At 52.5% G+C, this 69,562-nt stretch overlaps 3 protein-coding genes across 3 annotated transcripts; 1 reads left to right on the forward strand and 2 right to left on the reverse strand.

Moving 5' to 3' along the window:
• Positions 1–825: 825 nt before the first annotated feature.
• Positions 826–14,785, reverse strand: METTL2A (methyltransferase like 2A). Its single transcript, XM_032202954.1, has 9 exons — positions 14,691–14,785; positions 12,346–12,437; positions 8,110–8,471; positions 6,726–6,775; positions 6,182–6,242; positions 4,869–5,008; positions 2,966–3,072; positions 2,685–2,750; positions 826–1,311 (listed from the first exon to the last, which is right to left on the reverse strand). The coding sequence occupies exons 1-9, from the start codon at positions 14,783–14,785 to the stop codon at positions 1,160–1,162; spliced, it is 1,125 nt and encodes a 374-aa protein (XP_032058845.1). The 3' UTR covers positions 826–1,159.
• Positions 14,786–28,789: 14,004 nt separating this feature from the next.
• Positions 28,790–46,425, reverse strand: ITGB3 (integrin subunit beta 3). Its single transcript, XM_032202795.1, has 15 exons — positions 46,368–46,425; positions 42,771–42,856; positions 38,846–39,038; positions 36,727–36,979; positions 36,134–36,296; positions 35,388–35,549; positions 35,146–35,241; positions 34,854–34,943; positions 34,238–34,372; positions 33,399–33,828; positions 31,061–31,283; positions 30,794–30,894; positions 30,550–30,669; positions 29,763–29,929; positions 28,790–29,032 (listed from the first exon to the last, which is right to left on the reverse strand). The coding sequence occupies exons 1-15, from the start codon at positions 46,423–46,425 to the stop codon at positions 28,964–28,966; spliced, it is 2,346 nt and encodes a 781-aa protein (XP_032058686.1). The 3' UTR covers positions 28,790–28,963.
• Positions 46,426–50,235: 3,810 nt separating this feature from the next.
• RPRML (reprimo like) lies at positions 50,236–50,571 on the forward strand. Its single transcript, XM_032202579.1, has one exon. The coding sequence runs from the start codon at positions 50,236–50,238 to the stop codon at positions 50,569–50,571; it is 336 nt and encodes a 111-aa protein (XP_032058470.1).
• The last annotated feature ends 18,991 nt before the right edge of the window (positions 50,572–69,562 follow it).

Below are 69,562 nucleotides of genomic sequence, written 5' to 3' on the forward strand. Positions count from 1 at the left end.
TGTCTGAAATCCTGCAGAAACACGTGAGTTTCTGTGGAAGCCTGATTTGTATTAATCAACCCAGCATTGAAAAGCGTTACCACAAAATTTATTCTAATACCTGTTGTACCACACCCTAAAAATCACAAAAGAAAACAAGTTGAGATAAAAGATGTTAGCTGTCAAAGGTGGGGAAATACTGTCAGAAAGCCACAAGGTTGGCTTCCTCTGAGAAATTAAAGAAAAGTGGGAGACACTCTTCAGATTTCTTATCAAAGACAGGTGTCTTGTCTCCTTTGGTTTAGCACATCACCATCACAGGGCGGCACAGCTTGTCACCTGACTGCAGCCAGCAAGAACAGTTCTGACTGCTCCAGCAGAAAAAGCAGGAAATGGATTCTGCATAAACTCCGGTCCCAGTCTGCTTTTGATTCTCTGCACTCTGGAGGTGCCCTAAAACTGGCATCAGCCCGACATGTTTGAAAGCCTGAACCCTGCCTGATGTGAATTTACAGCACCTGAGCTATAGTGTGCCTGCTCCCTAGACAAACATCCTTGTGGAGAGTAAGGGGCAAGGCAGCATGATCTGCTCTCTCCACAGGTTACCTGCTCACCAGGAGGCATCCATGGGGAAGGTGGCACAGAGAAACTAGAATGCTCTTAGGTCATGACCTTGATGAACGTATTTTATCTTGTGGATTTGCACAAACCTGAATGATTGTAAGAGAGTTGCATGAAATAAGTAGGGCAAAGGATTCATATCAATCCTAGTGACCAGCCATGAAGAAAGGCAGACTTACCGATTCATTTTTTTTTTCCCTAAGACAAGAGTACACAACACAGAGGTAAGGTTGAAGATCTCCTTCTGTTTCATGTAGACATCCAGAGTAAAAGTCAGTTGCTATTCAGCCTGCTCGGCTGCTCTTCGACAGCACGGACATTTCTTATGCTGTTAAAACCATCAGCAAGTTTAAAAATTCACCCCAGTGGCAAGACATTTAAAATACTGCTTGGTCTCCTCCTAGAGCATTTGTCCTTAACAAAATTCACTCGAAGTGATGCTAGGCACTGTAAAAGGCACTGAGGTTCTGTGCATGCCAGCCTCCCTAACACCTCTCACCAGGAGGAGTCTGCACATGGCCATAAAGAAGATTGAATCTAAAAAGCACGCCCTGGTTCCTCACAGCTGAGGGGCAGCAGGCTTCTGGTATTTGCACTGGATCCACACTCGATACATTGTCATTTGCTTCCCACGGTTCACTTGCAGTCGCCGATCAACCAGATTCTGGATTTTCTCCAGCCCAGCTCTTGTGAAGAGATCATCTAATTCATCTGTAAGCAGAGAGAGGGAGATAAGGATGCTACAGCTTTCATTTAACTGATACCTGCTCACGCTGAGGGCTAAGCAGAGTTGAAAGATGGGCCAGAGGAAACTCATGGTCTCTGTCTGGCAGGGAAATGCGAATCAGACTGGACTTAACTGCTGTGGTATGGGGGGATTAAGATCACAGTCTCACCAGTTTCCTTTGAGTTTACTTTCTACCAAGGAAGGAAAGAAGTACTGTGAGGACAATCTGTAGAGTTACAGAGACTCGACAGGGAGAAAACAACTGCAATTCCAGACTTTGTTATCGCCTCCAGTAAACAATTAAGGGAACATCTTCTGGCGAGCAGGGACAGATCCATTCCCTCCCCCTCTCCCTCCCTCCATAGGGATTTCAGAGTCTGCAAGAGTAAAGAACGGGATCAGATGAATCAGGCCTACACTTCCAAAGGGTGGCAATAAGATCTTTGCTGTATAGGCTGGAGGGGAACTGGATTCATTAAGGTTAAGTCTGGAAAAAAAAAATCCGTACAAAACCACACCCAGCTGGGGCCCAATCAAAGCACCAAGAGCCCTCAAGGCTGCAACACTTACTCTGTTAGGTATTCCTGACCAAGCAAATAGTATCACAGTGCCCCAGCACAGTGGCCCTGGGCAAAGCCAGAGTGAGTCCTGCTGAGCAGCAGACAGCTCGTTCAACTGCAGCCTGGGAGCACGTGATTTGTACGGAGTTTCTGTAGGAAAGGGCTAACAGGTCTCAGCTTGTGCTCTTTTATCAGATGCTTGCCATAGTGAAGCGTTTGCCAAACACGCATTAAACATTAATTTTGTTGTGACAAACAAGACTTGTGCAGTAGGGAACGGAATGGTTTGTTGCAGTTGTGCCGCTGCTCTGAAACAGACTCTGCAGATGTGCCCTCAGTGGAAGTGACTGGAGGTGTGACTGGTGATAAGGAGAGAGAAACAAACCCTGCTGAGTACAAAGCAGCAATAAAACCAAGAAGGCTGCCTCAGCTCTGTGCTGAACCACGCTCCTCTTACTCCCTTGTGTCAGTAAAGTTAAGAGAAGATGTTCCAGTTGTGTGCATCTCACTGCATCCTTCTCAGGCAACAAGATTCAAGGAGAGTTCTTGCACTCCCCTTCCTCCCAGTGTAGCAAATACACCAGTTTTAAACTAAAAAGGATCTTGTGCTTAGGAATTCACTGTGCCGCATTCGCATCAGTAAGTGTCAGGCCCAGGTCCCTGTGTGATTGGGAGACACTTAACATTTCACTCTGCTCCAAGAATAAAACAGGTTGGAAAGATCTAGTGACAAAACTTCAGGGCACAAGGACAAAAAGAGGTGAGCAGAGCCAGAGGGCTGTTTTCTAGCCTCCTACCTTGGGTGAAGAAGTAGACTCTGGTGCCATCACCTCTCACATAGAAGTTATCAGACAGACATTGACCTAAGGGCAAGAAGGATTTAAACAGTTACCAGCTATCATTTAAAAATCAACAACTGCCATCCAACTGCATAGAACGACAAGAGGCACTTCTCCTCCCAGCACATGCCGTGCTTGAGAAGAATTAACGAGCTGCCTCCCAAACAGGGCAGACACTACTCCAGAGAAGCATCATCCATTAGCGAGCTGCTAAGGCTCCCCATGGGAAATGGAAATACCTTTCTTAAACCGAAGCTGGGCCAAGTCGTAACGGCCATAATCGCGTAACAAAATCATTCCTCCTGGTTTCAGAAGGCGACTCAGTCTGTTAACGACGCACTGCATCCTGAGGAAAGAACAAAAAAGCTGTACTCAACAGTCTGCAAAATCACGCCCGTTTACTTAGCCTACTTTCACAAAAAGAAGGTATAAAGCTTCACTTCCGTTTCAACTTTGTACAAAAAGCTACCCAAAATTGGTACTTTTCTGAGCTCTCGCAGGCTTAGGTGGGTAGATTTTATTTGGCCACCTTTTTTCTGACGCTCCCCAATTCTGCTTTTTTTCCTACATGGATAACTTAGCCTACCACAGCAGGGGTTAATTGCTCTCTCTTACTAATTACAAAAATATCTGGACTGGTTTCTGTAAAACAAGCAGAAAGTGAACTTGAAGAAAAATGCTGTGAAATAAAACCAAAGGGAATATTAAAGAGAGAACAGGAATACTTAAGTCATTTATTTGCATTTCATAGGTCATAGCACATCATCATGCTAAGCGCAGTACTTTTCTAAACTGTTTTCTGAACCTGCCCCCTCCCTTCTTCCCACCTGCTGAAGAGAAATCCATCTAGTATTGGAGCCTAAAAATACAGCAGCATACCTCCCACAAACTGGTGCTGAGTGCTCAGTGTGGCTGGTGTTCAGAACAGGCAAGCAACCATGACCACAGCAAGACTTCAACCACAGCCATTCAGCACTTCTAAATTACACCTGTCCCATACCAGAATTTGCTAAAACAAAGCACTGGCAAGTTCCACTTCCAGAGGTTTAGCAAAAAGCTGGACCAGTCACAGAACAAAGTTTAATTTTCCTTGATACAAAGGGACCTACTCTGAAGCTTTACACATACCTAGGGAAGCCCTGACACCCAACCACCAAACCATTTTTACAACTTTTACGCTGGCTCTACAAGTTTCATCTCCGTATATTCAAGTGCAGGCTCAGCTCCAGCAGCCTCATCTAAAAGGATTCAAAGCAGTACTTTCCCATTAGTTGTTGCCTATCAGTACCCATCAAACATCTCTTATGTACTCTGCTGCAGATAGATGTTTCATTTAACAAGATTCTCTTCCCTGCTCTTGCAGAGTTCATGCAAATAACAGTTTAGCTATTTAACTGCTAACAGCCTCTCTGCACCATGGTTATAGCACAGGTGGTCAAACCGTATAATGTTTCCCTATTCAACTGTTGGTTAATTAAACTCCATAAAGATATGGACGGCACACAGATCATTTTACTATCTAGCAAGTGCTGAAGCTAAATAATTCATTACGTAGAAAGCTACCAGTCTCCTCCTCAACTTAACGGTCCAGGGAGATCCCATGCAGCAACACTACGGAGTACAGAGAGCTTAGTTACTAGCCAGTCTAATCATTTTCTTTGGCATTTTTGCTACATGTTGCTCTTGGCAACAGGTGACTGCAATAGAAAACTCTTCTTGATACACCCAATATCACTACTTTGTGCAACCAATAGTGGTGCAACTTTCAAAAAATACACCAGGAATGCAGGCTGTTTTGGTCCTAGACTTCAATGTGAAGTCCATAAAACTGGAGAGATGAAGTAGCGAAGTTGCAGAGATGAAGACAAGATACGCTGAGATTACAGAGATACAGGCAGGGAATTTTAAGTCTGTGATATAAGTTATAATGATGTAACTTGAACAGATCAATAAGAAGCCTTATCTAAACTGAATGAAATGGAAGAAGGTATAACAACAGGGCAAGTACTTCCTGCTGGCCAACAGCCAGACTTCAACAATTAAAGTTTTTACTTTCTCTGTACTGTTTTAAAGGTTCCCTAGTAAAGAACTCCAAATCTATGTCCATTTTGTTTGAAACCAGAAGGAATTATTAAAACTTACTTCTCTGGGAGAATTGCTGAGAGGACAAAGATAAGAATGACAACATCAAGACTCTCATCTGGCATTGGGAAAGGACTTTGGTCATTGCACAGATCGTGGACAAACGCAAAGCAGCGAGAAGAATCATATTCTGCATTGTTCTGTATTTAAGGGGAGAGACATTAGAGAATTAGCACACATCAGCAGCCCCTGATCTCTGTATTATCTGGACATGGGAGCACTTCGACTTTCACCTAATGACGTGGTGTGCCCAGAGGCCTGTTTCAGCTTCACTGAACTAAACAGGAGGGGCAGAGTCTTAGGTAGGGTTGATGGGCTCCCTGGTCAGATAGGGAAAAAGAAGTACATGTAGGAGTTTTACAGAGAGCTTTGGACTTGTTACATTTGGGCAATGAGCACTGCCAAAAAATGTAAAACTGGATTGAGGGATAATTGCAATTTTAAGGTTGGACTTCCCACTGATAGTGGAAAGAAGTGAGAAATTCACACTGTTAAGTATGAAATCTTTATGAAAGTGGTGTGTTAGGGCACCTGCATTGCTGAAATCGATATTAATTTCAACTGCAAGCAAGCTACTCTCAATACCCCAACCATCAAACCCAGCTCCCTAAAGTTATGTTCATAAAATCTCATGCAGACTTCCATAAGTTGTTTAATTTTCTAAAGCTGCTGTTATGGATTGCAGTGGCTTCTATAAGCAGTGCTTGTGTCAGCTTAGAGAATGAAATGGCACGCTGGATCTGCTGCTATGCTCCCATTTCACCTCTTAAAGCGTCTGATTATATTTGATACTTCACAGATACCCAGTTCTGTTCTGACCTGAAGTTTGTTAGCAGCATTTATCTTCTGACTGAATCCCAGCTTCTGCTCCACAGACAGCAGTACCCCTCCTCAGCTGTCTGTGCAGAAGCAGTCAGACCACGTTCCCAGAACCGCAGTGACAGTAATGCACACACAAATCAAAACCAACTTCAGCTGCTGTTAAAAAATAGCCTGACTGTTTTCAAGGTTCAGCAGTTACTCAACTAAAAGAGCACTGCACTTGGAAGAGTGCTGCCAACCAAAGGGGAAAGGAAATCTGGCTGGCTTGTCTGCTGCCAATGTGAAGTCCTCAGAACTCCTGCTTCCCTCATTTCTACACTCTTTGATGGCTCATTTTCCTGATTTACCAGTATGAGGGTCAGCATCAGGGCTGGCTAAAACCAGAAAGCTTCCAACACAGCTAGACAGCTGGTGGAAGCTATGATATACTTGGGTTAATGTGCAATTGGCACCTTGTACTTCCTACCTTCATAAGTCACCGTTGAGCTTACCCGGACAAGATCCACAGCCGTTGTAGAAAAATCACAGCAATAAACAAAAAGGCCCGGGTCACTGGAATAAATAAAAGAAACTATCATAATTTATATAAAGGTGCTCCACAGGAATTAACACATTGTCTCAAACAGAGCACAAAACTAGGGGGCAGAAATGCTGGGCTTTAATGTCTCTCTCTCTCATCTGTTGTGCAAAATCGAGTGGACCACTTTGTTCCTTTATGTTCCAGTTACTCTCACATGAAACTGGACTGCTTGCTTTTTCTTCAGGAGAAGGAGAGACACTAAGGTCTGTATGAAAATGCTTGAATGAGTATGAACGAGACACGCAAACACGCATCATGCTTTGTAGGTTGCACTCTAAAGGCAAAGATTTCCAGGCTCAAAATACAATTATTTGAAGACTTGTATGGCAAATCAGTCATTTATATATGGCCTTCCTCTCTGAGACTGTCGAAACTAAAACCACATGCAGCACTTTTCCAATTGTTTTTCAGAGCTGGTTCATCATGCAGGCAAAAACCTACTGAGAACTACTTACTTGTTGGTTTGTAGGATTGGGAAGACCGTATTCCCAGCACCACAGCCAACCTGCACAAACAAAACAGACGTACATAGTGAAAATTGTTTCTTCAGCATGTCCCACACAGCTCGTTTCAAATCATCTCTCTACAGCCATGGAACAAAGAGCAACTCATAAGTAACTCATGAGCACAGCAATGACCATTTGCAAATATCACTGTAAGTTCTGAGTAAGTTCAGCTCTGAGAAACAGGCCTACATATGGGCATTTGTGGGAAACCACTGAGTTAGGCAGTTCTTCCAGAAATCTTACTAACAAGCCATATTGTTACTTCTCTGAAAATTGTTTTTTCTGGAATCCCAAGCATAACAACCAGTATGAGTCACTGGCAAAGGCTGGGGATTAGTTACATTAACTTCCATAGAAATTCAGAGCAATGGAGAAAGAAGTTTGATTTACTATAATTACATCCTGCTGTTTCCGAGTTCCCCTCACTAGATGGCTCTTCCTCAAGTTACAGCTAGGCCTACGATTCTGTCTTGCTGTTCCTGCTACTAGTTCCCATTTGAAGAGAAGCGGACTCTCACAACTGGGCTTAGGGAATTTGTCTCTGTTTAAACAATCAGTAAAACTGAAAGACTGAGCAGAAAATACCACCAAGGGCTCCCAGTGACAGACAGCACCAAGAATACTCAGGTGAGAAAGGAAAGCCACCACGAACCAAGAACGTTAGTCTGAGGAAGTCTCGAGGGTTCAGACTATACACAAATCTAAAGGGCAGCTTATGCTGACTCCCTGGGAGGGCAGAGCTTCCACAGCACATGAGCATTCAACAACAATAGTGATATACTAAACAAACTAGCAGAGCAAAAGGTCATTATGAGCTGTTAGGAGACTAATATTTGTAAGGCCTTCAGGCTTGCCCAAGACAAGCATGATACTCTGTGTTAATCTGAGATTCCCACTGCTATCAGGTGGATTGGGAGGACCCAAACAAACAGGATCTTTACGTTCTTGGTTTCACTGTTTCATTATCCATCTCCCAAGGCAAACAAGGATCAGCACAAAACAGAAAAACCACAAAACACAAAAGATAAGGGAAAGATTTACACAAATAAAACAATCAACTTCTTACACAGAAAGTGACTTAATGGCTTATTTCAACATGAGATAGTTTGTATTTTAAGCATGGAAAACTTCTTATGGTCCATGTGCTCTGCCGATAGACTGTCTGAACCAAAAGAACTCCAAGTTCTAAGCTGCCCCCTTCCTTTTATGCGTTTTACTGACTTCTGTCAATCGTCCCACTCACTTGCTGTTTGCCATGACATGTTTGTACATCCAGTCACTCCAACGTTGATATAAGAGAGTGAAGGGTGATTCTTTGTTCTACAGCCATTACCTCCAATATGCGGTAAGAGGCAGAGGATCCCGGGTAATCTCCGTAGCTTTGGTTCACCTCACCATGCTTCTGCAAAGCCAGCTCCTCCGTGCAGAACGTAGGCGTGCTTTTCATCAAGTTTAACTGATTCTCTGCCCTCGTTTCTAAAGAGCAATGTCCATTTTCACAGCTTCCCAGCCCTTCATTGTTGGATTCTTCTTTGTAAATATGTTCACGCACAGAGTCCTCATTGTGACCTGGGTTCCTGTTTGGTGCCAGCTCAGGAAATTCAGTGAACAGCCAGTGCCTGTCCTTGAAGAAGCCATTTTCATGGATCTTATAAAAGTCATCCCAGTACCTCTTAGCATTCACCTCATATTCCTCTGTAAACACAAACAGAAACATCACCAGCAGTCAAATCAGAAGGTCTCAGTTTAATCAGTTCAGTCAGTTAGGGACTGCTGCAGATATCTTACTCAGTAATCCCTTATTATAAGTAAGGTTATTGATTGAAAATCACCTTGATTTAAGTTGTACCTTCCCACAAGAACACTCAGTCTGCCTCCTTACTGTCACTTTGTTAGGAATATTAAAGGGAAAAGAGATAGAAGAGGAAACTGCCTGTCTCCTGGTAGGATTTAAAGGAAGTTGGCAACAGAAAAGGCCTCTTTGAAGGAGGCTGGAATGAAGAAATCCAGGTTTTACTTCCATCCCTAACGCTAACTTAATCAGTTCACAGAAGCAATTCATTTGGAGCCTCATGACTTTAAGTGTCAAGCACTTAAACTTCTAAGGAATTCTACGACAAGTGCCTGGAGCTGAAGAGCTCTGTCTGACACACCACCCCTTTCTGCAGACTGAGAAACAGCAAAATTAGTCAACTCCACAGGCCTGGCCTAAAGCTCCATTAGCATTTACACAATACTCCAGGATTACAGGGCATCTTGTTTTACACAAACACTCCTGGAGTTCAGTCTTTAGCACTTTGTTTTCCACTGTTCTGTGCAGGTTGGAACATCACAAGCATGAAATTAGAACAAAAGAGAGGAACTGAAAGAAGTGACCACTACAATTGGAGTAATAGCATAGGGCTAAGGTGGATGGACTGAAGTTGGTAAGAATTAACTGCAGCAGCAAGCAATGCTATTTTCACACCAAGTAGATACATTCCAGTAGCAAGATGATTATTACAGACAGCTGGAAGAACTCTTAGGAAGCCATAACCTAATGAAATTAGAGCCATCCATAGAATTATTTCCACAGCTTCACGTATTTCAGATCGGGTACATTTCGAGGAGAGTTATTTTTCCATGGGAAATGAAGAATCCAATTGGTTTCCTGAATTCTCGTCAATGCAGTAAGCTTTCTGTCCTAACAAATAAGTCCTAATTATAACCTTATGCACTTGTAATCAACTAGAGGTATTAACAGCCTTGGCCAGAGACCCCAACTGCATCTCAATAACATGCAACTCCTTTGCCATCTTTGCACGGCAACAAGTTTGTTACTGAATGCAAAAATATCTCCAACCATTAAAGATGACAACTGAATGTGAGAACGGGCGGCCTCTCTACCACATCCACTAAGAGCAGGGTTAAGAGAACAACCAGAATCCCCAATTTTAGGACGCCTGCTTATCTGAACTGCAGTTTATTCACTAGTCTTCTGACAAGCATCAAAATGCTTAGAAGGCATCTGAAGGGAGATACCAAGAAGGAACCAAGACCACCTGGAAACATACATAGCCTCAGCAAAATATAGACAAAAATGGCTTTAATGCAGAATCAGAAGTCAATCACGTATTTGTAGTAGGATCTATCCCTGAAGCACAAGAACTATGTATAAAAGTAACCCCTTTACCTCAATGACAAGCATATTCTCATTGTAAGAAGCCTTGTCCTTAAACACCAAGCTGAAAGAAATTTTAGTCTGATATTAGACTACAGCAGTACGTTTGTGCTGTGATCTCACCAGACCTCAAAGCAAACAGCCAAGACAGTTTGCTACTTGCACAGGAGCCACTCCGTGACTGCTAATGTCAGAGGAACGAGGTATGGATTCTGTCCATGGTGCACTCATTCCTGAGCTGTCACTTCTTCCACGCACTAGTAGGGATACTGGTAGGGCTGCTGGGGCTGGAGTCGCTCTTTCAGCTAACAGAAATACAAAGTCCCGAGTCCTGCTCATCCCTAAAGGTGCCATGGCAGCCTCTGACCATAAGAGGATGTTCCCGTCAGGAGCTGTGGCGATGTTCCAAGCCGGCCATTTTGGATCACCAACATTTTTGCTCTTCCCAAATTATTGTGAAATTCTGTTGGATGCTAATGAACAGCTGCTGCGCTCCAACCCAGATGTGCGGAAGCTTTATTTAGAGTTCATTTTAAAAGCACTAGGATAAAGGGTCGCCAGCAATATAAACACAAGAAGCCAAGGGCCAGCTGATAGAGATCATGCAAGAAACAGGGTTAAAGCAAAAAATGACCATAGTAATGTTTCAGTCTGTCTTCCCACACAACTTCTGTCAGAGAAGTTCTCATAATACTTGCTTTGACATCCTTTTTGTGGTATTAGCTCCTAAGGATATCAGCATGCGAGGCGGATTCCTCCAGAGACCTTCCTGACGAGGACTCCTGACCTTTTTGCTCATCTTTGGTAGGACACACCCGAAGTCAAGCCCCTACTCACCCTATTACATTGCAGAAACGCAAACACAAATAACTGTTCATATAAGGCAAGAAGAAAACCAGCGATCCCCTGAGTCACGTGGGGGCTTTCTCTAAAGAAAACCAAGAAACTTTCAGTTCTTTCTCTGATTCCAGCCAGCAGATGCACCTTCTATATAGCACACAGAACTTCCCTCCTTCTTCAGGATAAATTCTGACAGCCCAAGAAGTCCACAGAATAATACAGCCATAATGACCAATAGCCTGTCTTTGTTCTCCTGCCTGGATGCTTCTGATTCTCAAAATACTGGACCCTTCAGGCACATTTGGCTGGGCTGACTTCCCTATGTTTCAGCCATCCCATTGTCTCCACATGCTTCCTATTGAATAGAAGCCATCAAAATCTGACCGTCCCCCATTGTTCGGTCTGGGAATACATCACGAAGCCCTGACAAACTGCTCTAACAGCAAATTTCTCCACAATTTCAGAGCTGCATATAGGTTCTCAAAGCATGACAGACAGCAACCTTTAATGTTAACCAGATTTTAAAATGAACTCAACACAATGGGTATCACAATAGAAGCTGCTGGATACTTCTGGGAATCCAAGAAATTAGGAGGGTTGCTCTTTGGTTTAATTAAATTTGCTATTGTGAACACAACTGGAAGCTATATGGGAAGTGTCTGAACAGCTCCAGTAGTGCTCAGCGCTGCCTTACAGATGACACATGCAATTTAATTTGAACAAAAGGAGCGGATACATCCTAGAGCTCAGCAGGATATAACAAGATCATCATCAAACGAGTCTCTTATCATACCAAAGAAGAGGAAATCTGAAAGCACCATCACCTGAGGGGCTGGATGGTACCTAAGAGGTGGGAAGATGCAGTGCTAACCAACTCCAGAACAGCTTCAACCGCGCACCTTGACCATAGAGCTCCTTTAGCTCGATTCCTGTTCAGGTAAGTTTTCGTTTTGGATGTATCAATAGCCTTTAAGCCAAGATTGAGGAAATAAATTTGGAAACCCTTTTCTGTCTCTCTGATGATAAACGCTCCCATCAGGATAAAATCATTTTTCCTCACTTCAGATTTAAGCAGGACTGTGCTGCTTGTTAACTCGGCAGGGATGGGTACAGACACTACTTTATTCGAGCCTCTTAAGAGGGAAAAAATAATCTTGCAGCATGCAAGCAAACAGAAATTAGCCATTAGAAGCTAAGTTTTAGAGAGCAAAACACAAATGAGACTGGTGCTGTATGCTGAACGAAGCCTGTTGACAGGAAACACTACCAAACATTTAAATGTACACAACACGAACAAAGAATCTCAAGCCAAGATGACTCCTCCCCACCAAGGTCATTTCTTTTGCCCGGAACGAGCCTAGGCAGAAGGTGGGAAAATCACAGAGAGGTAAATTTAGAGCAGAAAGACTCCTTCCCCGCCATTTTCACTATCACGCACTCGGTAATGTATTTCGAATAATTCAGGAGAGGGGGAAGGGAGGAATACACAAAGATGAACACACAGCTCAGACTGTTCTGCTGCTGCACACACAGTCAAGACTGATGCATTAGAACAACATCTAAAGGTACCTTGTTTATCTTGTGGCAATAGCTGCGAGCTGTTCTCTTGAACTTTACTCCTGGCACTGGCTTCCTGCTCCTCCGACCATTCCACATTGTCCCTGTTGTAAAAATGAAGGTGAGCTACTCAGCGGAGAATTGTGAGGCAGAGACAACGACAAACAGAGAAAGCTCTGAACTGCTCTCCCCGCCACCGGCTGGGGAGCTTTTCCACATCTCCAGTTCCAGCTCAGCAGCACCGTACCAGCTCCCAGCACATAAGGATGGTTCCCAGCTAGAACGAGCCATACCCGGAGCTTTATAAAAGGCACAACTGGAGGGGATCCCAAGAGACACCAAACCTGTCCCCTAATCCTTTCCCCTGTTTGATGGTGAGCCATGCTGAGAGGAATTAAACCCTTGCTATAAAACCACCGGGGCACTCAGCAGGAACAGACCTCCTTGGAGAGGAGCTGCCATTCCCTCACAGTGAAAACAAGTAATTGTTCCTGTACAGGTGACTAAAAGGTTGGCACTCGCATACTTTCACTTGAGCAGGTCGTCACCACAGCCCGTTTGATTTAGCTGTCTCAGAAAATTACGTTTTATTTCTCAAGTTAAAAGAAAGAGGGCAGCTAGGGTTACTTGGAAGGTAAAGTGTTACATTAATATTAAACCCAATTATGGCACAAATATGCAGGAATCTTAAAAGCATTAAGAACCTATTAATAACTTAAATGTGCATACAAAGTTGTATAGTCATTAAAGTGATTCACTTGACCTTTTTTCATTAAAACAAATGAAGGAAAAGCAAAATACAAGGATCAAGAAGAACAATCCTGGCCTCAGGAAGAATACACCTTTTGATATTAAGCAACAAAACAAAGCCTTAACTACTGTCTCTGAAAAACTAGACTACTAGGGAGTTTCTGCAGGGAAGTACTACTGAGGATATGCTTTTGTAACACTCCTTTGATAGTCCCAAAATAGATGACAAGCTGATACATGCACTCATTATTTTATTACAAATTAAACAGCCAATTTTCAACAGGTACAGCAGACAGAGCCCTAACGTGGATAGATTTACTTCAGAAATGCAAAATACCTTCGGTTCCAGTCACATTCAAGCATCTGGGCACTGAACATCTCTCAAACAACAGCTTTCTGCACCCAAAGCCCTCCTGCTCCATGCTAACACCCGGCACAACCCCACACTCTTACGGCATCACGTGGCAGCAAACGGGTGAAGTTATCTCTGTTCAATTTGCACATCAGCTGCTCATGTGTACGGGTGGGGAAGTTTTAAGTGTCTGAGAGCAGATATTGCACTAACTACAGCTACAAATCGATTGCCACGAAGCAAAGCAGCACATGCTCCTGAAATATGGAAAGGGGCTGTGAATCCTGACTGCTTCCAACCCAATGAAGGCTCAGGACCACGGGAAATGGGTGCTCCCGAGCACTGGATGAGCAGGGCTGGGCTCCTCCGCATCTCCAAGCCCTCAGGGCAGCCCCAGCAGCCCCCCAGCCCCAGTGTGCAGGCCTGTGTCCCCTCACAGCCCCACGCCAAGCCGCCCTCCTGCCTGTTCTGTGCCCCAATGGGTGCTACAGAGGGGAGCCTAGGCAGCAGGCCAGCACGCTGTGAGGGAGTACGAACAATGTCTGGGCTCCTGCAAAGCAGAGATGGTGGGGGGTGATGCTCGGGGCTGACCCATAACCCCCAGAGCTCCCTTACGTGGAGCCTTGCCCTGCCACAGCATCAGGCCGGGGACGAACCCCTCTGGCCACCTGTACACCGCGATGGGTGTGGAGAGGCACCCCCGGGGCTGGGGCTCCCTGGGGCACGGGCTCTGCTCGACAGGGGCTCCCTGGGGGCAGGGGCAGCCCAGGGAAGGGGTCCCTTGGGGCATGTGCACCCTTAGGAAGAGGCACCCCAGGACACGGGCACCCCTGGGGGCAGGGACACCCCCGGGGCACAGGCACCATTGGGCACGGACTCTCTGCGACAGAGGCTCTCCAGGGGCAGGGACACCCCACAGCTTGGGCACCCCACGGAAAGGGCACGGGCACCCCAGGGAAAAGGGGCACCCCGGGGACAGGGCCACCCTCGGGAAGAGGCTTCCTAGGGGCTGAGGCTCCACGGGGCACGGGCAGCCCCGGGGCTGAGAGTCCCCTGGGCACGGGCTCCCCGGGACTTGGGCACCCCCGGGGCGGGGGCTCCCTCGGGAAGGGGCACCCCGAGGCTGGGGGGGACACACGGGCACCCGACCCGGCGGCTCCGCGGGCCTCGGCCTAGGGGGAGAGGGCAGGGAAAGGCGGTGGAGCGGGGTTCCGCGGGCCCGCCGAGGGGTCGGGGAGGCGGCGGCCGCCCTCACCAGGCGTTGTGCTGGAAGAGGCGGGCGGGGTCGGTGAGGAGCCGCCTCCCGAACGGCCGCCGGGGCTGCGGCGCCTCCTCGCTGGGCGCCGCCATGACGGGGCCGCGCGGCACCGGAAGCGGAAGTGCGGAAGTCGGACGGACCCGGAGGGGTGTGGGGGTCACGTGGGGCGGCGGCGGCGGGAAGCGCGCGCGAAGGCGGCGGTGAGGGAGGGGGGGGGGGGGGGGGGGCGGCCGTTACCTCGGCGCCGCCTCAGGGGAGCGGCGACGGCGGCGGCCGCGTGTGGTGCAATAAAAACGCTCAAAAACGATAAAAACGCTTGTCTCGGCTCTTATTTCTCATTTTATTACCCCAGGAGGCAGGGTGGGAGCGAAGCCCGGCCCAAACCGGCTCCGTGCGGCGTTTTCAGCGGGCTCTGCTGGGCTCCAGGAACGTCCATTTGGTGGCCGTCGCCTGCCTGGCGGCCCGGCGATGGCGGCGGTTGAGGCGGTCCAGCGCCTGCAGCTCTTCGGCGGTCACCAGCTCCTGGCACGCGTTCCACGACCAGGAGTAGGTGGAGAAGGTGTGGTGGAAGCGCTTGCTGCCCGCCTGCCGCCCGATCTCGGCCCCGCCGATCCTCCGCCACAGCCGCAGCAGGCTGGCGCGCTGGCGGAGGGCCAGGTCGTGCTGGTACTGCCGGGCCACCCGCGCCTCCTGGGAGCCGAAGGGAGAAGAAGGGGGCCAAGCTCAGGAGGAGGCAGAGCCCCATGGGGGGAACCCCATAGCTTGGCCCCGGTGGGAGCACGTGCCGCAGATGTGCGCACAAGGCTAAAAATACACCTCAGCGGCACGCTAGGATGCGGTGGTGGCAGGTTATAACTAATTCATGCTGGCAATTAACAGTAATAAACAGCGAAGCTATTATTATACCTCTGGTTTCGTTTTTCCTTGCGCTTACGAGAAAATTGCCGTGTAATACCCACGTCTAGTTAAAGACGGTTAATTTCCAGGTTGCATGAGGGACCAGTCACCCTTCGGTGCTGGCTGAATTGCAGTCCCCACACCGCAGCCCTGACGCCTGGGCTCGGAGCTGGGCGGTATCTGCAGCCCGCCTCCTTGCCACGGTATGTCAGTGGGGTTGCCAGCTATCATTGCGTATTGCTAATGGCTACCAAGGAAAAAAAAAAAAAAAAAAAAAAAAAAAGAGTTCTAACTGAGCCTGTGACTGAATGCTGCAGCTGAAAAGGGGGAGAAAATGGGAAGCGAGTGCCTGACTGAGCACGGAGCGCAGTGTGGGCAGCTGCTGTGGGGCAGCGGGGGCATGGGGCTGGATCTCACGCTCACGTGTGCTCGTGTCTTGCCCTGGTTGCCTGTTTTTGGGTGCCGCTGTCTGTTCAGGTGCTCTGAGCTCATGGTGGGACAGCGTTTCTGCTTTCTGCTGCGAGCAGGAGGCTGGAGGGTAACGGCCTGATTAAACAAAACGCAGCTTTTCAGGCTTGTCCCCAGGCCTCCCTTGCTTCCATGTATTGGAAGCATCATGCTTGTCTCTCACCTCCTGCACATGGTTTCTCTTTCGGATGGAGCGGCTCTCTGTTGAAGCTACTGGCTCTTTCTTTCTCTGCATCACCAGCTTCTGCATGTTTTTTTTCTTCTTCAAGAGTGCCTTTGTGTCTTCATTCAAAATTAGTGGGAAGATGGGTACCTGAGCATACGGGCTGCTTGAACGGGGTGCAGATTCTGGCAAGGGGAAGATAGAACAAGGGTCACAGTACAGCCACGGCCAAGTGACTCTTGCTCTTTTTCCTCTGACCAGAGAAGGGCTCATAGGTCCCAGATTTCTCAATTCTTCTGAAACACAAAGCTATTCAACCACCAGAGACAGCTCAGGAAGGTGATTCTGTTGGCCCTAGAAGTCTCTGGAGCACAACCCACTCCAACTGTTTGATTCCGCATTGTGCCCTAAGAGGGTTATGGGCTGGAAGGACTCCCAAGATTGGCTCCAGCTCTGTTTTCTGTGCTCCTCTTGGCTGTTGCTGCCTGGGGAAGGGTTTGCTAATGCGAGGCTGGTGCTGGGACTTGCTGAATGAAGTACCAAAGCACTGATTCTCCACCTTTGGAGGAGGCCATGGGCCATGAAGTAATGGAGGAAGCTGTGGGAAAAGCCCCCATCAGTATTTCACCCTTGTAACTCTGGTGAACTCCCTTTTGGACAGAGTGGGAATGACAGAGTGGGAAAGACAGCGTGCGAGCCTTACCTTTGAGTCGTTCCATATAAATTGCTGCCTCTTTTTCCTTCATCATTGAGATGCGGGCAGCGCTTACAAAGGAAGACATAGGGTAAACCAGGTCTTTCCTAGTTTTGTTGTTGTGCTTTCTGTAACTCGTGAGGAAATCAGCATCCATCCAGTCTATGTGGCCAGCGTAGTCCCTAAACTGCTGGTAGTAACTAGAAGACAAAAGAGGGCGTAGTTGTCCAGCAAAACAGAGCCCAAGGCCTGCTCAGCACTGGCTGCTGTACACTGACATATCTCAACAGGCCATATTTAAATGGTGTGAGATAGACACATGGTGGCATTTACAACAACACCTTTCTAAAGAAAATACTGTAGCTATGTAGGTGCTTTTGGATATCCATCTAGGTATGGAACATGTCAGGAAATATAGTCTTGGGCCCTGATATCCACATGTTAAATTAGATAATCCACATATGTCCCAATAAAACGGAGAGCTTCCTTCTCTGTCATGCAGTGCTCACCTGGCAATCTGAAGAAGAGTTTTCCGAGGCAGAGCTTCCAACTCCACCATCTTCAGCAAGACTTTGCAGAGGAGGATTCCTCTGGCATCGACAGAATCGAAGCTGCCTGGATCACTTTTCTCAGGGACTGGAGAGAAGGAGAGCAGTCAGAGCCATGACTGAGCCTTGTCTTACCTTCACAGGGCTCACAGGGAGCAGAGACACCAGCAGCGCCCAGAAAGATCTGGACAATAGGGATCTATCCCCATTTTCTTCTGAGTGCTAGTTAGACATCTAGCAGGGAGGACAAATCCCTTCAGCCATTCATTAGCCAAAGAAGGATAACGTCTTCTACTACTACTGCTTCTCTGCTTGTGAGAGGTGAGTTTGGCCTCTGCTCTGGTACCCAGGAGCACTTGGACTGGATGCTGGATTCGTGCCACTGTCCTTGTGTTCCCCGCACTGAGAATGGCCAGCACTATGATGGTCCTTCCCCACCGCTCTGCTGCTTGGCCTGGGGACAGAGCTAACCCTCAGCTGCACTGTGACAACCCCTTGAGCTATCACAGTCTTGTCTGAGCAAAGCAGCCTTTGTTTCTTTGGGTCCCAATGCTGATTTCTTGCTCCATACCAATTAGTCTGGGAATCAGATAGTTCAGGTATCTCTGGGTAACTCCAAGTTTTGCTGGAGGGGAGCACAACATTTGCGTGGGCAGGGTGTCTCTTACTTACATACTGTCTGGATAAAGCAGTTCTTGTCAGTAATGGTGGTCAGAAAGTCTGAGAAATCCATTGCCTTTTCTCCTGCAAGCAAGCGGCATCTCTGTTAGCAAGGCAGATTTTTGATGTAACGAAATGCTGGTGTGAGCAGCTCAGAGCTGGCACTGCAGAAAGATTTGCTTGCTAAAACCTAAGAGCAGGAGAAAAGCTGTTAAAGCTTTCACAGGTAACTGGACAGTGGCACTTAGTGCTTCCGCATGTGTAAAGGGGTCCAAAAAGCACAACATGCATTTGTGAAGGATGGAGCCACTGGTGAGTGCTCAAACGCAGCAGCTCAGGCACGGCCACTGGCTCTGAAAACATCTCAGTACAGCATTGCCCACGGCTGGGAAGGCGTGTGGAGAAGGATTGCTTTGCACACCCAGAACAATCCACACATCGAGCCCCATCCCTGGAAGTGTTCAAGACCAGGTCGGATGGGGCTCTGAGTGACCTGGTCTAGTGGGAGGTGTCCCTGCCCATGGCAGGGGTTGGAATTAGGTGATCTTTAAGGTCCCTTCCAACCCATCCCACGCTGTGATTCCATGAGGCACTCACCATCAGCTTCTGCACACTCCAGCTTGCTGTAAGCCTCCTCGCCGGCCAAGCTAATCCCCAGCTGCTGAGCAGTCACCTCCAGGCTGTAGCGGTTAATATTGCCGTCCGTGTCTTTGGGGAAGAAGTTGAAGGCATCAGAGAATGCTGCAGGCAGGCAGGGAGAAGACAGTGCTTTAAATGGGGTGTGGGGGAACGGAGCTGCCTGTCCTACGTCCTTTTGGAAGCAATGAACCATAACCAGCAGGGATTTAGGACTGGGGTGGGTTGTTCCTTCCTGCCAGTGGCAAAGCATCCACCTTTAAATAGCTCCTAACAGTGCAGGGCAGTCGAGGAGTCTGGGGAGAAGGGTAAGCAGGTATTTGATGTGAGGTGCTGGGTGGGGCGGTTGGTTTACTGCTAACCCTGCTCTCCTCATTTTCAGCTGTCTCTCTGCCAGAAAGGGCAGTGACGCTTCCGTCAGTCTCTGGGTCACCACATCCTTGGGACACGGAATTGTCCCTCCCATTGTGTACCCCAAGGTGAGGCTGTTGTCTCAGGAGGGTCGTGCAGTGCTGCAGGACCAAGCTAAAGATCGAACCATTCCTGTCCGTGCTGGCAACATGTCAACAGGGAGGAGGAGCACGTAGCACGGTACTGTTACCTTTCCATTGCTTCTTTGTCATGTTCCTCACGGCTTCACACTCAGCTCTCGTCTGAGGGATCTGGTCACTGCCACACACAATGAGGAAGAGAGATGGACCAACTGACAGCTGATCACGGCGTTCCTACAAGCCCTGTCTCTGCTTTGATGCTTACCTTCTTGTCTTCCTTGGGAGGGGTTTTTGAACCCTCTTCTTTGGCAGGAGCTTCAGTTTTACCCGGATTTTGGAAGCACGGCCAGCAGCAACTTTTTCTGGACATGGAAAGACAAAAGCTTGTGGGCTTCCCTCTCACCAGCACCCACAGCCTCAGACATCCCAAGGAGAAGAGCTGGAAGGACCCTGTGATAGCACCTTCCCCTGTTTTGAGCTGCAGCAGCATTAACTCTCTGTGCCCTCTTGTCCATGAATAGCAGGATATTGAGAAAGAGAAATCTTGTGCCTCCCGGCATCCCCTGTCCTCTGCTACAGCATCTTCCCTGTGGATACCTCCAAATCCCTTCTTCTTGTCATTTAAGCCTCTGATTTCCCATCCCACCTGCAGTGGACATGAAGGGCAGCTTATATCCCTTCTTATATCCCTTCTTATATCCCTTGCATCCTTATATCCCTTCTTCCTTCCCTTCAAAGCCACCAGCACCTGGGACAACCTGATGCCCACAGCAGCAGCACTTCATGGACACGGCTGTTTTTCCTTTCTCTTCCCCTTGATCACGGTGGCTCATGGTAGCCAAAGGCTGACTAATCACAGCGGGGAATTAACAGCATGCCAAGCTTTTTCTTGCAGGTATTTTCCTCTGCCTGCTCATCCAGAACCCGGCTTGGGTGATGCACGAGAGGCCACACAAGTGCCATCGCAGCACAGCCAGCCTGTCACACTGTGACCCAGAATGAAGGCGTCACAGCGCAGGTAGCTGAAGACCCAGGCTCAGTTCCTGCTTGTCACTCCAGAAAATCCAGGAGAAACTGGGTAAGGCACTTGGGGCCATGTCCAGGCATTCAAGTCCAGAGCTTGGCTGGATAAAACCTCAGCCAACCTCATCCAGTGCTGGCAATAACTTGGCTCCAAGTGGAAGGCTGGTTTGGAGTCTCCTTCCCACCCTTTCTATGGGTTTGGAGTCTCCTTCCCACCAGCATTTCTATGATTCACTCACCATCCACTTGTGCCTCTTTCAGCTTCTCTGGGGCTGAGTGGGTGCTTGAGGTGGCCAGGGTGGAGCCCTCACTGCTGACATCAACTTTGGCCTCTATAAAAGCAACAAAATAAAATAGTGCTTCTGAGCACTATTTTCCTTCTAAGCATGGTTCTCTTAAGCACCATCCTCGACACAGCAAGGCGTTACTGCCTTCTACACACAGCCAGGACGTGGAGGGAGACTGGTTAAATAAAAGTAAGAGCCATGTTATTAACATCCTTTGCCTTTCTCCAGCTCTGTCCTCCAGAGGGTTTAAAATCTTTTCAGCACATTAGTGAAATGAATCTTGCCTGCACACAGGGAGGAGAAAAGCCCTGGCATCACTGCTAGGAGGGGGAAGCCGAGCGAGACGAGGTGGCTTGCAGACAAATCAGGTCTGTGCTGTGCGGGAGAGTTGCAGCAAGAAGGGGAACAGAAGCCAGAGGGTGCCAAGTAAATCTTTGCAGCACATCTTAGGGCTGTGCTTTCCTACCCTGGTGGCTCAGGAGTTACAACACAGAGCACGGAGTGCGTTGAGAGCAGCACCGTGCCTTGATTGCTCCAGCAGCTTCCACTGGAAACGTGCTGCAGCTCTGCTGTACCTCTGCCTCTCCCCGTGCAGCTTCATTACCGGCAGATTTGCAATTCATTACAATACACAGCCACAGAATTTTCTTCTGAAGGACTCTTGTCTAATCCTGTTTGCTGTTATCTGGCAGCAGCTTGCATGATGGAGATCTCACTCACCTTCCTCCAGGGGTGGTTGCTGGGCCATCCTCACCACTGTCATGGATTCGCTCAAATTCGCCTTCACATCAGCTGCAGGGGGAGAGCAGAGCTTTCAGGGGAAATAACAGTTATAAAAACGATAAATTGGTGAGAACAACAGACAGCAGAGCACGGAGAGGACCAGGTGCTGGTGCTGGACCCAGTGGCAGCTGCTGCACAAGCCAAGGGCTTGCCTCAGATGTTGGCTAGAGCTTCCAGATGGAGGCAGGAAGGAGTCTTCGGGGAGGGTTAGGCATTGGAAAAGGGGAAAACTGAAAGCAAAAGTGCTGGGGCTGGCTTTTTACAGGCAGGAATCCGGAGTGAGTGCGTTGGGCACTAATCCCATCACAGCGTGAGGGCTCTGTGATGGGGTGCCAGGCACGGCTGAGATGGGGCAGGAGGACTGCACTGCTGGAGGAGCAATCACATCCCTCGCCCGCAGAGACTTTCCTCCACGTCTGCCCCATGTGAGTGGGAACCCACAGCATTATTTTAAGGGGCTCAATAGCTTTCTGTAGCTTCTTGTGTTAACATCACATCCTCGTTGCTGGACAAGCACTGGTAATGGGCACGCAGAAGGCTTTTAACTCAGCTGTTGGTTTCCAGAGACGTTTGGGCTTCCTCCAAGGGATCCCAAAAGCCTACCTCCACCTTCCTTGTGTCCTGAGGCTTCCTGCTTCTCCTGGCTGCCCACGTGGACCTCTCTGGCTGTGCTGTCCGGGGTGGAGACCAGGTCCTGGGTGTCGTCCTCATCCCCTAGAGCCCAGGCAATATTTGAATGGAGCAGGAATGGGCTCACTGGGGACATTCCTGACCTTGGCAATGACAGTGGAAGGGCAGGAGGAGACCCTCACCATCCACAGCAGCGGGACCCAGCACCTCCTGCTGCTCCTCTGGGTTTGGGGGGACCTCCCCCAGGGGGATCTCCACCGCAGCCAGGTCAGAACAAAAATTATCCACAGTGTCTGTGTCCTCTGTAACAAGAAAGCGTTAGAAACCTCCTCTACGTGCTGGCAGCCAGCAGAGAGAGACTTGGGGAAAAAAAGAAAAGGTTGTTAATAATAGTAATGGAGGCACCTTTGCCTTTCACCTACCCTTTCCATCTCAGGATCTAAAGGACTGTAGCCACAATAATGCAATGAAACTCCCTCCCCCCCAGGCAGGGTGGGATGTTGAGGCCAAGAAAGATTAAATTTCCTTTCCATGGCCATTCATCAACCCTTGCTTCCCTCCACACACTGTCTAGCACTCTCTAGGCACAACCCCCTCTTACTTTTATATGCTGAAGGATGGCATTTATATCTTGCCAGGACACATGGAGCAACTTGTGCCAAATAATGCAAAGCAAAAAACTGAACATGAGATTAAAGGTAAGGGAGAAGCAGAGAGGGTTTAACCTCTGCTGAGTGCAAGGCGTATCCCAGGCCATGGCCAAGCTCCAGAGACCTCTCTGAGCTCCTCTTTCTGGGATTTTGGCTGCAGTGGCTGTGCAGGAGCAGAAACCAAGGAGAGAAATATCAAAGCCCACCTGTGGTACGTCTTAGGACCTCCTTCTGCTCCTCGCTGGCTAAGAAGACGTCCACGGTGTCTGTGCTGGAGTCTGTGTCCTGGCTGTCAACTGTGTCCCGGCTGTCAACTGTGTCCTGGCTGTCGACTGTGTCCCGGCTGTCGACTGTGTTCCCTGGGGAACGGGGGAAGATGAGGTGTGGCTGGGGGGGAAGATGTTTGAGGAAGGAGAGCCCAACAACCAGACAAGAGCTTGCAGGGAGGCTCTTGGCTGCAGCTATAAATGTCTCGCCAAAAGGGGAGTTTTACAACACTGAGAACTCTCATAGCCACAAAGGATTTGGTGATTTTGGAGAATTTCACCACAAAACTGCTTCACAAACCCAGGGCCTTTCTGGCCAGCCTGCCATCCAGGCTGGAGGTCCAGGCTTTCCTAGAGCACAGTGTTCTCATCCCAGGTTATCGCTGACTGCTTCACAGCCCTGGAGATCCTGTAATGGATAAATCCCAGAGCAACCCAGTCTGATCTCACAGCTGACCCAGCCTTGAGCAGGAGGTGGGAATGGAGGTGTCCTGAAGTCCCTTCCAGCCTGAATTCTATGATTTTGTGCCCTGGGAAATGTCAGTACTTTGGCTTTCATTTATTTATTTATTTTAATCCTAGCTCTTTCTCCTTTTCAGCCCCAATCCTTAGGTTTCCTGCCCAGCAGGTGCTCCAGGACCCGAACACACTCACCATCCGCAGCCGCATCCTCCAGTGCCTCCTGGTGATGCTGGGCTGAGGGGGTTTCTGCTGGGGCGAGGTGAGACTTCAGCTCTTTGGCAGAGCCCTGCTTCCCTAAAATCAATGGGGAAACGCGTTTTGTTTCAGGAAGTTTCCTGGAGACCTGGAAAACTCAGTTCTGGCTTGTGAACGGGCAGCATGCACCTTAACTAGCTGCATCAGGGAGAGCTCTGCTCGTTTTGTTTTTTTGGATTTATTAAAAGACGTCAGACCTTTTATTGCTCATCATTGCAGCAAGCACCTGAAACCCGAAGGCAGCCTTAGCACGGTGCCCTCTGTGGAGTTCGTGCTCTGAGGCTCAGGAAGGAGATTGGGAAGGAGCCAGTGGAATAAAAGCAGCATTAGGGAGAGCCCCAGCCCGCAGTGCTGCTGCAAGAGCCGTGCCTGCGGGATGGGCTGGCTGCAGGGACTCCGCAACCTGCAAACCTTCACGAGGGAGAACCCTTCAGGATCCCCGGCTGCACGGGGAGAGAAAACGGCACAGAAAGGCGGAGAGCGGCCGGGAGCGTGCAGACATCACCATCTAGCGGTCCCTGACGCCGGCAGCCTCGGCACAGCCCAGCATTTGCAGGTTCGGCAGGGCTGGAGTTATTTTATCAGCACTTGCAAATGGCTTCTCCTGGGGAGCTGCGAGCAGCCTCCACCTCCTGCTCCTGCTCCAGGAGGTGCCTCTGGCTGCTCATGGCTCATTTACAGCGGCCAGTGCAGCCACATGGCCCTGATTTTTTTGGAAAAAGCCGCTCCGGCATCCCAGCAGGTGGTTCCTGTGGTCCTGAGCCTGATCAGCCACACTCGCTGGCATTAAGGGCTAAGCAGGGGTCTTGCCCCACCCCATGGCTCAATGGGAAGTAAAGATTTTCTGTGTTACAGGGGCTTTGTCCAACGTACCCAGGTGTGCGATGGTTGCAGACGGACTCTGCTGCTCACCATCCTCATGGAAGGCTCCATCAGCCTCCAGAAACTGCCTCACGTTTGCCTCCCCACTTTCTGGAAAGGAAAAAGGAGTTTGGGGTTGGAGGATGCACCGAGGCGTTTTCCTGCAGCTGATCCAACGCAGCCACCCATGCATAGGGACAGGCAGCTGAGGGGACTGTCCCACACCTGCCCCAGCTGGGGACTGGAGGAGAAGTGGGTGGAGGTGGTTGTGTCCCCTGGGACAAGGCGTTTACCTTCTCCTTGTGGCTGCTGAACAGCAGCCGGATCCTGCGCTGATTGCTGCTGGGGACACTGGGGGTTACACTGCTCAGCTCCTGCTCCAGCTCCTGGAGGCACGTGGTAAACAGCAGCACCTCAAATTCCATTAAAAATAAAGATCTCATTTTTATCCTACTGGAAAAGTAAAACTGAAGATCGTGAAAATGTGTTCGAGATGGGAGTAGGACAGCCTGCAGATGGCCTGGAAGCTGTGAAGCTCGGGGTTTCACCTCCAGGAGGTGCCACAGGCTGACTGCCACCAGCCCTGAGGCTTTGCTCTTGGTTTTGGGCCAAAATTTTTGGATTAATTTGCCTTAATTTTGGATGAATTTTTGGATTAATTAACATTCCCCCAGGCTCGGCATGGCCAGCGTGCTCATTTCTGTGCTCTCTGCAGCACCTCTTCTGGCAGCTGTGTCTGCAGCCGGTGGCTGTGTGATCCAGCTCCTGCCCAGGTTTGTTATTAGAGGACCCATAAAACACGCACAGAAGGGGGCCAAGGCTGCTGTACGCATGTCTCCAGGACAGTTCTATGCTTACCATTAGCCTGAGCTTGTTTCAGCCCCTCCTGCCTCCCCTCCCCTGCCGGGCAGGTCCCCAGACTGCCCACTGCCGCGGTGTCCGGGACATCAGCCTCATCCCCTGCGGTGGGAGAAGAAGGAAGGGAGGATATTTTGGACGCCAGCACATTAAATGCTCCCTGGATCTGGTTTCTCCAGAGTGCTGGATTCACCGAGGTGGGACAGAGAATTTCAGAGCAGCACGCTGGAGGAAGCACGGTTCAACAGGGTGGGGAGAGCCAGGGCTTAGGGTTACCTTCTGTCCCCAGCACAGCCTGACCCTGGTCTGCGCACTGTGCGTTGCTGGGACTTGGGCACAGGTTGGACGCGAGGCTGCTCCTCCTACCGAGGGACATTCCCACACTGAGCACCCGTCCCCCTGCTTTAGGGCCCTGGATTAACCCCGGGGGTGATCCCCGTTACCATCCCCATTACCTGTCCTGTGCTGCGGCAGTGCCCTTGGGGGTGCTGGGGGCTGTGCGCCCCGCTGCCTGGGGGGAGCCCCCCGGGGCACTGCTGGCCGATGAGGTTCTCTGCTGAGGCTGGTCCTGGCTGTTGCTCATGTCCTTGTTTTCTCCCTTCTTCTCGTGCCGTGGGTGCTGTTGCTTCGGTAACGCTTCCAAGGACTGGGGTGTCTGGGGCCAGGAGCACCCACGTCGTCAAACACCACGTGGGCTGAGCCCAGGATGGCAACCGAAGGGACCTGGTGGCCACCATCCCGGGGATGCTCCCGGGGTGCTCAGCAGTGACCAAAGCCCTCCCCAGCCAGCTCCCCGACCCAGCTGCATCCCTGGGGCTGCGTGTTCCACATCTCGGTGATGGGCACATGGCTTTGAGGGGCCAGGTGCGCTCCCAGCAGGATGCGCACGGGGCCACGCTGCCCACCCTCACCTGTATTGCTTTGTCCTCCTTCGACACGTCCGTCCTGCACTCCACCTGCCTGGGCGGGTACACCTCGGCCGTCAGGATCGTGCAGCATGGGACAGACTCCCTGCAAGGTGGGCACCGTCCTGTCACCCCCTGTACCCCACCTGGCTGTATTTCTGCCTCGAGGGTGGTCAGGGGACATAACGGAGCCCTAAAACATGAATGGGGACAAGCTTCATCCAGCCAAAGAGGAGGCATCCCCTCACTTACGTGGAGGTCCTGCTGGATGTGGAGATCTTCCTGGGGGCAGTCACAGCTGAGGAGGGGGCAGACGCTTCCCAGCTGTCTGCCGAGCCACGTTGTGGTGTCTGCTGCTGCTTGGAGGCCACAGGGCTGCAGGACTTTGGCCGCTTGTGGGGCTTCATCCTCTCCTTGGCCAGCCCTGGTGGGAACGGGGCCCCGCGGGGCCGTGCTGACACCCAGGTCCTCGCACCCAGCAGGGAAACAGCCGGGATGGTGTGACCCCCGGCTCTGTCTGCAGGGGCAGGATGTGACCCCAGAGCAATGGGTGTTAAAGGTCTGCAGTGCAGACCCCCTGTCCCGTTGCCCCTCTCCGGGCACCCCGCAGCAGACTCACCCCCTGGCCGATCGCTGTGGTGGCCTCGATGCACCCAGGCAGTGCGGGGCAGTCCCCAGGCTCGCTGCCTGTTGTCACCCCTCTGCCCGATGTCGCCTGGTGCCCCCATTCTGCCTGATGTCACAGAGTGCTGGGGGCATTCCCTGGCTCAGCTCCCCCGTGCCAATGAGCGCTGTGATGGGGACCGATGGGGTCCCTAAGGCACAGGGTGACACAAGGATGGGGATGACACCCAGGCTCCAAGCACAACAGCACCTCCATCCCTCCAGCTGCTCGCTGGGCCCTGCACCATGCCCATAGCCCATGCCCATAGCAGGAGCAGGATCCCCCCATGTACCCCTTTTGGGTGGCCCTACAGGGCCTGGCCCCAGCATCCTCACTCCAAGGCCAGCCTTGCACCTTTCCAAAGAGTTTTCCCAGCACTTTCTGTGGTCCCAAAATGCTGCTTTGGAAGGTGCCCACCAGGTGTCCCTGCAGCCCTGTGCGTCGCGGTGCTGAGCGGGTGCCCAGGCAGGGTGCTCAGGCAGCACCCAGCTCCCGACTTTAGCACCTTTGCCCCCAGCCCAGCTGGCCCCAGGATGGTCCCGCAGTGGTCTCAGCCCAGCTGCCCTCCTCCAGGGGCTTTTTGTGCACACTGAAGGGTTTTGGGAGTCTTGCAGAAATAGGGGGGATGCTGGGGTTTGCTCCTCTGCAATGAACGGAGGGGGCTGCCGAGAGGAGCCCAGCCTGCAGCAGGCTCAGGGCCATGCCGTGCCCCCAGCTGTGTTACCCACTCCAGGAAAAAGCAATAACAGAGCAGAGAAAACCCCATGGAGATCCCACAGCCCTGCCCGGGCTGGTTCCCTCACCCATCCACCCCTCCTGGCCCAGACAGGCCCCCCTGGTACTGGGTCACACAGCAGTGCCGACACAATTCGTGGTTTGAGGTTTTTATTTGGTGCCCTGGGAAGCACCCCCATGTGGAGCACATCTCTGCCCACCCAACGCCTGCTCCGGGGCTCGGCCCCAGCTGCCCCCCAGCACCATCCCTGATGTCCACCACCCCTGGGGACAGGCCAGGCAGGGAGCAGGGGACACAGCCCCCAGCAGGACCAGCCCTAGGGCCTTGGGGTGGGCACGGGACATGAGGTGGTGTCCTGGTTTCAGTTAGGACAGAGTTAATTTTCTCCACCAGGACAGGTGGGTGCTGCTTTTTGGTGGAACTGAGGGGAACGGAGCTACCAGGATAGGGCCCAGAGCACCTGGCCAAGCTCTCTCTGCCCCCAGGCTGTTTTTTCCACAGGAGACAAACCACGGGTGGGTGACACACAGCCCCAGGCTGCAGGATGGGGCCTGAAGGCTGCCTGCTCATTTGGACCCTGAGCCAAGCAGAAAACCATTACCCTGGCCAAAAGGCACAGGGAGGGGAGAGTTCGTTCCCCGGAGAGCCTGGGCTAGGCTCCCGGCATACAGGCAATGCAGTCCATGTGCTTTGGGACATGGGGACAGTGGTGGGGGACACGGGGAGCTCAGCCCCATCCCAGGGCTGCAGCTGGGACCAGCACAGCTGATGCTACATGGAGGTGGCCGGCGGTGCAGAGCGGAGGCACGTGGAGGGGAGGGGGAAGGTCACAAGCAGCCTGGGGGCTGCTTTCCACCATCCTGAACCACAGCAACACGAGAAACGTGTGAACTGCTGGGTTTTGAGTGGTGTCCTCAACCCCCAAAGCAACACCGTGGCTGCTGGGACTTCACATGGCCAGTGCACGAGGGCATCCCCGAGGAGGCAGAGCACAGCTTGGCCTTGGGTTCTAGCCAAAATCCGCTTGGCCCAAGGAGCACCGAAGAGTTCACAGGTTCACCACTAGGCAGAGGAAGACCCATTTCTCCCTGTTCAGTGTATGGAGGGGCCACCAGCTCCTATGGGGCGGCCCGCAGAGGTATGGACGAGAGGTTTGCCGTGGAAGCACGTCCCTGCAGTGCAGTGAGGTGATGGAGAACGGGGCCGGAGGCAGCCCGGGGGTTGTTAAATTACACGCAGACACACACACGCACACAAGCTCTTCTGTAAACTGGACTCCTGGAGACCCCACGATCCCCGGCTGATCCCACAGCCAGCTCTGGATGCGGCATCCTTACATGTTCCCGCGGTACGTGATGTTGGTGAAGGTCGACGTGGCCTCTTTGTATAACGGGTTGTTGGCCTGGGAAAAGAAACCAAAGAGCATCACCGCTTCGTGATCAGCATCGGCACTCACCCCACTTTACAACTGGGGAAACTGGGGCACCAGTGGGTGTGGGATCCATGGCTCTGCTCAGAGCTTTGGCTCTACAATGCGATGTGCAATTCAACAGCTCCTCATGAGGTTTTTATAGGGGAGAGCAGGGAAAAGCAGTTGTGGAGGAGGGCACAGGAGCAGAAAGGCATCCAGAAAGAGCAACCCCAGCTCATCCACCCCTTCAGTCCAGGAGCCAGGAGGTGGGGGACAGGCACTGGTGCCATCCTGGCCCCTTCCCTCGTGCTCCGGGTGCCTCAGCCCTTCCAGCACCCCGTGGCAGCAGGGACCTTCCTCCAGCTCACGGGGTGGAAACACTTGTGTGGGTGGTGAGTAAGAGGGTCACGCTGGAGAGAAGTGCTCAGGATACACCAGAGGTGGGAAAAGTGCCTGGGACATCTGCTCTGGTCTGTGCACAGCCTATGGGGCCACAGCAGGCTGGGAGAAGGGGTGCCCAGTTTGGTGGTGCCACCCCAGATCCTGCTGTGACCCCACACAGTGCTTCAGAGAGCAATGGGATGGATGAGCTGGTCCATAAGGACAGCGCGTTGTGGGTCCTAAATGGGGACCAGGCTCTTGTACTGGGAGCACTGGGATCTGGATCCACTCAGCCCAGTGGAGGCAGAATTCAGGGTCTCCTGCCCATCACAGCCCTTACCGTGTCCCACTTGGCCCTGGCCTTCTCCTCCTCGAAGCGGGCGAACTCTCGGCGGTCGTGGATGGTGATGAGCAGCTTCCAGATGAGCAGGGCGGCCAGGCCGATGAGCAGGATGGCGCCCATCACCGACAGCAGCACCACCAGGATGTCTGGCCCCTTCGGGCAGTCTGGGGGGATAGGAGAGCATGGTTGGGTGGGCACCCTAGGGTGCCTGATTGCGGGTATGGGGGCTCCTCTGCTCTCCAGAGGGCTTTATCCTCCCTCGTGAGAGAGCCTCCAGCTCTGAGCATCTGTCCTGCCCCCCAGGGCTGCCTGTGCAGGGACTGGGGAGGTGATGGGTGGCTGTAATTAGAGCTGATGGCTCTTTTAATGACCCTGGTTTTGAAGGATCTGCAGCCATATGGCCCCCTGCTCAGCTTGATAGCAGTCCCCAAGGATGCTGGAGGCCCTGGGCTACTCCGTGCAGGGGCAGCATCGCTCCTGTGTGGCCAAGAGCTGGATCTTAACAGCACGTCAAGAAAATGAGACCCCTGGAGTCAGAAATGTGGTGGGAAGACCGAGCTCCTCCTTGGTGGCTCAGCAGGGGGGTGAAATAACCCAGAGGCATGGGGAAATGTGAGACACAGGCAGGAAATCACAGCCCGGGTGCACAGAGCGGGGAACAAAGCAGCTCTGTGACCTGTGCCAGCCCCTGGATCCTGGCCAGGAGGCACAAAGGGGGCTCCAACCCCACGGTTAGTGCAGACCCCCAGGAGCAGCACAATCGGCACCCCCAGCCGGGTCCTACCTGGCTCCTCTATAACGTAGAGGATGGACTTGCCGCTGGAGTCCTCAAAGTACTGGAAGCGCACCACGCAGTCGTTCTCGTCCTTGTAGGTGCAGTTTACAGCGTCCTTGCCCCTGTCCCCTGCAGGATTGAGAGGCTGTCAGAGCCCTCGTGCTGGGGACATGTGCATGGCGGGTGTACGCAGCCCCGTGTTTCCTTGCTTTAGGGCAGAAATTTGTGCCGTGCGCCCCATCTCCGCTCTTACCCAGCTCCTGCACTGTCTCAATCTCATCGCGGCACATACGGCTGCAGGACTGCTGCTTCACCAGCTCACCCCGCTCGAACTTCTTGCACTCCACGCAGTCCCTGAGGAAGAGGAGGGAGCTGCCGTGAACTGCTCTGCACCATCCCCGAGGCACCCTCCCACCCTTTTTTCTCTCCAGGATCCCAACCCAATGGATTTGGGGATGGTCACCATACCTGCGGGCACCAACCCTGACGGGCACCATCCGAGCTCTCCCCCCCAACTCACTTTTTGATGGTGCAGGCATCCGGGCACGTGGGGCACTTCTCGCAGGTGTCCCCGTAGGAGCCGGGCTGGGTGCAGTCGCATTTGCCGCAGACGCAGGAGCCGTGGCCGCTGCACACCAGCCCGTTGCTGGACATGCAGGTGTCCGTGCGCGTGGTGCAGTTGCAGTAGTCTCCGGTCCAGTCCGAGTTGCACACGCAGTCCCCACATTTGCACGTCCCATGGCCTGGGGATGTCCAGGAGGGCATCAGGACCCATGGGTGCCCCCATGGATGCCCACAGATCTCCTCTGGGGATCATCCACGTGGGATGTTTGTGCACCCAGAGCCACAGCTCCGTCTCCGCGTGGCACAGCGAGGTGGAGCAGCCACCCAGGACATTTGTGTCCCCCTGTCCTTGGGGTGGGATCTTGCTGCCCCCAGCAAACCCCATCCTTCACCTCCCTGCCTTCTGTACCCCCTGTTCTTCTCTTATCCCATGCAAACAAGGAAAAAATAGCCAAATTTCAGGCTGAGCTAGCTTGGCTCTGGCAGCAGCTGGAGATGCTCAATCAGCTCCATCTGAGCTGCCCAAGCTTTGGCTCTTGCCTTTAGTTTCAGATCTGGTTAGGCCATCTGGTCAACCCCTGCTGTCATTTCCCAGCCCAGCGCCACACACGGGAGAGCTGGCTGCTGGGAAGAGCCCAGCCAGCTCCACACACTCCTCTGGCTCGGTCAGACAGCCCGACGTGCTCAGATCCTGCCAGAGCCCGCAGCTATTTGGATCCCGGTTGGGTTTTTGACTCAGCCACCAGACACAGCGAGCAGCGGAAACGCTGCGGTGCCGGCACGCGCCGACCCATCCCAAACACCGAGCACGTGGGAGCTCTGCTCCCAGCTGGGGAGCGCCGGGGCACCGCGTCCCCCACGGCCCCCATGGCCCTGGAGGCACCGGTGTGAGAAATAAATGTGTAACCCTGTTAATGAGGAACTGGAGCTGAGTCACAGGAAAACAGCGCCGCGCCGGGCGACGAGGTATGGAAACAGAGGGGGAGGCTGGGGGAGCGTGGCTGAACGGGACGTGACGGATGCCAGCGGGGTCAGACGGGGCACTGGCAATGAGACAGGGCAGGGCTTCTGCCAAGTCTGGCTTTCGTGGGTGGTGGCCCCCCGGGAAGGGCTTGGCAACCTTTCCCCGTCTCATTTCCTCCTCAGCCTTGGGCGCACAGCCAGGGCTGGCCCCACTGGGCAAAGGACTCGGGCACGGAGCTGGGAACCAACGGATGGGGTTAATTAACAGCTCGCCTGGCTCGGGGGCAGCGTGCCACCAGCACCTTTGCCCTCACTCTGCCTGACACGGGGGATGCTGTGCAAACAGACAGCACCACAGGAACAGCCTTGGGTGGCAGCATTGAGGACAAGCACCCGGCTCCCACGGAAAATCACTGCCTGGGGGGGAAAAATCCCAGCCCCCCCTGTCTGATGTTAAGGTGAATGATCAACCCCAGTGGTGTGGAGGCAGCTGGGGGCTCTGGGTGCTGCTACCCCTCTCGCATCTCCTGGGAAGCCAGGAGATGGGGAAGGGCCCTGGGGTTTGCTCCTCCAGCACGCTCAGACCTCCAGGGCTCGCTGGAGATGGGGCTTGTGGCTGAGGAAGGGGCTCTGACAAGTGGGGCACATGAGATGACTGCTGCTGGGATTTTTTTTTTGCAGAGATGGTCTCCCTGGTCCCTGGCATGGGAGAAGCGAGGTTCCCCAAATTGAGAAATGCAGCAGGCAGGACTGGGAGCCTGGCAGCACAGGGAGGAGGCGAATATTCAGGAGATGAATATTCACTGTAAGACCAGCGATGGGGGAGGATTTTCTTCCCCACCGCTTTTTGCCAAAAGGGAGTCTTCAAGAATAGGGTGGAGGATAAAATTAGTGCATCCTCTCCTTGGAAATCCCAGTGCCTCTCCCCACCCCTCTCTCCCCACCCTGGGGATTCCTCCTGTGGAGCAATTCCTCAGATGTGGGAGTCGAGCAGAACCTGGCCGGCTCCTGCCCTGTGCACCCCAGAGCCACTTCCCTTGGAGCCCCCCAGCCACCTCAACGGGGCTCCCGAGCCTAAGGAAGGATCAAGGTCTGCCTTTAACCCTCAGAGTCCATCCCCTGCCAAGGATTTTGGGCACAGGCTGCTGAAGGGGGAGTCATTGCATCACACCCTGAACTAATCCATGGCTAAGCATGACACAATGCATGCAACGAGCCCCCAGATGGCTGCCATCTCCCTCAACCATGAAGCTGGCCAGCAAAAATACCTCTCTAGCATACCCCGAGGTGCTTTGCTCCATGCAACCACCACCCCCGGGCACCCCACTCACCTGAGCACATCTGGCCCTTGAAGCGGACGCAGGAGAAGTCGTCGCACTCGCAGTACTTGCCCGTCACCTTGCCGAAATCGCTGCTGTGGCAGACGCACTGCCCGCAGATGCACTCGCCGCGCTGGCTGCAGTGGGGCTGGCCCGGCCGGGGGCTGCAGTTGTCCTGCTGCGAGGGGTTGTACTCCTCCTCCGAGCACTCGCAGTGCGAGCCCAGGCGCCCGGGGTTGCAGCGGCAGACGCCGCACTCGAGGCTGCCGTTGCCTCCACTGCAGAAGGAGCTGTTGGTCTCAGCCTGGCTCTCGCAGGAGCAGCTGCAGTTGAAGTTCACCACCACCACCAGGCTGTCCTTGAAGCCCACGGGTTTGATGGTGAAGGATTTCTGGCGCTCTTGCGGGCACCCTCGCACCTTGGCCTCGATGCTGAAGCTCACCTGGGGGGGGCAGAAGGGTGTGTCTGGGTGCTGGCACCCCCCTGCAGCCTTGGGGTACCTGTTCCAGCCTGGTCTCAGCATCTGCTCTGTGCCCAAGCTTAGGCAGCCCAGAGTTGGGTCCAGCAGGATCTCTTAGGGCTTTCCCAAACTGTCCCAGCATGGGAGAGTGCACCTGCCCACCACAGCGTGTAGACAAAATCAGCCCAAAAGCCCATGCACCATGGCTGGTAGACCACAGCCTCTGCATCCAGCAGACAACAACATTTTTCTCCTTGCGCCCACCCAGCTGGACCCTCTCTCCACCAAAAAGATGATAATGTCCCCATAAGAGCCTGTGTCCCCCAGGATCTGGGGGGAAGCAGGCAGTGTGGAGGGGGAGAAAAGCTGAGCCCATGGACAGGAGCCTCACCGTGTCCCCGATCTTGAGCCCCATGCAGGACTTGAGCCCAGGGATGACCTCGTCGTTGAGGCAGGTGGCATTGAAGGACAGGGACAGCTCTTCGGGGAGGTCGCGCACCTCTAGCTCCACCTTGGAGCGTATTTTCTGGGGGAGGAGAGAAGAAAGATGGAAAAATCCAGCCAGGCTGCACGGGGGACCACCCCGAGCAGCCACCACACCCCAGTGATGCTCCTACACACACGGGAAAGCACCTTGATGCTTTCTAGAGCTTGGCCACGTCACTCCCCACGGGGAACACCTTCGAGGATGGGAAAGGACAGGGGTGAGCTCCCATCCCTGGGGCCCCCACACGTGTGGGTGGAGGCAGATGCTCACAGCTGGCCCAGGGAGGCTGCTGGAAGCTGGGGGAGCTGCCAAGTGTCCAGCTGCTTGTGGTGGTTATTTGGGGAGGAAGAGTGCTGCTGTGGGGCCATCACAGTGCACAGCTCTCCTTTGGGCAACCCTGGGTGGGGTTTGTGTGCTGCGAGGGTGATTGCTCTTCCAAGATGAGGAGAAAGCCCCCTGCACCTTGCTGCTCCCTCTGAGCTGCCCATGGGGACAGGATGTGTTGGCCTTGCACACTCACCCCATAGGAGTCCACTATGAGCTGCAGGACGTTGCTGGAGTCTCCTGACAAGGTGCCCACGGTGGTTCCTGGGATCAGCTCACTGTAGTTCTGGAGAAATACCACCGTAAGCACAGTCTGCTCATGACAGGTGAAGGCACCACAGCTGGGTCAAGCCATTCCCAGACACATGAGAGCTTCCTGAGCAGCCTTGTGAGGATGGGTGCCACCAGGATCCATCCAGCCACCCACAAAAGGTGCCCTCAGGACCCCACAGCCCCCCACGAAGGTGGCTTTGCACAGCAGCCGTTACCTGGTAGAGGCCAACAACTGTGTCCGTCACAGCGAAGATCAAGTTGATGTTCTTCTGCGAGAGCTTCTCAGTCATCAGGCCCAGAGAGGGGTAGTCCTGGGGAAGGGGAAAGGCTGCACCCTGAAACACGTAGTCCCAACCACCCCGGTCCCCCCCATGCCCTCCAAGCACACCTGGACCACCTTTCCCATCCCCAGCAGGAGCTGTGGGCTCCCAAACCCCACACACGGGCCTGGATTTACCAGTGTGGTGGAGGCTGAGTAGAAGTTGTCCTGGCCGATGTGGCACTCAGCGTCGTTGGGCTGCACGATGCCGGCCAGCCTCCCGTCCAGCGCAATGTGGGTCTTGGCGTCCGTGGTGAAGACGAGCAGATGGGAAGCATCATTCCTCCAGCCGATCTTCTTCTGTGGCCAAAAGCAGCTCCCAGTGGGGTGGCAGTGTGTGCGGAGGGCAGCCCTATACTGGCACCTCGCTGCCACCATGGGGCATGGCTGGGCCCTGGGGACCAGCCTGTCACTGCAGGGGGAATTAAGGGCAGCCCCTCTCCCAGGGAAGTGCTGGGGAGCCAGGCAGGTGAGCATGGGCTGCTTGTGAAGGTGAAAGACAGGCTTTAATTTGATAGAGTGTTAATCATGGTGGCTAACGACTGAGGGGCACGAACCCTCCCATCTCGAGCAAAATCAAGGTGCTGGCAGAGGAAAAGGTGTCCCTTCTGGGCTGACATGGGATCACCACATCTATCCCCAAAGCATCTGCTCTGCTCCTCTCTCCTCCCAGGTCCACGTAAGGGCCATGCTCTACCCTCTCCTTGGTTGAGACCCAGAAATGCCCTTGCTGAACGTGCGCCCTGCCCACATCCCAGCCCTGCTGTAGCTCCACTGCAAGAGGCCTCAGGCCCCGTTCTGGTGGGGTGGGAGCTCTCTGCCAACCCACCACGCTCAGCCTAGCGACCCTCTCCCAGCGCCGTCCCAGCCTTCCTGCCCCTTACATCGCACACGGTGGCCTGGATGATGGCATCGAAGCCGCCCTCGGGGGCGTCGCGGTTCCGTGAGACGCTCTGCTTGCGCACCTCCTCGTTGAAGCGCGTCACCTCGTCTGTGAGTGACAGGACGTGCTTGTAGCCAAACATAGGCAGGCACGTTTCCCCAATCCTGCAGGAGAAAGTGGTCAGGGCACAAGTCTCATGGGTGTCCCAGCTCCTGTCCTCACTGTGCAGCCATTTCACACCCTCTGGTCTTCTTCTGGGCGTGCCGAAAGGACCCAACCACCCCAAGAGCCCTGAGCATGAGGCTGGTGAAGGATCTTTTAAAAAGCTATCATGTTACAGTGATGCTGAGATTTTTAGGAGTTAGACCTTGAACAAAAACGGTGGAAAATTGTTTCTTCCCACAAGAGCTTTTCAAAGTCTAGACGTGCTCCCCCTATCCATACCAGGACATGCAGTGCAGCCCAGCTTAAGCCCTGCCCCAAATCAGACACCCAAATCCCTTCTGAAATCCATTTCCACAGATTTCCAGCCACAGTCTGGTGATGTCCCATTAGCTTCCAACCCTTACAGACCTCCCTCAGCTTGGGACTTACTCATAGCAAGGGTTTTCGAGGGCTTCTGGAGGAGAGATATACATGTAGGGGGAAATGGGCTTGTCCACAAAGGCCCCAAAACCGATTCGCAGATTGCTGGTGAGCTTGCGCATCTCGCTGGCCAGCGTGGTGCCCAGGTTCTGGATGTTCCTCAGATCGTCCTTCATGGAGTTGGACAGGTCCATCAGGTAGTAGATGTCCACAGGATAGTCTTCCACTTGACGCACTTGGACTTGGAAGATCTGTGAGTCATCTGTAATATGGCAGGGCAGAGGAGTAAGAGATCATCCCCTGGGAGAAACAAAGGGGGCTGGTCGCAGGACTGGGGAGAAAGTCAATGGGACCCAACGGGGTCAACAGGAACCCAAGGAGATGGCTTAAAGCTGCTGGGAGGAGACTATCACAGTGAGACACACCAAGGAGTAAACCACTAAGAGCAGGGTGCTTGCATGTGAGGTGTGCTGTGCACCCCTTGAAGATGGCAAATGTCCCACAGCTCCTGTTCTCCAAGCATCTCATTACTACGACATGAACTCCTTCTGCTCAGAGTTGTCCTATGCTGACAGTGTGGCCAACACAGGATGGATGGAGCGAGTAAAATGCTGTACACATGGGCAGCAGGTCTTACGGGAACAGCCAGGGGACTGAATGGCTGCTTCAGGCTGCTTCTGAATTCCTGAGGCCTCCAAACATCTCCTTGAGCCTCCCCATCCCTGTTCCTTCCTGTTCTTCTTGGCTCCTCCCAGCCCCTGCTGGGAAACTTTTTGATGAAACACTTTCTAATGAAACAAAACCTCCTTAGAACCTTCTGGGGAACAGGCCAGTTTTAATGACTTTGAAAAAAAATAATGCTGAAAACACTTAGGGTTGACCTTTTCTTTCAACTTTCTAGAAGGGACAAAGGTTCTTTCTTGCTGTTTTCTGAAACTACTTCTTTGATATGCAACTGGGGCACAGCTGTAGCCTTCTCAGAACACCTTAAACAACAAGAAAAAAGCTTTAATCAACTTTCATTTAATCGTTGTTTTCATATAAATCTGTATCTCAGATTTAGATTTTCAGGATCGGTAAAGTATCTTCAAAATCCAGGAGAGCCCGAAGAGCTCCATGCCCCACTGTCTGCATGGCCAGGTAGCAGCACGCAGTCAGGAGTCCCAGCTTCATCCTTGGGGGACTTCTGCTCCTCCTCATTGAGTTAAACCACAAGGACTCAGAGCTTGTGGGACATGCCTTGGTTATGCCATTTGGCCTTCTCTCACGAGCTGGGAAAGACAACTCTTGCTAAGCCCTCTTGTTCTGGCAGAGGTGATATCAAGCCAGGGTTTTCTTCTACTGCTTCCAAAATCCTTAGAGCACCACATGCCTCCTCCGATCCTCTCCAGAGCAGCACACATACCTGTCTCTTGATGACTGCTTTTGGACCTAAAGACAGCAACGGTTACCCCACAGCTACACGTCCCCTTATCATGGGGAAGGGGACACAGCTGACCGCTGTCACTCACATCAGAACTTCTCTTTGCCCAGCCCAGGGACATGCTATCAGCCTCTGACATCTGTCCCTGAGGCCAGAATGAACACAGAACCAAAATTTGTTCCTGCTGAGACATCTGTGAGCAGATTGATGATAAGAGCAGGGATGGGCTGTGTGTGGGGAAAGTCTGGACATGGCAATGTCACCATTTTGCTCCAGTTTTCCCAAACCCTTTTTGTGACCTCAGGTGAGTGACACCAAAAGGAGAAATCAAACAGGGGAAGTACAATGTGAATAAATATATATTAACAAAGCCCCTTAATACAAGCCTTGGGAAAGATAAGGGTCAGCCTTATGGCACTGAGGCAGCAGTGGTTAAGGTTTAAGTGGCTTCATAAAATAATCCCACAGATGTCGAAATCACATCCCGTCCTGCAGGGCTGAGCTGGGAGACCGAACAGCAGAAATCAGCCTGCAGACAGCCAGATTGCGGACACTGCTGGTGGGGTTGGTGTAGCCCCAGCCCTGCCTTGTCCCCAGTGGGTCTGGGACAACCTTGGCCAACAGGTGATGGCTCATCCATCGCTTGAGCTCTCCAAGCTGTCCCCACCACATCTCCTTTTCCCACAGCATTTTGTGGACTCTTACCCGGCCGCAGGTTCAGCTCTATTCTCTGGGGTCTCATCTGGGTGGTGGTGGAGCCCCCTGAGCCCTTGTCGCTGAGCGGTCGGTCCTCCTGGATGGTGACGCTGCTGGTGGGGAACTCGATTAAGTCCTGCCTGCAGCCGTTCTGCAGGAGGTTGGCGAGCAGGTCGCAGCGTGGGGACGACTGGTCCATGGTCTGTGGGACAGGGGAAGAGTCAGGAGTGATGATGGATGGCTTGCCCAAGCCCAAACCCCTTCTGACATCTAGGAGCTGGAGCCACAAGTTTGTTTCTTGGCACAGCTAAAAGGAAAGCCCCTCTACATGGGGTGGCTGCGTGCCAGAAGAGAGTGAAGCAGGACACAAGCTTGGCAGGCTGTGAGCAATGGGCAGAGTATGAGACTTTTTTGTTTTGTTTTTCTAAGCTTTGGCAATAGAGCCACCTTTTCCCCAGTTTTCTTGACATACACCGTCAGAAATCGCCCCAGGAGCAGCAGGCAAGCCCAGCACACAGCTCCTTTTTGAGAGCCACTTGAGCTTATCTGCAGCTCCCAGCATCCTGCCAGCTGGAGCCCAGCTGAGGAAGGGGAACCAAAAAAGGAAAAGAAAGACCAAAAAGGCAACTGGGCTGCGGGAGAAGCCATCGAGAATCCGTCAGAAACAGGAAGCCAGAAGTGTGAAGTCACGGTGGGGGCTCCGGCCCCCTCCCTGATTTCCTAGAAAGTTCCCGGCTGCCTGCCCTTATCTTGGCATGCTCAGAGGGCTCCCGGCACTCCTGGGGGGCGGAGGGGGGAGAGTTTCCTATCGGGACAAATATGGGAAGAATTCCTCTCCTGGCCCAGCGCTGCTGGGATCTGCCGCTGCATGTTCCTGGCAGGGCAGCCGCTGTCCCCTCTCCATGGGGTTCCTCCCTCCTGCTCCCCCCCAGCCCAAATCTTTCTCCATTCAAAGCCCCAGGAGGGCAGAAGTGAGATCCTTGCCCTCTCCGCACCACCAATGCCCCTGCCCAGGTTATAAGCTCCCCTCAGGTCCAGGTGGGTTGAACCCGGGAGCTAATTTGTGTGTTTTAAGCAAACAAGTGGAAAAGTGCAAACAGCATCAGGAGGCCCCCTCCGGCAGCAGCGGCCTTTATCTGCCTTTTTCTCCTCCCTCAGTCCGAGCAATAGCCAGAAAATACATCAGCAGGCGTGTTCCTCCCCTGTGGCCTCCCACTCCTGCCCAGGCAGCACGCTGCTGGTGAAGAGGACATGTTTTACGTCTACACGAGCTCTGTGCACCCACCCACCCTGCCACCTCATCCTGTGGGGCTCCCCACCGCAGATCTCCAAGCCCTCGAGGCCTCTGAACCTCTCCCTGTGACCCCACAGACCTGGGTGAGGTGCCTGGATCATTCCTGAGCCCACGGGTAATTACACACCCGGTCCTGTCCTAGGCAGGGAAAGCACTGGAAAGATGAGGGTGAGAGGCAGGGCTGGGCAGAAAGGTTTTTAACCATGCCACTGGGCTCTTGAGCAGTACCCTGAGGTGCTGGGGGGCTCCCAAAGGACACGCAGCTCCTTGCACAATCAGCAGCATAATTTCTACTGAGAGATTCCCACGGAGAAGCTATTTCACCTCTGGGCCACATCCTTCCCCTTTCCTTGAAAGCCTCAACACAATTGACTCAGGACTTGTAAAACCGACTCGGAGGCAGCCCAGGCTCGCTGCTGGGGGGCACATGGTCCCACCTCCTCTGCCACCAGCCCTCCTGCAGCCCTGGAAGATGCTCCCCAGACCCACCTCCCCTCCTGGCAGCCCACACTAGGTGGTGCATGCACAGAGTTGCCTTCCAACCTCTCAAATTCTCCCATTTTCTGCAGTTCTGTGAGCCTGCTACAGGAGGTATCTGCTCAAGACCTTTGGGACAGGGATAAGGATCGGGCAGGGTACTGTCAGAGCCAGCTCCATCCCACATCTCCATCACTGCTGTGGCTGGGAGGCTGCAGTATCCCCAGGGCACCTCCATTTTCATCTCACAGGCAACCACACACAGCAACAGCTTCTCTGCAGGAGAGCTCATGGGAGGACCCAAGGAACAGATGCCTCTGCACATTAAGCTAAAACCTTCCAGAGCTTCTCTAAACCAAACCCTGGTCCAACCTTGGCTCTATTTTCCTCCCTGGGAAGTGACATTTGGGGTGGGTGAGACCCAGGAGAAGTCTGCCACGATGCTCTCCAAGGTGATTTTAGAGCCACGTCTCAGCTGGCTTTTCCCAAAAGGAAAAACAAGTGGCCAGGCATATCTATGAGCTGGTAACGGTGGTCAGGGTTTCTGAAAAATAAAGATAACTCAACTCTCCTCTGCTTCAGTGCTCAGTGGAGTCAGTGGTCACAAGAAAGAGCAATAAAATTCCTTTCTTGCTCGAAGCCAGGAAGGAGCAGCAGCAACTGATAACCCCCGGCTCCTCTGGGAGCCAGCATGGGTGGGAAAGGAGCACAGCTAAGGGCAGCCCTGTCCCTTTAACGAAGGAGGGGGGCAGGATCAGAGACCGCCCCCGCCCTGGGGATATTAAACAAACCCGCAGAAAAAACCCTCATTTGCTAAATTAAGACAATGTGGTCCAGATGTTGGAGGCAGAGCTGCTGAGTAGTTTGCACAGCGTGGCTCTCCGGCGGCTGGCTGCTGGCAGTGGGACGGCTCCCTTGCTGCTTGTCACGTCTGTCCGTGAGCACAGCCCTGAGCAGTGCTGGAAATATTTCCTTTTTTGGAAACTTTTGCTGATCTGGGAAAAAAAAAAAACAACACCCAAGCTCGCAGTCCCTGCTGCGTCAAGACACCAGCCCGGGCTGGGAAGGAGCAGATGGATGGTCGAGTCCTTATCGAGCTGCAAAGTTCAGCTTCTTGCTTCTTGCAGGAGATAAGTCGGGGCTCATCCACACAAGATCTTTATGCATCCTGCATGGGATGATGCTGCAAGATGCCCTGGGATCTGATGGGACCTGCAGGTGGCCGGGGTATGCAGCGGGTGCCCGGCATCGAGCACCATCCGACAGCGCTCCCAACCTGGATCAGTTTTCCTGGGTCTGTTCTCCAGCCCCGTGGGCATTGCCACCACTCATGGGAGAGGATTTCTCAGCAGCAGAAGGCAAGAAAAGCCTTCTCTTAGTGCTTTCTGGGGAAGGGGAACTCCTTGCAAGCCACAGGAGTGCATTGTTAAGGCAATGGCTCACCCAAGCCCCGGAGTTTTTAATCACTTCTCCCATCTCTCCCTGCCTCCTGTCTCTGCCCTGGGGCTGCAGCTCACCAGATCCCATCAGTGTTAGGAACTTCCACCCTTACATCCCTGATGGGCCAACCCTAAGGGCAGCATTTTTGGAGGGTATTGTGGCAGACCTTCCAGCATCTCACCCACCCAGACGGGGATTTCAGAGCCGCAGCTTAGCTCTGACATCCTCTTTAGCTCTGTAACCAAGCCCAGTCACCTCACCTTACCACTCACCGTTTTCCAATGAATAAAACCCCAAACCTTCTAATCAACATTTGCTTCCTATCTCCAGACTCCCTTCCTTTCCCAGCCCTTTCAGGAATTAGATTCTTTTTAAAATTTGAGCTTCACAATAGGTTTTTGAGAAGCAAACCAAAAGGAAACCAGGTTTTCAAATGTATAGCTTTTCAGAGACAAAGGGAATTCACAGGGAAAACTTCAGCACTTCCAAGCCAACTCGACGTGTTTCATACTCATGCACCCAGGTAAGGGGCAGATTTTGAAAGCGAGGCAGGAATCCAGACCAAGAGCCGCGATGCGCATGGCTGTGGGCACTGCCAGAGCTGTGGTCACTGCCAGATGCCACCGAGGAATGTGTTCAGACACGGTGGGACCAAACGGAGACACAGCACCCATCCCACAGCCCTCAGCCCCCCCAGCCCTGCTCAGCCCCCCCAGCACTCACCTTTGCGGAGCACCAGGCACAGAGGGGGCTCACGGCCAGGCACTGCTTGCAGGAGTTCACCCCTCGAGTGGTGCAGATGTTACCCCCTGGAACAGCAAACAGAAAGCTGTCACCACCTTCGGGGCCACCAAACAGCCCCACCAGCAGGCAGAGCCCCCATCCTCCCAGGTCTCCACCCTAACCCTTTTTGCAGCCCCAAAACCCAGCTGCTGCCCCCCTGCCTCTTTTACGGCTGCCTCCCCCAGCCCGGCACCAGTTGGGCTCCATCCTGCCCGCCGCTGCTGGCATTTCCCACCTGCCAGCCTGATGCCAGCTCCTTAAAGTGTCCCCTGTTCCTGCAGCCCCGGGGGACATCGCCCCTTGTGCCTCTCTGCGGGCATTTTGGGGCAGTGGGGAGGGGAAGGAGTGAGCCCCCCAGCTCAGCGCCTCTTCCCACCCCCAGGCCAGCCGGTCGGTGCCTGTTTTTGCAGATGCTGAACTCAGCCCTGCTGGTCTCGGCTCGGGTTAAAACATGGGGAAAAGAGGGGAGGGAAGTGGCACGTGTCCCAAAACATGCTGACAGCCAACTGTGATGATGTCCCCTGGGGGGAAACCGGAGCTCCACCAGAGGAAGTGGCAGTGAGGATTTCGGGAGGTGCATGCCTTGGTTAGAGGCCAGTGTGTCCCATCAAGGGGCCCCCCAAAAAACCCTCAGGGGCTTTGGGGCAGCAGCAATGTCTGCTGGGGCAGGAAGGGCAGAGGTAGGAACTGTGCAGCTCTGCGGTCCCAACGGCTGCTGCTGCGGTGAGTGGCTGAGACACAGCTGTGGTGGCATTGCCCTGGGCTGTTTCTCCCTCCTGCACCTCGTCAGAGCTTCAGCATCTGCAGGCAACCGGTCCCTGGGGGTGCTGTGTGTCCCCAGCTACAGCCCTAGGAACTGGGGGTGCCAGCACGGAGCAACCGGGGGCTCCTCTGTCCCCACCTTCCCTGCCCAGGGTCCCCTCTTGCAGCCACAGGAGGAAGAAAAGAGGAGTTTTCTGCAGCAGTGGGAGGAAATGCAACACAGAAGAGAAAGAGGAAACGGTGAAACGATGGCATCAGGTCCTCGGGCAGAGCCACGGCTGCAGCTCGGTGTGGCTGTGCCTGCTGGCACGCAGCGTGCCAGGGCTCGTGGAGGTGGGTGCTGGTACGGGGTGCTGGCACTGATGGATCCGGGCATGGGACTGATGTGGGGACACAGCAAATGCCACAAGGCTCGGGCACATGGGCATGCAGCTTGTTCAGCTTTGAGGTTGCATCCACTCCCAGAGCTCTCTCCCTACACCAAAATACCTGGCTGCAGGTTAAAAGGATGCATAAAAGGAAGCAAAAAAAGGATGGGAGACTTTAAATTTAGCATGGCCCTAAAGAGCGACAGGTTGATCTCTGGTGCAGGAGGCTGAGCCCCGTGCCGATGGCTTGGCAGGCACCAGCCTGGCAGCTCCAGGCACTTGGGATTAAACTCTCAGGGCCACGTGCCCAAAGACGGGAACAGCTTCCAAAACTGCAGGCTCAAGGGGAGCCCTGATGAGTCAATTTTCTGGCTGATCTTGGCACTTAGGACCATGAATGGGGCCATCCTGCCCCACTGCCACATGACCAAGACACATGTCTGGGGATGTGGGACCTTTCCCCATCCCGTAACACCATACGGAGCTCTTCTTGGCTGTGTTTAACTCACGGCTGGATGGAGCAGGGCTCTCCATCCCATGAGAAGGAGCCGAAATCCCCCGGGCGCCAGCTGTGATTAAGGCAGGGCTGTTATCGCCATGCAAACACGCAGAAGGTGGTGGCCAGCCTCACCCCCTCACCCTGAAAATGCCTCTTTTTTTGGCATCTCCAGCAGCATTTGCACAGCTGGATGCAGGGTGAGGTGCTGAGGGCTTTGCTGGAGGCACGTGGGGAGGGGGAAGCAGCAGTGATGGGGGCACAAAACCACAGGAAGAGGAGAGCAGAGGGTGCTGAAGCTCAGATGCTCTGGTTCTGGCCCTTGGTGTGCAGGATGCTGCCTGGCTGCGAGCTGGTTAACAGGATTTCAGCACAGACTAAACTAATAAACTTCGTGCATTTTATCAGTGTATTTTTTTTCCAGCCATAAAAACTAATAAACCAAAGTACAAAAGCTGCATTTATTTATTTATTTTTTTACTACAAAACCCGCTGGTCTCATAAAACAATCTGATCCTAATGACTGAAGCTTTGAAATAAGGAGAAATCCCAGCACGTGAAATACCAGGAGCTAACCTGGGTGGCACAGGGAGCCCCGTTTGGGGTGGCAGCACTGCAGCCAGGCACTGGAGGGGGATGCACATCGCATGCTGAACCCAAAATGCCCCAGACGGCTGTGGCTGAGCATCATCCTTCCCTGGCTGGAGAAAATTACTCAGTGCTCAGCCTGAACTCCAAGTCACCTCCACACAGTGTCTGAGCCAGCCACATGCCTTGGTGGGTCTTGTCTTTTTTTTTTTTTTTTTTTTCCCTGCTAATACACTCATGCAGAAAACTTTATAAGGAGACTTAAACAAGCTTGATAAAGATACAAACCATTTTTGCATCTTCTCTGAGCTTTCTGCTTGTCTAAGCAATATGGATTTGGGCTTATTTTTGGCTGATGTCCTGCCCACACCATCCTGGGGCTGCGTCTTTTCTCTGAACCCCTCCCTGTCTACCAACATCTTCCTGGGGAGGAGATGCCCCGAGCTGATTACCGGAGAAATCACCTATGCAGCCCCAAAGAGCAACCTTACAAACCCAAAACTCTTTCAGGGGTTACTCTGCATTCCTGCTCAGGCTGTTGGTGGGAATGCACAGAAATCTGGCATTCTTTAGCCTGAACAATGTTGCCCCAAACCCCCTCGGGTCAGGCCTCCAAAACAATGGGACTGATTTATAAATCAGCAGCTGAAAAACACGGCACCGTTTTGTGGCTGCAGGGTTTGTTTTCTGCTTGCTTTGAGCCCCGGAAACCACACCTGGGGAGAAGAGTCCCTTCACCGGGCTGCTGTTCCGCAAGGCACTGAAAAGTTTTTAAAGCAGTGAGCCACTTTTGTCCTGAAGTCACCTGATGCCAGAAATCGGGGCTTTTAAAGAAAAGCACCAAAATAACAGGAGAAAAAAATGACACAGGATACTAATGCTGACTTAAACACACCCCATGCCCTTAAAATGAGATGGGTATGGTGATGCCTGCCCCATAAACTCCCCTTACTGCCTGTTTACAGAGGACAGAGTCCAAGTCCCATCCCAGTGCTCCCATTACAAACTAGTACCACAGCCCAACGGCGGGTAGGTGGCGGAGATAAAGTTACTGGGGTGAGAATAAGGCACGGAGCCACAACACTTTGATCCCACGGCATCTCAGAGAAACCCTCTTAGCCCCGACCCAGCCCCGACCCAGCCGGCCCGAGAGATGCTTTGTGTTTGGGAACTGAGGCAGTGCTCTGCCAGCTTCCCCTTCCAGCAATTTTTCCGGGACTGTGTGAATGCAGAAAACCCAGGGATTTAGGGGAAACAGCAGGGAATCTAAGCGGGAAGTGCAACATTAGGGCAAACACAGCTTTAGGGGCTGCAAAAACCTACCCCAGCTGCCAGCAGCGCAGAGCACGAGGATGCCGAGGGCGACGCGGAGCTTCCCCATCTTCTCCTCCGAGCCCCGGGGTTCCGGGGGGTGTCGGGACCAACCCGCCGTGAGCGATGGAGAGCGGCTCTGGGGCAAAACCTCCGGGTTTTGAGCCGTCCAGAAGATGAATCATGAGCCTGGGTGTGTGACACAGGCGCGGAGCGGGGCCGGCCGGAGGAAACTGCGCTGGCTCGTCACTCAAATTTGAGTCAGGGAGTGGCCCCCCCCATCCTGCCCGGAGCTCCTCACCCTTTTTCCTTTTCGCAGCTCACACAAGGACCTAATGAACCCGGGAAGAAAGTACGGGGCACGGGCGACCCGCACGAACAGGCTCTTTCCCATAGGCTCTTTTGCCGGGGTTTAATTCCTTGCAAAATCCTGCTCACACCCTCCTTTTGTTAACTCTTGCATGAAAGGCAGCCCGGCTTTTAAACCTGCTGAGGCTGAGCTGCCTGAGAGCTGAAGGATTTAAGGGGAAATAGAGCAACTGCATAGTGAAATGAAAGTGCGTGTGTGTGTGGGGGGGTCTTGGGGACCCTCCCCAAGGCACTGCAGGTGGAGACATCCCTGGTGGAACGGGGAGGGGAGACCCACAGAGAGCAGAGACTTGGACCTGGCAGGACCAGTTGGGTACAAACCCGGACATCACAAAGGGAGGGAAATTCAGATTTGGGTTGGGTGATTCAGACCCGATTCTCTTCTCTCCTGTGCTGTTTTTCTCACCCACATCCTTACAAATCGCTCCTGTACCAAGCAAGGGGTCAGATCTGTGCAGGAACATTCCCTGCTGAAATACCCAAAGAAATGCCTCACAAAGAGGTTTAAAAAACCTCTCGTCCCCCAGGGTCCTACTCAGAGATGGGGAAACTGAGGCAGGCAAATACAGGCTGGGCTGCCAAGGGAGGGAAGGGCTGCTCCCCTCACCGGGTGACAGGGGCTGGGGCCAGCAATGGCAAAACCTGGGGTCGGGGTAATCCCGGGGGGAGCAGAAAAGGAGCTTGTGCAGAGTACAGGGTGCTGTGCGGGGAGAAACGGGGATCGCTGCATCTGCCCGGAGCCTCAGAGACGAGGTGAGATGGGACTGGGGGCTCTGCCTCGGGAGCCGGGGAATTTTTCTTGGCTGTAAAAGAAGTTTCGATGCGTTTTTGCTTCCTCCACTCGCTGCCACCTTCCCGGCGGGTGCTGCTGCCCTCCTGCGGCTGCCTGGGCTCTGCTCGGGGGGGTCATTTTCCTCCCGGCTTCTCCCCCCTGACTTTTTAACGTGGATTTGGTAAAGAGAAACCCATCGACCCTCACGCAGTGTTGAAAAAGTGCTGCTTCTTGGTTGGAAAATAAAATAAATAACACCCCAAAGCTGCCTTCTGAGGGCTCTCAATCTTGCTCTGCAGCCATCTCAGCCTGCTGACCCCATAAGCCAGCTTTGGGGCACCCCAATTCCTGCTTTCCCTGCATGTGTCCCCCCGTCCCTGCCTGGAAATGCCACTGGTGTGTCTTTTCCCCCTTGTGCATGGCTTTCTGGCCAGCCTGTCCCTGTGTGTTGCACTGGACCACCCCAGGAACAGGTTTGAAGCTTTGTGGATGGGTTTGTCTCAAAGATTTGACTGAGTGAATTGTCGGTCCCAAAAGTCCTCTTCACTGAGGCCTCATCCTGCCTAGCAGCTGGGTGCCTGAACCTGCAAGTGCTGCCAGCTCCGAAGGGACACAGTCCCACTTGTCCCCTCCCTGAGCCAGCATGATCGGGACCCTCACAGCACGGGGGGATACTCCAGCCCTTGCTGCCAGCATGAGGCAAAACAAAACAAAACAAAACAAAAACAAAACAAACAAACAAACAAAAAAACTTTGAAAAAGAAGGAAAAAGCCACAAAATGAAACGTTTGACTTCCTGTACCCTCCTGGGCTCTCACCCTGCCTGAAGATGAGGATGGACCCGTTTTCCTGGCTGACTGCAGGAAGGTGCTGCTTGTCCTGCAAGCATCACTGTGATGGTGACATAGGGTGCACATAGTGCAGGGTGCACCGAGAAGAGTTTGGGCTCCCATCGCTGCTCTCTGGGGCTGGATACGGTCTGGAGAGCTGCACAAAAACTGGTCCTAGGGGAATAAATCATGGGATGCTCTGTGTCATGAAACCTGTGGTTGGATTAAGGTAAAGAGCAGCCCAGGGAGTACCCAAGAGCTGAGTAGCCCCATGTCCCCAGCTTCTCCAGCACTGCAGCTGGTGGCTGTGACCCCGGTGCCATGGCTGCAGCAGCCGGATCCGGCACGGAGAGGCTGGAGCTGGAGCTGGAGCCAGCAGAGGGAGCAGAAACTCCTCTGGTCTGAAGGCAGCGGGGAGAGGAGCTGCCACTGGGATGCTCTGGTCTCCCCTGGGGATTTTTCCTGGGCCTGGGGTTAAGTGCGATGGGTCCCTGTCCCGATGGGTCCCTGTCTTGCCAGGCTTTCTGCTTCCCCCGGTGCTGCAGACGGCCCTGCTGGGACAGCAACGCCGTGGGTGAAACAAGGAGGAAAAAGCAACAAGTAAACCCCAAACCTAGCTGCTTTTGGGCCCTTAAATGTCACAAAAGCAAAAGAGGCACTCAGCTCCTGGCTGTGTAAAAGAAAAATCAGTTGACACGCTTCCCACTGAGCCTCCCTTTACCCGCAGCCAGCCGGCCTCCCGCTTCTGCCTTTAGCTGCAATTTATCAATTCTCATTTGGGTTTATTAAAATCCCCTCTGGGGGCTGCACAAGGAAAGTGATCCAAGACGTACACAGATAAATCAGAACGAGGTCCCCACATCACAGCAAGCTCCTGTTCCTCACTGTCCAGATGCATCTGGACCCATGTACGGTGCCGGCTGGCCCGTGGGTGTAGGATCCTGAGCTAGGGACAGGAATTGGGGGGCAGCATCCCTGTGCTCCCCTTTGAAGGGGACGAAGGAGCAAGAGGAGAGGGAGAAAAATGTGCCCTGGGGACAACCCCCCCCAGCCAGAGGATGCTGAGAGAGGGACGGATCCAGCCCTGCCATAGGACAGGCAGCGCTGAGCAGAGCTGGGGGTGGACCGGGCAGGATTGGGCCAGCGCTGCTCCTAAGGAAGGAGTGGGTGGCACAGAGCAGCAAGCGGGGAGCGGAGAGAGCAGCAGGGACCTGAGGCTGCGGGCAGGGTGCAAGGGGGGGGGACAAGGGACCTGCCACCCACCTGGGGCTGGCATCTGGTGGGATTGAGGAGCAGGTGGAGGGGCTGGGGGCGAGGATGCGTTAGGGGCAGGACCCTAGGGGTCAGCCCCCACCCAGGGGTGGCAGTGGGGTGGGTGCAGGCACCCAGAGCGGGGCAAGGGGCTGCACCCGCGTGGGGAAGGGGTGGGCAGCCTGGGTGAGCGTAGGGGGGGGGGGGGGGAAGGCGGTCCTGGGGGGAGGCTGCAAGGGGGTGGAGTTGCTGGTTTGTCTTTGAACACGGGGAAGACTTTTAGCTGGGAACTTGCATCCGTGGAGCTCCCAGCCGGCAGGCATCAGTCCCCTGCTCCTGCCGGGAGGTCCCCAGCGCCCGTCCCTTGGGGTGGCAGTGAGGGCAGGGGGCATGTGGCCACCTTTGGCCACCTTCTTCTCCCCTGCGTGCCCTTTGCCTTTTCTCTGCCTCTCGCTCTGCTTGCTCGGGGACTTGTGCTGAGCTGCTCGTGCCAGGAGGGAGCCAGCGGCAAGCTGCACAAATTGGCTTCCCGTCCACCCCGGGCGTCGTGAGGAGGGAGGCAGGAGGGGGCACGGAGCCCGCCGGGATGTGAGGGTGGGCAGGGGGACAGCACGCTTCCCTCCTGCCTCCCTCGGAGATCTGGGACTGCGCACAGACCATGAATGGATCCTTCTTCAACCAGACTCTCCTCGAGCAAGGAGCTTACCCCAACAGGACCCAGGGCTTGGGGATGCTCCTGGCCTGCTGCAATGGGACCGGCTCGGTGCTGGCGACTGACGGTGGCTCCTTGGTCCTTGCGCCGGACGAGAGGAGCCTGTACATCACGCGGGTGGTGCAGATCGCCGTCCTCTGTGTCCTCTCCTTGACTGTGGTGTTTGGCATCTTCTTTTTGGGCTGCAACTTGCTCATCAAGTCGGAGAGCATGATTAACTTTCTGGTGAAGGACCGGAGACCTTCCAAGGATGTAGGAGCTGCGATCATGGGGCTTTACTGAAGCCACGGGGCACCTGTAGGCAAGTGAACTGGCTGGACCTGGTGCTATGATGCAGATTCCCGTGTGTTTGGGGCAGCTGGGGACAGTGGGAAGGGGGACGATGGCTTTTAACATGTCTGTGTCCATGAGGAAGCAAATCTGCGCTTCCCAGTGAGGGAACTGTCGTGGTGAAGGGGGAGATCTCCCCAGCGCTGTATCAAGCACAATAATTGACCAGCCTTGTGTTGCATGCAGAAATGGCTTAAGTTTTGCATGAAACTTGCAGAAACAGTGATAATGTGCAGATTCGGACTCTTTTTCTGCTGTTACCTTGGATACCACTACTTGGGATTTAGGGCTAAAAAAAAAAAAGTGTAAAAAGCAAACTACTCACTACAAAAAGAAAACAAAGTAATGGGAAAGTGAAATTTGTGACACGGGCCACGTCGTTGGCCATGGGGCAGGGGCAGGGAAGGGTTGGGTGGGTTGTACAACAAAGTCTGCATGCTACAAAATGTGTTGGTCTGTTTGTGTTTTGGACATCGAGCATGCACTGTCTGGCAGTTTTGTAATGAGGAGAGCATGTTCTTCCTTATTTTTTTGAACTGTCCTGTTAAATAAACTGGTACTGTCTTTTTTCACAACACTGAAGGAAGAAAAGAAACCCAGATAAATACAAAAACCCTACCCCAAACCCAAAACAAAAGCATGCTTGTTTTTGTACATAACAACCTTTTTTTTAATTTTTTTTTCCCAAGTGCTATATTGTTACAGTCCTTGAGGTTTTTGTATTTTTTTTTGAAAACTGTTGAACATTCAGGAAAAAGAAAAAAAAAAAAAAAAAAAAGAAAACGAACCTGTTTCAAAAGAATTTCTTGTTGTCTTCATTTTCTTTTCCCGTGTGTGCAGAGTTCAGGTATTTCAATCCCAATTCCAGAGTTTAAATATAGTCATCTCACCTTCCAGTTGAACTCTAATTAAAGACAGTTATTTAAAGCAGAAACTACCATATATTGTTTTCACAGGCAAGTATCAGCTTCCACTACCAAATACATTTGTCAGGAACTACGTATTTTGGGCTGGTGTTAAATTCCTGCACAGTACCAAAACACAGAGTTTTCACAAAGATGCACCAAACACATCTTGCAAGGCAAGATTTCAGACCCTGAGTTGAAATCTCCATCTCCTCTGATCCTGATGAGCTGTCAAAACTAAATTATGTGAGAGGAGGAGGACTCCTGACCTTTGTGCTGTGATGGAATTGCAGCTCTGTCTGTGGGTGTGAGATGGAAATGATTTGAGTTTTGTTGCACCAACAATATTCCTGCTGGGTCTGCTTCTGTGGTGGGAAAGCGATCCTGGATCCTGGAGGAGCTGCTGCTTTGATGTATGGGGATGTAAATCCTGAGCAGCTCTCTGCTGTTCCCAGATGCAGGAGTGGGATTAGGGCATGGCTTGTAGTTAATCAGTGCTTGCTGAGCACCTTCTTCAGGGATCCCAGAGGATATTGTTGGGCTAGCCCTGATGCAGAGTGAGATTCGTGCAGTCCTGTCACTGATTGCTCCCGCTAACCTTAGGAGCACAAAGACAACGCAACAGCAGGACCACGATTTGGGAGCCAGAGCTCTGGATTGTCCCACTGGTGCAAACACCCTGCTCTGCAAATCTTCAGCATGTACTCACGTGTAAAGACTAAATGCATCCCTGCGTCTCCAGGTGGCAGGGGTCAGGGGGGACATGTAGGGTGGTCACCGTTGTCTTCCTCTGCAGACAGGGGAGGAAGAGAGGGCTCGGCAGGAGCCTGACGAATGCTCTGAAGAAGCCTCTTTCTTCCATGGATCAGCCACTGGAGCTGGTTAGCTCTGCTGGAAGCTCCCCCAGCCTCTGAATCTGACCCTGAGGGGGTCACGTTGGGCCTGGAGCCCACACAAAGCAGACGCACACCTCAGCAACCTCTGTGTGGTACAGGGGTCTTGCTGCCCTGTGGGGAAGGATGGCTCTGCTATGTGACAGAGCCACCAGCTCGTCCTAAGGGTCCTTACAGGCCACCTTCAGGAGGGGGATGTGGAAACCTTCATCCCTTTTCTGCTCTGGAGTCTTCTGAAGGAAAGGAGAAAAGCCAGCTGCTGTAGGGTCACGTACACAAGAGGTGGGGGAGCAATGCAGTGCCTCAGAAAGCTGAGCTGGCCCCCACTGAGACCCGTGGGGCTTGCTCAGGAGTCACTTAGAGGAGGGGGGACTTTACGTGTGGCCTCATGGGGCAAGAAGCCAACTTCATTCATCCTCTAGTCCTGTTACGTCCCTTCCTTGGCCATAAGGGCTCTGTCTGCATTGCCAGGCAGTGAGGACCAGCAGAGGAGGGGCTGCAGGGAGGGCACCATCCAGGTTTGCCACACCACATGGTGTGTATCCCCATGAGGTGACTGGGCTTCTGCCTTGCTCACAGTGAGTTTAAAGCACCTGCACACAAATCCCATTAGAGTCCCAATGAAAAGATGATGGCCCCACTGAGAGGAGGAAATATTTGGGGAAAAGGAGACCTCAGGAGGACCGATGTCAGCATGGTGACAGTAAGGTGAGACCAGAAGGAAGGATGGGAGGGAGGATGCTGAGGGCACCACGATGCTCCCCAGACCTCAGGCTGCCACCCCAGGTCCTGGGGACCCGGCTGCTCTGCCAAGGGGCACGAGTCCTGCAGCCGGAGGATGAGCTGCTTGCTCCGGGGCCGCTGTAAGGAAAGCATCCCATAATAATGGCTCCTTCTGCTGCCCTTCCCCCACAGATATCTGTGCTTTCTCATCTCATCTCCCGCCCACTCATTTAGCTCAAGCTTGCAAGTGGGTACTGGTTCCCAAGAAAATTTTAAGCAGTTTTTTCCTTTTTTTTTTTTTTTTTTTTTTTAAGGAGAACAGTTTAAGGTTATTTTTTTTTTTATATATATATATATTTAATTACTACTTGTAGTTCATTAGCTCCCAGAACGTCACTGGGGTGCCAGGAGCTGTTCAAGTATGGCTGAGAGACTGCACTGGCTGTAAAATACAGCAGAGAGAGGAGGGATGTGCTCGGGGGGAGTCGCACCTCAGTGGCAGAGTGAGGATCAGACCTCGAGCCCCATTTAAGCTCATCTCCTCGCAGTGGAAGGCAAGGAACCAACACAATCCACAGTCCTGACCTGTGGGACTGGCCACACTAGTCTGAGCCATGGGTCCGCTTTATCGGCACCTTTTCTCTGGAAATAGTCATGATTTTAGGCAGCATGTGGGCCGTAAAGCAGTCCTGCTAATGGGAAACTGCTTCTTGGCCCCACCATGAGAAACCTGCCCTGGACCTTCGTGGTCCTCCTCCCGGAGCTGTCCCCATCTCCGGGCTGGTCCCCGCTCTGCTCCAGCTGGAATTTCTGATTTCTAGACAAGCAGCAGGGAAGCAGCAGAGGCAGGCAGATGTGAGAACATTTCCCCCTGCTGAGCTTGCAAACAGGCAGCCTCTGCCTGGTGTTACAACTGGAGAAATGAAGAGCTGCCTTGACCCACCTGGGAAAACCCAGCAAGCCTGGCCATGCCGTCCTGCCTGTGGCGGGGAGAAACCCAAAGCAGGTCCCACATCTTGCCCAGCTCCTCCTCCCTGCCCTGGCAGCCTTGGCTGAGGGCAGAGAAAGAGTTAAACAAGATGAGACAGACAAACAGATTAAGGGGGAGGGAGGATCCCAACCTGAGCCTGGCACCAGATGTACCGGAGCGCGTGCACCAAACATACACAGTATTTAATAATTCCTGAGAATTGCCATGGTAATGAAGTGCAGAGTCAGGTTGTTATGGAAACAGCCTTTTTTTTTAGGCAGGGAGGCATTACCCAGGTTGTAACCTCAATCCAGCCTGAAAACATTTCAGACAGCCCCCCAAAAATAATAAAAAAAAAGAAGTAAAATAAAATCAAATTAGATAAGTAGCAGTTTCCTGTCTCTCGTCTGGCAGTTCTGGGCTTGTTCTGTAGGCAGGTGGAGGGAGGCAGGTTGCTGCAGACACACGTCGCCCAGAAAAGCCTGGGCAATGGCTGGGAGCATCCCCCCAGGTCCTGACCCCAGTGCTGCTGGGGGTGCTGGGGCTGAACCCTTCCCCTGGCTGGTCCTGGGATGCTCCAGCACCACCTGGTTTCCCTGCCAGACCCCTGGCCTGGCTTCAGGGTGTCCCCGTGGGGGACATGGGAAGTTCATACCCGTCTCTCTTGAGTTTATTTGCACAAGGCAGTGGCCACGCAGAAACCCTCGTCCCAGCCAAGCCCACGGAAGGATGCTGGGATCCCACCTGCCTATGGACAACTGCACCCCAAGCATTGAAGGTCCCAAAGCTAGCATGCATAACAAAACAGGCAGTTTGGGGGCTGGAAAAGAATTAACAGGCCACGTTCCCAAAGCCAAAAGGCACGCCTAAGAAGAAAGGACAGGTTCCCTGAGCTCTGGCTCAAGCTCTCTGATGGGGCATCCATCAAGTCAGAGTGGAAATCCCCCATGTCCCTGTTCTGCTTCCCATCAATGGGAAAATGCAAGCTGCTCCCATCTCCTCTCTAAGCAGCCGTTCCACCAAGTGTGGCAGGTTTGTCCAGCCGCTGCTCATATTGAATTTTAATTTAGTGCTGGATAAATCAGCAGCTCTGTGAACCTGTTTCCTATTCCGGAGGCTGAGGCAGAGCATTTAGGGTTCGCTTAGCAGAGAGATGGTCTGAAATACAGCGTGCAATTACTCAGGAACATTGCTCCATAAATCCCTGCTGCCGCTCAGCATGGTTCTCTCGCGCCAGCTGTGGGAGAGCCATCAGCCTCCAGAGAAAGCCTCTGTAGTCCATTAGCTCTGACAGAGAGGGACAAGTCAGTGCCACGAGAGCCTGGTACCCAAGGGAGAGCTGAGGCCAAATGATGACAAAATTTAAGAGCATTGCAGCTGTGAAGGCATTGAAAGGGGTTTCTCCCTCTTACTCTCTGCTGAATCGGAGCTATCATGGGATTGCAGGAGCATTTAGAGCCCTCAGTGCAAAACACGGGCCTTACAATCTGTCTGTACTGGTAAAGAGGAACAACAAGATCATTCCTGGCCACTGGGGCTTGGCTGATGGATGATACTGCTGACTTGTGCGAAGGGTTCTCGGTATGGCTCAGACCTGTGACAACAGCTCTGACCCGAACAGTCCCCGGGCAGTGGCAAAAAGACCACAATGCACTCCAGGATATTGCTTCGGACAGTGCTGTCTGTGCAGGGTGAGCACCTCATTAGGTTTGATGGGTTTGCAGGGGCCGCGTGCCAGTGTAGATATCTTTAAAGCAGTTTTTGGGCTTTCTGAATCCAACTTGGCTTCCTCAAGTATCAACGAGGGATTGGAAACCCCAGGGTTTAGTCCTGGAGAATACATCTTTGGGCAAACAGCGAGCCCAGTGAAGCACAAAACATCCTCAGTATCCTTGACAACTGCCTCTTTGGTGGTGTTGGACAAATCTCTGAGTTCCCACCAGTTCCCCCATTAAGATGGCTTAGCCAAGCGAATCCCTTGCACCGCGGTCAAGTTTGCGCTCCTCTGATTTTACAGACAGGCAATTTCTTGGACTTGTTTGTTCCATGAGGACGTGGTTATAGAAAATTTAGCTCAGAGAAAATCAGAGTGTTGCCAACGATCAGTATGGTTTGGCACTTCCCTGAAGATATCACCGTCAAAGTGCTGGAAAGCAGCGGGGGCACTGGCAATGCTCAAAGACATGAGCAACTATTTGAGTGGCTGTCTCTGATCTGAAAAATGCTGCTCATCTACATGTATTTCAGGCTGTGAGTGTAGCAGAAGTCTAGCTTCAGAGACACCTTTGCAGTTCTCCTCTTTCCTAGAAGTTCATTAGCGTGGAAGACGTTTTCACATCATTAAGGCGGGTTAATCAACAACAAAGCAAAAATGTCTTTTTAATGAGAAAGATGGCACAGCAGTGCGAGAAGCAGAGAGGTGGGTCTGCATAACAATTTGGCTGCAGGTCCAAGATCCCTTTAAGGTGAAAGCAATGGTGTTGGCACTCTCCATCAACCCACAGTGCTCAGGAACGTGAGCGCTGGCCATGGCAAAGTGCTCTCTGTTGGGGTGCAGACAGGGAGCAGCTATTAAACCAAAGAAATTTCCTCTTTTTGAGCTAACGAGACCCCTCCAAACATTGATGCTCAGATGAATGGGGGCCTCCTGTCCCCATGGACAAGCTTTTTGAAGGCACCACGACTGCAGGTGGATTTGCTCTCCTAGCAAGGAGCTGTGAGAGTAGAGGGCAGCAACAGAATCCCTCATTACATCCGTCCTTTCCATGTGGGCTCACTGGCTGTTTGTGCTTTATGGAGCACCAGCTGTGCCTTGCAGGTACATGCCTTTGAACACCAACACTTTTGGCTTTGGTCTGGGTGACTCCAAGGGAAAGGAAACAAGACTCATCCTTCCTGTGATGCTCTTGTTCCTCCACAATGGTTCAGCACTGCGAGGAGATGAGTTATAATCTCATCCTCACTGCGGATGTGGCACTGGAAGAGGAGATGATCAAGACAACAACCAACAGAAGACAGCAGAAACATCTACCCTACAGCAGCAGGCAGCTAGAGTGGCCTTTCTAGCAAAGGGGCTGGGGCTGCAGAGTTACACAGCCCTGCCTCTTCATCACAGAGGCAGTTTTGTCACCTGTTGGTGTTGTCTGAGCCTGGTACACGAGTGTGGGTGTCAGGAGGGAGGCAGGTGCCTGTTGTGCACTGCATCTTCCAGGAAAACAGGGTGCACGTGAAAGCCAGCTCAGAGCTCTCTTTCCTTTCCATGACAGCTGCCTGGCTGGTGCTGGGTGCTGGCTTTCTGCCCTGGCACGGCTCAAGCTCTTCGTGCACGTGGGGTTAAATCCCGAGCCATCCTTGCTGGCGGGCCCCACAAGTGTTCACATCTTACAGGTTTCTGTGCAGCTGTGAGCAGTCCCCTCTTGCCTCCCTGAGTCCCAAAATGCAGGTTTAATGGGACAAGACAGCTGAAGAAGCAGGCAAAATGTAATTAGGCTTTAATTAGCTAAGTTCGTTCTTTCAGATAATTGAAAATCGGACTAATTGGTTGCAATGAATTCCCAGTACAGCCAGCCAGCCAGCTTGGCGTGTGCTCTGCCAGCTGCCACGTACTCCTGTCCCCACACCAGCACCAGCCTGGCAGCTGAACGTGGCTACAGCTACCCACTGGCTGCCTGCAACTCCCCAGGGCCTCTTTTCTCATCCCCGAAGATGCTAAAACCTCTGAACAACCCAGGCTGCAGTGAGGATCATTTATTGACCTGCGTACACAGCAAAGCTCGTGGTTCTTCATCTCCCACTTCACAAATCAAGGAGCTGGTGGGCCACCAAGCCAACACCCCCAGGCAGGAGCACACCAAAAATCTTAATGTGAAGGGACCTACCCTCATCCATCTGCAGCATCCCAGGAAGTTTCAGCTGGCAAGGACAAGAGGCTGAGTCTCTACTTGCCTCCCTCATGGCAATGCAAGGCATTTGGCTGGCCTGTGTGTGGTAAGTGCTGAGCCAACCGTGCTGGTTCCCCTGCCTCTGCTGCTCAATCTGCCTCAGCTGGGTTTTCACAAGCTCTGTTTCATGACCAGGGCTCCCTGGGCTGATGGAAGCCTGTAGGGCACAAGTTGGAGCTGGCAGTGACACTGCTAGAGCTGCCTTGCCAAAGCTTTCTGGTAGAAAACCATACATTTGGAAGCTGAGCATCTTCACAATGAATGTGACTGGGCAAAGGGAAGCAATCATTACAGCCAAGGAGCCTCAGGAAACAGGTTGCTCTGCCCAGGTACACACATTTTTTTCTAACAAATCCCTTGTGGCACATTTTTTCGAACAAGTCCTTCTCCCCATCAATGTGGTATGGAGCAAAGACTTGGTATTTGGTGCAGCCAACATCTTCTCAGTGGCTAGGGATGGTTCAGAGAGGCTGGACAGGTAGGAACAAAGGCAGCGTTGCTTCATCACAGCACTTGACAGATCATGCCTAGAAATATGCTGGACTTATTCCGCAGCCTTGGCTCAAGTCTCCCTTCTCTCCCTCTGCGAGCAGCGTGCTGTGTGCCAGGTGGCTGCATTTCATTATGGAGTTTACAAAGCGCCTTGGGAAACAAGGCATGGGGGGATGAGAAATTACGCACGCATTTCACTCAGTGCTGACTGTTTGTCATCTTGTTGTACAGAAATGTAATAATCGCTGGGGCGGGCAGGGGCTGTGGAAAGGAGGGACTAATCACATTTGCACCATTCCTATAGTTCACGGCTTTTTGTTCATGCTTCCATCTGCTCGGGCTGTAGCACTGGAGATATTTCTTTTGCTTTAGGGTTAGAACCATCTTCAGCCTTATGTGCTGTCAAGTCAAGGCCTGACACTTCGTTTATCCCTTGGGTTGCGAAGCAGTCCTAAAATATTCCTCTGCACCGACCACGCTGGTGGTGCAAGAGTCTCTGCCCACTCCCAAACTGTGTGCTTGAGGCGCTGAGTAAGAAGTCATTTATGCTAGAGGTGAGGTCTTCAGATCTCCATGACCAACCCAGCTCCTTCTCCTTGGTTTTTGGAAGACCAGCAAAGGCTGATGGGAGGGAGAAGTTGGGAGGAACCTGGGCTGCTTAGGAATTTGCCCCCTGCACAGTTACTTTATATGGCTCAGACCTGCTACCTGCAGGTGCCTTATTTGAGGGCTTTCAGATGACTAATAGCTCCATTATTCCCTGCGGGGCATGTACCAGGTGACCCTTTAACAGACAGGAGGGAACAACACCTGGCAACAAGGCACAAAGGAACGCAGCTGGCCGCTTGGATGCACTGGGCCAAAGCCCCTTTTTATAGCTCCCTCCTCATCTGCAGGGGGTGGTGGGTTGAAGAAATCGAAGAACAGCACTGCCAAGGCTCAGCACCAGCACTTCCCCCCTTGTTACGGTGAAGCATCGCTGTGCTTTCATGTTGCAAAGCTTATGGCTGCTGCAGTGTAGAGCATCCTCAGCTCCACAGACCCTTGCTGCCTCTTCATGCCTCCCCACTTCACGCATAGAGGAGTCACAAACAGATCCAGGTAACCTGGAAAAATAATTGCAAGCTAACCATAAAAACAGATTTATGTGTTGGTCAGATCATTCTCAATTCACCAAACCAACACTGCTGGCACAACGTACAGGAGCTGTGTCCTGCTGTGGAGAAGAGAAAGAAAAGTATGTTGAATTGTGAAAGATGTTTCTTTTTTGGGTGTTTTCCTACCCCAAAAAGAAGCTTTAGATGAGTGTTGGCAGGCTGGCCTCCTGCCTGGCTGGCAGAAAGGCCGCCCTGGGTTAAGGTCAGGGATGTTTTCATGTACACCGGTGCCTCCTGGCACGGCCCCATTTGTGCATCTGGCAGCAAGCAGCATGGACGTGAAGGTCCCGAGATCCTGACATCTCCCGTTTCCCACAGAAGCTGCTCCGTCAGTCTGACTTCTGTAGCTTTAGCCCTAGCAATGAGATTTCCTTATTTATTTTCTGGGTTGAAGGGTTCTTTGGTATTGTCTTCCTGCTCAGCCCCTTGCTGGCTTAACCTTCTCCAAAATTGCATAGCACTAGGCATTGGCAGCTAATCCTGTTGCTCTTTCCAGCCTTTAACTGAGCCAGACAACTGCTGCCCATGTTCCTGAGTCTGCCACGGTGCAGTGTGCTGTGTGGGTGGCAGCATGGCCAGCCCCATCAGCATTCCACCATTCGAGCACCATCCCACAGCAGAAGGACCCCAAAACACCACTTACTGAATGAAACCTCCCTCGCTGCAATTTACAGGTCACAACTTCTCCTTCTGGGCACAATGTGGGCATGGAGAGGGATGGCTGCTTTCTCCTTCCAGCTGCCTTTTCCACATTTAAATTGTCTGCATGCTTCCCCTTCTTCATCCACCCTCCCCAAAACATTGTTCCCCCAAACCCGAGCTCAGCCCAATGCCTAAACAAACAAAGACCATCATTAAATGTCTTTCTGCCAGAGAGCTTTCCTCTTGAGGCAGCATCTTGGGATGCTCTTTTGTCTCCTGCTAGCTGTTCATACTGGTGCTCCTTCACCTTTGGATCCACTACGATCTCAGGAGCATTTCTGTGTAGCTGCCTAACTCATTGGCACCCATCCCATCTGTGCGATGATCTTTGACGATCTTTGCAAGTTTACAATATCTTGCATTTGTTCCAAGTGAACCCCATCACAGGGGCTCTTTCTGCTCCATTTCTTTGCTTTATGGATCTCCATTCAAACTCTCCTTGCCTTGCATTACTCACACCAATCCTCCCAGTGTGGGGTAGCTACACATATCCTAATCTCCTTGTCCAACCCACCAAGCAATCCTTGTGCAGAAGACCTTGGTTTTCTGGTATGTTCTCCCTTTCTTTCTGTTTTCCAGCCGCTATGAAGAAACATGTCTATAGCACGCCACTGAGTCTCCCATGTGCAACAGTAAGAAATGCATTGTCCAAAGCAACCTACACGGGTCGTCTCGCTCCCTTACTCAATGTCAGGTCCTCAGTGCAGATCAGTTCGCTGCAGTGGAGTTGGGAAGTTTTATTCCTGCTTTGAGTTTGGATCCCACTGCAGAGCTGATGGGGTGTGTGGCACTGGTTTCCCTCTGATGGGTAATTTTGAAGCTTGGGAAATAAGCAGAAAGATACAAAACGTTAAAATCCCATGATAAAACTTGGCTTGCTTTGCCATAGTCCGGCTGCCACATGTTATTTCCATTTCTCAGGTTTTTTTTTTTTTTTTTTTTTTTTTTTTTTGTTCTTTTAGTCTCCATTACTGCAGCATGACATCAAAAGAGCTGCTTATTACAGAACAGGCACTTGTCACTTTGTCTGTGGCAAAATGCCCAACCTCCTCTTCTCATCCCTCACCCATTCTGTTCTTTTTTCCCTTCTCCTTCATATGTGCTCCCTTTTCCCAGTTGCAATGATCTCCCTGGGAATCCAGGCTACTCCAAGGATATGCTTCCACTTAAATATAATCCACAGGGCAACCAATTCCAAGGTTTTTTTTTTTTTTTTTTTTTTTTTTTGTTGTGTGTGGGGAGATCTCCTTCAAGTTATTTCCTCCTGAAATCTCAAGCTGACTGTGAGAGAATCACCTGTCTTTTTAATCAAGAAATAATTTCATCTGGGTAATAAATTGCCTGAGAAATGAAGATGGAAGGAGCCAAAGCCCTCCAGCAGAACAGCCTCCAGTTTTGTGCTATTATTGCTCCTTATGAAATGTGTCAAATCTCCGCCAGCCTTCGCTGGGTCTGCTCTGGGGACTCTGCTTCGTGACCAGGGAAATGTGAAGGTAGCGGGGGAAGTGAGGGAAGCATCTCCTGAAGGACAGGCAGCTCTGGCATGGCTGCTACACCCAAGCCAAACGCAGGGAGCCCATATGTCATCTGTGCTGGGGTTGAAACTAGCCACGAGGACTTCAATGCTTTGCCTGCAAGCACCCAGAAGCCAAATGAGATGCTGAGAACAGGCTCTGAGCATGCACAGCCCCTTATGTGAGCCCTAAGTCAGGTCCTGCACTGGCCAGTTTTGCTGGAGACACCCAACACAGAGCAGCCAAGGTGCTGGTGAAAGCCCCTGTGGCTCCTGTAGCCCATCATGGTACACAGGGTGCGATGTCCTGTCCCAGCGGTGGAGCCAGCAGTCCCGATGCTGAGCATCCTCCTCCTGCTGGCTCCATGGGACGCATCATTCCTGTCGCTGGGTGCTGGATGCTGAAGAACCAAAATAACTCCCTGTTTTTTCCCAGCCAGCGCTGAGCTGGGATCTGTTTGGGAAGGCGACTGCGACACTGCAACAGATGGCCAGGAAAGCAAACGCTGTTTTTTGTCTCACCTCCGTGTTTCCTCCTCTGCTGTCTCCTGCGCTGGAGGCGGTGTTTGGAATCGGAGGGGGGGTGCTGCCAGCATGTGGCTGGCGCCAGCGCCAAGAGGGCGGCTTTGTGACCTCCAGCAAGGCTTTCTCCTGCAGGGGTCTGCGCCAAAGACGGTCTTTGGAAGAGGCCGGGTGCTCGAGGTGTGGTGTTTGCTTTTGCAGAGCTGCTGAGCAGGTCCCCACCACCTGCCTGCTGGCCCAGTCTGTTTGCTTTTGCCCTGAAGAGCCAGGAAACGGGGCCAGGGTCTCCTCCTGCCAGCTGGTGTTTTCTTCTGGCTTTTCTTCATATGGGCCTGTCAATAACTGCATATAGAGGATGCCAGGCTAGCCAAGGCTTTGAAAAAAAGCTGCTTTCTGAAGTTCCTTGATCTGCCTCTGCCTCTCCTGCCTTTCACTTTGCATCTCCAGGCAAGGGGCCACCAATCTCTCTTCCTGGGACTCAAACGTGGCAGCGTCCAAGGAGGAATGGGCTGGTGAGAGATGGAACCTCAGGTGAGCACACCTGAGTGAGAGAAGGGAGCACGGAGAGGCTGGTGACATATATGGTGGTCACTATACCTTGGAGTGGCCCAACACAGGGACTTATTGCCCTGTCCCACATGGGCAGCTCCATGCCACTGTCTCTCTTCCCATGGCAGGAGGCTGCCAGGACACCAGCTCCTTTCCCAGCCCGCCTGGCGCAGGAGGAGTGACTGACATCCCCGTTTGGCACAGCACCCATCTGCCTCCTGCTCCTGCCTTGTTGCACTTGGCAGTTCTCCCCCTCCTCCCTCTGTTTTTCCACTGGGAGATCTCACACTCCTCTGCCTTGGCAGCAGGGAGACAGACAAGGAGGGGCGGATGGGTACACGGACCCAAAACAGCTCAGCCACAGCTCTCCTGCCTGGGACAGAGGAAGATCCCCCCTAAAATCAAGAGCCTGGGATGGGGAATTCAAGCCCCAGCTCAAGATGTTTCAAGAGAATAAAGCCAGAGATGGTGGTGGGCAGACATGGGGTGGGAAAGTGGGGCAGGTACAATGCCAGGCAAAGTCTGTAGTGAAGAAGCAGAAGGAAGGGAGAGGCAGAGAGGAGCTGGAGCGGTCTGCACCCACACACCCAGGCCCAGGAACATTGACGTGGAAGCAACTTGCTATTTGCAGCACCAGCACCCTTCCTGCTCCCCCCTTGCACCAGGATAGGTCCCTCCATGCCCACCCCCAGCTGCACCTGTACCACCCGGGTGTCCATCAGGGACCCTGCTGTGGAAATGCTGCTCGAAGTAGACCTGGTAAAGGCAAAGAATGAGAAACAGTGAGGACCTGGACAGCTCCAAGCTCTGCAAGGATCCTCCCCTCCCACTGGCTACCCACAGGACAGCTTTGACTCCCCTCTGTATCTTTACAGACCCTTTTGCAGCTGTGGGAGAGCCGCCCTTGGTGGAGCACGGAGAGAAACAAAGCTCTGGGTGCTGATCCTGAAGCTGCGTCCCCAAAGAGCCCATCAGCTGCTCTCTGGACAAGCAGAGCCAGCCCATCGCTTTTTGTCCCATAGCTCACACACTTCAGGAAGCAGTGCTGAACCACGGGCAGCTGCCAAGCCTCAATCCTTGTGGTGCAACCCTTGCTGAGTCCTCATCCCCTGCTGCTGCTCTGCCCCGCAGCTGGGACGGACAGACAACCTCCACGCGTGTCTGTCTTGGCAGAGTGTTATTTTGGGACAAGGCTTCCATGAATAACTCCCTCATCTGCCAAACCCAAATTAAAATTTGCTGCCAACAGTCATGAGTCTTCCTCCCCCCCAAACTTTTTTTTTTTTTTAACAAAATTTCCTGCATTAAGATAAACCAGTGATAAAACCAGACTGTGCATTAAACACCGGCCTACGCGGTCTGGGAAACAAAGAGCACGAAGGAACGCTGCGATTCAAACTGTTGCTAGCTGCTACACATTTGGGCACGTCAGCTTGTAAAGGATTTTCTCAGAACAATCCTTTCAGATTTTCTGAGTCTGCAACATGAGATTGTGTGAAAAAGTACTATAGCTTGTGAGTCCCAGACTCGGAGATATCCCGGAATGGTTGAAGTTGGAAGGGACCTCTGGAAGTCAGAAGGTCCAACCACACCCTGGAGGACACAGAGCTGATGCCTTTCCACATGCAGGGCAGAATTCTGTTAAAAACTGGGAAATCAGTGCAATACGAAATGTACCAGCAGCCAGGTTCAGTGTGGCTCCGGCAACTCCTTCACTCGCTGAAGCACCTGTGGTAGCTTTGTGTATGAACGCAAACATCTGCAAATGAAAGGAGTGATGGAGAGGGCGTGCATGTGGGGGAAGAAACCAGACCTAGGCACCTGTGTGCATGATGCACCCCGAACCTCCGGCAGCTCAGCCAGGCGGGTACAGCCAGCACATCCCCATGGCATTCATTCCCCATCACCTCCACCTGGTCTATTCTAGGAAAGGCTGCCTAGAGCTCACCCACCCGAGGCGTCACACTTCACAGCTCGCAGCCCTTCCCACGCAGAGCTCAGCCAGCAGCTTGCTTCCTTGCTCCGAATAAACACCGCTTCCCTGCCTGCCCTCCCAGCGGCAGCCCTGCCCCAAGGGATCGGCACAGATTACCCCATGCCCCAGGGAGGATGAGGAAGGATGAGCCCCTGTACAGCACTGTATTTGCTTGGTTGTGCATCAGGATAAAAACAACAGCATCTGGGATGATGATGCAGGATGACCTGAGCATCACTGGGGCAGCGTTCTGCTCCCCACTGAGGGTAGGAAAAAAGGGGTAGGGATAAAACTACACCAGGCTCTCCATCCCTTGGTTTCCATTTCCAGCCAGTATACCACCAAATGGTTCAGTGTCTGAACTGGTGGTCTGGTCCCAGGCAGATCCTAACCCACCTGAGAATTGCTCTGGTGTTAAGCCACGGCCAAAGGGTGGTTTTGAAAATCACAGGCAGTTTGTGCCTCCCCAGAGAGGAGCCCCAGCTCCTTTTTGGCTCCTTAATGCAACGAGAGCTGGTGGTGCCCAAATGCCCTTGGTTGCTGTGGGTGCTGACCTATAGTGGAAACAACTAATTCCCCCAAAAGCTCCCTGCCAGCAGAACATCACAGCACAAAAGTGCAGGACTGGGCGAACCTTTTCTCTCCTGAGATACCTCAGAGGTAACCACAGCCACAAGCAAGTTCAAAATTTCAACTGCTTTTGGGACCCAGGCCAGTGCTGATTAAGGAAATGTGACGATCCAGAACACAGAGCACTGTCCTGTTCTGAAAGGACACATTCAGGCAAGCAAAGACCTGGTGACAGCTTGCCTGGGGAATGTGCAGAACAAGCTTTTCAAGGAAATGGATCAAGGGCTGCTTCTGGGCGGGACTGATAACGTGGTAACAGGAGATGTGAAGATCCAAAGGAAAGAGAGAACTGGCCACCTGGGGAATGGACACATAGAGGACTGGCAAGCCCAGATGCGAAAGATGACAGACCGTGACATTAGCACCACTATAACAGAGTTAGATGGTGAGACTGTGAGTACCTGTCGTGTTCCAAAAGACAGTGCAGGACTGTGATCTCACAGGAGGAGCTGGCAATACATGGAAACTCCAACAAGCCCCACATTCAAGCCTCAGGTGGAATTATCCAACCAACTGCCTCTTCCCAGGACTTCATTTATGAAACATTCAACATTTTATTAGCTCTTAGTTATTGGTTCAGTATCAGACTGACAGCAGGGCAGACAATGGCCTATATCCTTATAAATATCGTGTCATTTAATCCCAGTCATTTTAACCCTGAATATTGTCTTTTGCAGTGGCTACAAGCAGATATCTGCCCAGCCAGAACAACACCTTCCTTTGACAGTCTCCCATTTTCCAGACCATTTTCAGTTTTCTATAGTTCCACTGAGTAATCCTGTGGATTTCCTTTTGACAAATGCCTTGACTTTCACGATGAAGAGTTCCACAGGTCAACTTCTCTCATACTTAAAGTGCCCCAAAACACAAGTCCTCCTGTTGCCTCTCAGCACTGGCTCCTAAGCACATTGCCACTGTTGCAATGCAAACAAAGCGCACCATACACTGGTGGATGGTCTGGCCCAGGGTTTTTGGCAGGTGCTCCTTGAGGCAGCTGTAATCACTCATTTAAATCTCATTTATTTTTATTTTAGAAAGCTCCCTAACAACACAAAAGATTTCTTTCCCGCATCTCATTGGAATTGTGTGCATATTGCCATAGCAACCATGCCAGAGACTTTTGTGGTCCCAGACCCATTTTATTGGTTATTAGGTATCTGTGCAATAAAAATATATATATAGCTCTGTTCTCCCATCTGTCTGCTCCATCTGCTTATTTCGAAGTGAAATACAACCAGTTGGCTCAGCCACTGCTCTCTCCCCTTCCTCATCGGAGTGGCTGAAGGAAACAGCAGTGGATCTGCTGGTGGTCATGGAAATGGTGATGGGAAGGAGGAGAGAAGAAGGACATTGCTGTGGAGGTGCACCTGACCATCACACATCTGTGAGGTTAAACCAATCCTTTCTTGCAGTCTGAGCCCCTGCTCACAGTAACCAGATGCCCGTTACCAGTCATCTCCCAGGTGTGAAGGGGAGGAGAAGCTCTGGAGGCTGTGGCCAACACAAACCTCAGTTACTGCTGGTGGAACTGCTGTGGTGCAGCTCAGACCCAGGTGGCTGCTTCCCTGCTGCAGGGTCACTGGGGAAGTAAATTCAAACATTAGGGCATCGAGCAGCACAGGAAACCCATCACAGCTTCAGGACACAGCCAAGCTGCGTCCACCAAATCATTTTTCCCTTCTTTAAAGTGAGGGAAAAAAAGTCACCTCATCCCAACACACGATGTTCCAGGGAATGAGACAACACCAATAACAAGACCTTGGTGCCAAACTGACCGTGTTCCTTCCTGCAGTCATCTGCCTCGGGCTGGAGCCCACACTGAAAGCTGTTTGACGTGTCCCCACGATCTCCTGGTGATGTCTGCCTTGCATGTCCACCCCCGCAGCCTCTGCTGGGAGAGAGGATGGGTTTCCAGCCTCCCAGCTCCCTTCCATTATTTAAGCTGTCGGGTGTTAATTATAGTGCTGTGTTTCGACTTGATGCCTCCCAGGGGTCCAAACCACACTAACAGGCTAAAAGCGGTTCCCAAGGGAATACTCCGGGAGCCTCTGCTAGAGCCAAGCCTGTCTCCATCAGCCAGGGCAGACGCTCCCCGCTGCTCCTGGGAGGCTGGAGCAGCACCTTCTGCTGGAAAACCCACGTCTGAGCTCTCTTACCCTGCAGAACAGACCTTCCTGCTCATCAGCTGGGACTGCATCATTCATGAAAGGAATGGCAAAACAGCCTCATTGTCACCACCTCCTCCCCTGACTCCCCACGAGCTCCAAATCTCTCTGTGAGGAAGGAAGGGGAAGGGAGGACACAGCCTCGTCCAGCTGGGGATGCCTTAGAGCAGAGGGTGACCCTTGCTGTGTCCTCTCCCACAGCTGCATCCTGCTCCAGCTGACCTACAGCTGGGGTGACTCTGTTCCACTGGTCAAGCTCCCTGTTTGTCATGGGCTGGAAAAACTCAGCTGCCCTTCTGCTAAGGCTAACCCACTGTCACAGCCACCCCACTGTGCCCACCAAGCCTGGAGGACCCAGCACACGTCTCTTGGTGCAGGAAGGGCTGCTAAGCAAGTGGCCAGGCCTAGGGAGAAAAAGCAAATAAACTGGTGGTGTCGTCGAGCTTGTAGCAACATCCTGCTGCTCCCAGGACAAGGAGCAATGGTCTGCCACCCCTCTGCTTCATGTGGCTGCTGAAACATCTCCAAACACAGGATCAGTTTCACCTTATTCAGGGCAAGAACATGGGGAAAAAAAAAAGGGGTAGACTGTAGCAGAAAGAAAGGCTTGGGGATCTCAGATCCTGACACAAGAGCATCCATTTCCTTCATCTGTGGGAAGGTAGATGCTGTGTTGTGAGCCTTTGTCTCCAGGGGAATCAGATCTAATGGCTCAGATATGCCAGAGGAAACGCAAAAGCTGGCTGGAGAGTGCTTTGGGAAAAGCCTGCTGCTGGCACCGTCCTCCAGCCGTACCCACCTGAGCCCATGCCCTGCTGGCTGGGCACCACGGAGAGTGGGCCAGCAACTACAGCCAAAAGAGGTCCAGCTATGTGCCCTCTGCCATCCTTGGCTGGTTGGAAGCATTTCCCTCAACTCCTACAGAGCAAGTACTGTAAGAGGGTTCACAGTATGCTTGGAAGGATACAACTGTTTCAAAAAAACCCACCCACCCACCCAACCAAAAAAAAACACATAAAAAACAAAACACCAAGCAAAAGCAAAAAAAGAGGCAGTAAATGAGAAAGGGAAAACAAAGATGAACCTTACACTGCATTGAGCCTAACTATGAGTCTGGTGGTTAAGAGCAGCCTTTAGACCAGGAGATTGGGACTGCTGTTCAGCTCCTATGTGCTTTGCCAAATTTGCATAATAAACCCACAGTAATTATAATTTTATCTTGAATAGGTTTTATTTTAATTGTGACTGCCTTTCCTGCCCAGCTCTGATCAGAGAAGTCACAAAAGAACATCAAAGCGGGAAGGCTGCTGCTGGCTGTGGCCTCTCCTCCCTGCAGCCTGCTCACATGCCCCCAGACCTCCTTGCAGCCAACCTCGCTGAGGCTTTGTGCAATGCAAAGCAAACCACATAACACCAAAATACCAGGTCCTTAAATGGCCATGCAAAGAAACCAAGCTTCTCCCTGCATGGGATAACTGTAGCCCTCAGAAGAGCTGTCCCAAGACATGTTCCCAACCACCTGACTCTGGGATGGGCACCACAGAATTGGGTAGGGTCCAGGCTAGGGTCATCACTGATGTACCAGGGCTGCACCGACCCATGCTGGGCTCTGCTCTGCCCCCCAAGATCCCTTCTGCCCCCTTCCAATGCAAAAGAAGAGGGTCTGGGTGTGACAAATGACTGTTTATTTTCTTGTGAAGGAAACCACACTGCTTTCAGTAACTTAATTCTTGTTGTTTGATAGCCTAATATCCAGCCTGCAGCCTTTGGGCTGAAAATTATGCTGATTTGCTTGCTTGCTTCTCA

The sequence above is a fragment of the Aythya fuligula genome, chromosome 24, assembly GCF_009819795.1.
Source record: "Aythya fuligula isolate bAytFul2 chromosome 24, bAytFul2.pri, whole genome shotgun sequence".
In the NCBI taxonomy this organism is placed as follows: Eukaryota; Metazoa; Chordata; class Aves; order Anseriformes; family Anatidae; genus Aythya; species Aythya fuligula.

What these genes read in the sequence shown, in the direction of transcription:
- METTL2A (XM_032202954.1), bottom strand. Translation starts at nt 14,785, where the DNA reads ATGGCGGCGCCCAGCGAGGAGGCGCCGCAGCCCCGGCGGCCGTTCGGG. An exon ending in CGGCTGTGGATCTTGTCCGG is followed by an intron (nt 5,009 to 6,181) that starts GTAAGCTCAACG and finishes CCTTAAATACAG; the next exon opens with AACAATGCAGAATATGATTC. An exon ending in CCAGCTTCGGTTTAAGAAAG is followed by an intron (nt 2,751 to 2,965) that starts GTATTTCCATTT and finishes TCTTGCCCTTAG; the next exon opens with GTCAATGTCTGTCTGATAAC.
- ITGB3 (XM_032202795.1), bottom strand. Translation starts at nt 46,425, where the DNA reads ATGGGGAAGCTCCGCGTCGCCCTCGGCATCCTCGTGCTCTGCGCTGCT. An exon ending in CTGCGCTGCTGGCAGCTGGG is followed by an intron (nt 42,857 to 46,367) that starts GTAGGTTTTTGC and finishes TTGCTGTTCCAG; the next exon opens with GGGGTAACATCTGCACCACT. An exon ending in CAAGGGCCAGATGTGCTCAG is followed by an intron (nt 31,284 to 33,398) that starts GTGAGTGGGGTG and finishes GGACATCCCCAG; the next exon opens with GCCATGGGACGTGCAAATGT.
- RPRML (XM_032202579.1), top strand. Translation starts at nt 50,236, where the DNA reads ATGAATGGATCCTTCTTCAACCAGACTCTCCTCGAGCAAGGAGCTTAC.